Raw genomic sequence first — 71,178 nt, 5'->3', positions numbered from 1 at the left:
GTATCATCATGCACTCCTCGAGTCTTGACTGCTATGATGCCACAAACACGAAACACAAGTCTAGAACTAAATTAGGTTGATGTTGAGTTTTAGGTAAATATGACTGAAAGTATGCTACACATATTCTATGTTTTAGAATTGCCATTTATTTCACATATTCTAAATTTCTACGTATTTAACCAGCACTTAATGTTTCCAAAAAGTTAAAAAAATTGTAAAAATTACTGTAAAAAAACTGTAAAGAAGTATTCAAAGTATTTTACACATATTTTATGCATTTAAAGTATTCTACATGTATTGTACGTACTTAGCCTATTTAATGTATTTTATATGTACAATACGTATTCTAAGTATTTAAAAAAAAAAGGTAGAATACTTAGTATGTACGCATTCTACACGTATTGTATTATTTGCTTTTTAAAAAACAGTTTAAAATTTAAGAAGTATTCAACATATTTTACATGTATTCTACGTATTTAACCTTTTAAACATATTTTATCTATACAATATATATTCTAAGTATTTTTTTAAAAAAGGTAGAATACTTAGTATACATACTCTACACATATTGTATGCTAAGTATTCTACAACAATGGGTGGGACCAACCTTTGGATTAGGGTTCATGAGGTTGCTTGACAAAAAACGGGGTGGGAACAATCTTGATGTCATGGAGATTATATTGTGCTAGGGGTCTGATCTATATGTAGGGTGGATCATGGTGAGAGGGCTAGTTATGGTCTCAACGTCTATTGAACCACATATTTTAGTCAAAACTATTGTGATAATCTTGTTAAAGGTCATGAAATGTGTCACTTGCATACTAATAATCCTGCCAATTGGAATGATACTCCACGTGAGTCAAGTTCTAGTCATACGTTGCATATTTTAGAGTGGTTGTCTACACAGTCATATGCAACATGTGAGTCTTGGCATTTGTCATGTAGATAATGTTAATGGCTATGTTGGTTGTCGTCATAATCCCCAGATACATAGAATGGTTATTAGTTATTGAGGTCCAAGTTGCGACTATGAGTGGTGTATGACCATTGCTCCTTGAGGAATTTGGATAGTTGTTCACATTTTGGGTTGTGCTTAAGGAAATGTTTATAAGAGGTCTATTGAGTGAGTTTCTTATGGGTAAAATAATCTCCAATGTATTGATTGGTTGAATGTTTAGTGGGCAGTCTATAGTCAAGTGGCTAGGGTGAGGTAATTCATGTACTGGACCGTTTTTCTTAGCTACATCTATATGACTCTTAGGAATATTGCCCTAGCTTGTGATTGTAGAAAGTGGTTCATGTCTAGGACTCGATCAACTATGTTGTTGTACATTGAATAGGAGATGTCAAGCATTATCAAGATAGTTCCAAGTGGTTCGTTGATGGTACCAAGAAACATGCAATTGAGTTCATCATTGTGCAAGCATGAAACTAGAAGGCACCATTATAGTTGGTCAAAATGAAGTGAGAACTAAGACAAAGTTGGATAATGTTGTAGACCAAATATTGCATGGCTTCGAGAAGCTCAAGAATACATAATCAAGCGTCATGGTATGGCTTGGATGAAAACAATTTTACCATCTAGCCGTTTTGTTGAGAGAAAGCCCAAAGTCAATGACTTTGGACTTGTTAGCTTCTACCATGTTTAGTTAGTGTGGTACATGGTGTTCTTGCCATATTGTAAAGGTGGTGATGTGCTGGTTTGCATCATTATTGTAAAAATACTTACTGCGTGTGAATGACATGTTGTATCCAATGAGCAAAAAATGTGGCCAAATGGAGGGATTGGAATTCCAAAAGTGATTGCAGTTTGTTGGGCCACAATACATCAAATAAGGTCTCATTGGACATGTGTGATTTTTTTGACTGAGTTGTGGCCTAACTAGGACATCTTCAGTTACTTAGGTACTTGAAAATCTATAACATATATAGTTTTAGAGTACTAAGGGATTTTGATATAATACTCCTTACAAGCGATGATTTTGTAATGAAGAGCTCTCTCATAGTCCTTTCATCTCATCATGACTTACACACAATGATTATATGCCAAAAGTTGAAGTGTTAAAAAGGTATCGGTGAAGGGGTACCACAAGATAAAGTAAAGGTAAAGAAAGGGGGAGGGGTGACACAAGTGTGTATGTGTCTTCGTTTTAGGTGTAAAGTATAATAATCTACATATTGACATAGAGGCAACTGATGGAGGGACACTTGTCAAGCAAATATTAACATCTCTTCTTAACATGCATCACTTCTTTTATTCTTTTGTTTGCACTTGTCCAACACCCACGGGCATGGGCCCTAGCTTCATCAAAAAAGTATGTGGACTATTCACATTTATCACATGCCTCACGCACACTACATCACAATATTGTACATTGATTCATCTATAAGGTACTGAAGTTTTTGTCGATAAACTTCTTGACATTTGAGCCTCCTCTTCATGGGGTCATGACATCCCCTTGGGAATCTTCTTGTGTGTGATGACCCACTTGTTGACTTGTGCGACAACATTGACAATATGGAAAATATATTCTAGTGATTAAGTTCCTACCTCATCTAAACTCATCCATTTTTCTCCACGGTTGATTTAATCACGTGTTTGTCCTCTTCTTCTCTTGTGGCCTTTTTGCACAACCTCCTTGAGATCATTGTCAAGTTTGCCAATGATCTTCCTTCTTATCCACTTGAAGACAATCCTATCACTTTGATACCACTTGTTAGAGTTAGGATAACCCAAGGTTTGACCTAAATCCTAAAGACCTAAAGATACTACACCCAAAAAGAAGACAATTAGTAGCTAGATTTGGGCAATGGCACATAATACTTACAGAATCAATACGATGACACAAATTCAATCCAAAATTCTTGAGTTGGAAGCTTCATTATTCACCAAAGTCGGTACAATACCATGTACAACAGTTCTCTCTCACTCTACAAGATGACAAGCACAAAAAAGATAATGTTGTTGTTTAAGGCTCAAGCCCTAATTTCGCCATTTATTTACTTGGGTTTGGAGGTTTGGAGGGTTCACAATATGCCAGTATAATTGGTCTTTCTCATTGGAGTGTCCTATATACATCATAAATGAGGGTAAAAATAAAAGGACCAAATGAGAGACAAAAGAAAGCCAAATAGAAAAAATAAAAATTGTGAGGTTTTTTGTGATGTCATCCAAAGGTGAAAGCTTAAAAGGCCCTTGTCCGTTTACGTCCTTCTGACTTCAATAAAATTCCTTGTCATGTGTAATGAACTTCTAGATGCATCACATAAATGGGTTAAGGAAACCATAATTTCTCAACATTGATCGGACTAGTTTATATGCTAAATAAATAAAAGAAGGTATATAGAATATGTTCATGATATAATATCCTCTATATAGGGTTATATCCATGTATGCTTATAAACAACATATATTATAAAAACATTTTCCTCCCATAATTTGGTAGAAAAAGGAATGTATTAAAAATATTTAGAGTTGATAGACATCTAAATAAATCATTACCTACAGATGCATGATAACCTTTGGCTTAAAATTGCATAGGATCCTTGAGGTTTAAGTTAGCATCCATGGATACATACACAACTTATATGAGTCCATGTTGTACGTACCATGTTGATGTGATATGAGTCCATGTTGACATTGTATGACTCTCTATTGTAAATACTATATGAGTCATACAATATGGTATTGTAAGCTGATTTACCTACAATATCACAATGGAATTTGGGTTGCCTATTTGTGTGCAATAAAAATATATAAAATACGCATTTTGTTTCTGAGAATAATCTTGAGTGTTATTATATCTTTATCTTGTTTGTTCTTGATCTTGACGTTCCAACATGCGCAACAATATATGTGAAAAATGTTTCAACTTATTTCATCTCTCTCTTCCATTCGATGTATTTGGTCATATCTATTATCTAGGACCATCCTTACTTGGAGGCATGTATCCCAATAATCTCAAGCATGGAAAACATTTTCAAAAGGTATTGTGCTTAAAATTTTCATATACCATTGTGGCATACATACATGGAATGGCCAAAGAGGTTTAGAAACGTGTCATGTTATTTTGTTACCTATACAATTATTTAAGATTCCTTCTAATCATGGTGTCTCGTAATCACTAAAAAACATATGTTCCTTGGGAGATGTTCTTGGTTTAGAATTAGAATTCCGACAATGTTTTTGTATTAATTAAACAACATGTTTGCCCAAAACTATACCACGTGTCATCCATGTCTTCGTTATAAATAATAAAATTGTATTTTGAATCCTGATTCCAAGTAACTTGATCGTTCCTCAAGTAAATAATATTTCTAGTGAATTTGAAGCACAAATCCTACTTCAAAAAAACAATATAAGTAATGCAGAAGTCTTTTGAGTTTCATCAAATTACAACCTTAAAATAAATAAATGTTTGCTTAAAATATCGGTGAGTTAAAATTGTTTTTTATTAAGCATGTCAAGGAACGAAAATCACATGTTGATTTTATTACTAGTTGTACGATACCATGTGAGTTGAAACTCAATAAATCATTTGAAATCTCGAAAACTATGAGCCAAAGTGCATTTGAGTAATCACATTGATCACATGGGGAAAATGTTTTACCGTATGGAGCACTATTCTAGAATAACATATTTCATATGGATTAACCTACACTATTATAATTATAACAAAACAAAAAACTCATGCATTTACATAACAATCGGCAACAGTTCGGTTCCGAGCCGAGCCAAACTGCGAAACCGCGGCTTAACAATTTAAACAGTTCGGTTCAGGTTCAAGTTTTTGTAAACGGTTTGGTTCGGTTTTCATTGTTTTAAACCACGGTTTAAATGATTTAACGGTTTGAAGTTCTTTTTAAAATTTGTAAATTTTTAAAAAAGATTAAAATTAAAATGATTACTTTTTAAAGAACCTTTTTATTTTTAAGCCTAATTCTCACATTTTAGGAAATTTTTTAAATAATAAAAAAATTTCAAATTTCAAATTTGACTTAGGTTGAAAATTGAAACCGAACCACAAAACCACAGTTTTAGCGGTTTAATGGTTTGGATTTTTACCAAATGGTTTCAGTTTAACAGTTTCATGGTTTAGTTCAGTTTGGTTCAATTTTCAAGATTTTAAAACGGTTCGTTTTGCCGTTGCCGATTGTTACATTTACATGATCTTTCTACATTGAGTTTCTACTAACTATCATGCATGATAGGTCTAAAACAAGATTATATGATGCTAATCTTGAACAACTCATTCCATTTTGGTTCCAACTTGTTATTTTACATGGATGTTGTTACATTTCATTATGTTGTTGTTGTTATTATTATTATTATTGGGAAATACCATTTAACTTTATGACACTCATGCACCAATGCATCCAACTCTAGAGGGAATAGTGATTGCAACTTTTATTGTGCTTCAAAATTTTATAATATGCTTGGAACTTACATTTAACATCCAAAAATGTATTTTCATTCATCGTGATAATGTTCATTTGTCTTACTTCATCTCCCAATTTTATAATATTGAGGATTTTTTTAATCTTTCCAAATAATATAAATCTCCTTATTATTGAGGACATGCTATTATTTTGATGAAAATCATCAACACTCTTATCTAGTTTTGTCATATTGAAAATCTAATATATACATGACGTTGAAGTGTTCATGCCATGTCGTCCACTTTTAGCTAGTTACAATGTTAAAATGAAACTAATGGTGGTTATATGATGTATCACTTGGGAAAACTTGCCCAAATGGTAAATGTTGGACCAACAACCACATGACAAGGATGAATAGATATCATTAAATGTAAAGATGAATGTTTGATCTTCCAACCAACCCAAATTTTTGCTTTCAACGTACAAATAAATCATTTCATAAACAAAATGTTATTATAAAACTTTCACAAAAAAGCAAACAAATATATAAGGCAAGCAAGTTATATTGCATGATTAGAAGGTAATCACCAAATAACATTGTAGTGGGGGCAAATATGACCAGTTTGAGCCTTACGACATTCCACCACAATGACCAATGTATCATTTTATTTTATTTTATTTTTTTTCAAAATGAAGCTACTTTCCCATTAGTTAGGAAGGATTATTACATAGAGAGTCTACAAGGAGACTTATACACACATCGGGGAGTCTTCCTCCGATCAACTTATACACACATTGGGGAGTCTTCCTCCGATCAAGTAAAAGAAGATCAACCTACTTACAATGCCTTGCGGTCTAACTTAATGTAAGAAGCTACTTATATCTAAGGCGATGGCCTTCAATGTTGCCTAGTACAAGTCGGCTCTTGGGGCCTACAACGAAGAGAGGGTGGCAGGTGAGTAGGAAACAACCAGCGTGGGGGTTGGTAATTCCACCTCGGGCCGCCGCGTTTACCTAGCCATTCACCAACGGTCACCACATTATGACCGATCTACCACCAAAAGAGCTTGCTCTTTTCAGGCATGTGGAGGCGCCAGAGACCTTTCCAAAAGGTAATGAGCGCCTCATCGGGGATGCCCAATGTTCGCCAGCCATTGTGAAGGGGGCTGCCCAGCTGCAGCTGCAAAGTCTGACCCAATTTAGTGGTGTAATCGAAGAAGTGATGGAGTCTATCATCATGTTTCCATCTGAAATCCCCTGGGTCCCAATCCAGATCGACAAGGGGGCGACAACCATATACCCTTAACCTCCAATGGGGTTCCACCTTAGCAACATCCGGGTCTGTCTTCCAGATGTTGTCAACCTGTGCCACCACTCGGATTGGGTGCCAAGAGCCCCTGCTCTGACTGTCCCCAAAAACTGTATCTCTCCCTAATCCGCTCACACCCTTTAGCGACTTGACCATTCCAACCTCATCAAAGAGACCGAACCATGCAGGTTCTCTCGCCTCCCCCATTAGAACCCTGTCAATTGCCTCAGCTATCAGTCTCCGCATTTTCGTAGCTCCCTTGAGGGGAGGGAAAAGGTCCTCTTGGGCTCTTCCTGAAACAGCCATGCGTCTCCAGTCGTCTATAGATAGGAGGCTTGTTTGTGCCAGCTTTCCCCATGCTAGGCCCTTAAGTTGCCCTAGCATCGTGTCGTCACTTGTTCGCACGTGAGGATTCCAGAATAGTGGTTGTCTAGTCCATTCGGTCTACTTAGCGACATATTTATTATGTGTATTGTCATAAGTAGAGCCTCCGCCCAAAAGCCATCCGACAGTCTGGAGTGTTGGAGCATGGATACTACGCGTTCTTGAATCGTCTGATTCATGCATTCAACAATTCCGTTCTGCTCCGAACTATAGGGTGCCGTATATTCACGTCGAATGCTATGTTCCCAACAGAATTTGACGAATTCTTCAGGCTTGAATTCTCCTCCATTGTCGGTTCGGAGACATTTCAGTTTCCGACCGGTCTGATTTTCGACTATTGCAAGCCATTCGGAGAAGATCGAGAACACCCGATCTTTGGTTCTGATGGAGTAAGCCCACACCTTCCGAGTCGAGTCGTCAATGAAACTGACGAAGTACGAGGCACCGTCGAGAGACTGATGTGGCATCGAGCCACAGACGTCCAAGTGGACCAAATCGAGGGGACTCGATTCCCTTAGTGCTAATGTCGGGTGTGATGCGGCTACCTGTTTGCCGTATTGGCAATGCTCGCAAAATTGGTGATCTGAGAAGGAGAGATTGGGGATGTAACTGGCTCTGGATAGGTGCGTTATGCCGGCCTTGCTGAGGTGTCCAAGTCGTCCGTGCCATAACGATGACACGGGGATATCAACCAAAAATAAGTCACCCTCTTTGAGTGTGACATATAAAGGATACAAGGAATGTACCTTTGTTCCTCGAGCAAGCAGGAGGTTCCCTTTGTGGAGTGTCCACCCTCCTGATGAGAATCTGACACGGATGCCGGCTTCGTCAAGCTGTCCGACTGAGATTAAGGGTCTTGAGAGCTCAGGAACGTGTCGGACGTTGTGTAGTACGAGTGTAGAGCTGTCCGGAAGGTTGAGCTCTACGGTGCCGATTCCGATTATAGCACAGTGATGCGAGTTTCCGACTCAAACTGAGTCGGAGTGCCGGTCCGAGTATTGCCAAAACTGAGATCGGTGAGGTGTCACATGATACGATGCGCCTGAGTCCAAGAGCCATGTGCTCGATTCCTCAGTCGTAAGCAGAACTTCTGATTCGACTGGGTTCTCTATGGACAGTATGTTCGGGTCGATCGTCAAAATTTTGGCTAAAGAGCCGACGTAGTTGACCTCCTCATGTCGGCTACTCTTCTGATCCACTCTATGAGCTTTATCGGTTTTTGCTTTGAGTGCCTGGTAGTCGGCTTTGATGTGTCCCGGTTTCTTGCAGTAGTTGCAGATTTGGTTGTCTCGGGACTTGCTCTGGCTTCGTTGATTGTTCGACGGTCGGGAAGAATTTCTTCCCCGGTTGTTCGATCGGTCGGTCGAACCTTGTACTACGTAAGCTTCATCTGTCGAGTCTTTGGCGAAAGACTTTCTCCGAGCCGCTTCAGTTAGGATTGCGCTCGTGACTTCGGAGTACTTAACGGCAGTTGTTGAAGTATTGCACACGGTTGTAACGAAAGTTTCCCATGAAGAGGGGAGGCTACTCATGAGTATCATTGCTCTGAGTTCATCCTCAATTATCGTCCCCTGAGACGAGATTTGGGAGCTTATGCTTTCGTACTCATTGAGGTGTGCCTGAACCGAATCAGATTCTTTCATCCGCAAGTTGTAGAGGCGCCAGATCAGATAGATCTTCGTTGTCGCGACCTTCTTTTCATACGTTTCTGACAGTGTTTTCCATAGTTCAAAAGTTTTCGTGCATGATTGCACTGTGAAGTACACTGACTCCGACAAGTGCATCTAAATCGTGGCGCGGACAATTCTGTCCAGCTTTAGCCACTTGTTTGCCTTGTATGCTTCTGGAGGATTTTCATTCTCAATCGGGTCTATCTGACCCTTGACTATGAGATAGTCATGCATTTGTTCCTTCCAGAAGTTGAAGTTCGGGTCGTCGAACCTCCTTAGACTCATCTCCGATGAGCCGGATGTTGATGCCATCTGATTCGGTTTCGGTTGGGAAGACCCGGTTCGGAGTTGACTACGAACCTTAGTGAGGTGCAGCCGATCGGCTCACCCGATATCATTCTAGTCAGTTTTGAACCCGAGTTTGTTTGGTTTCGGATATTTGTTTGCTGAACTTGCTCGGAGTGACTCCGATAACTTGAGGGACAGAACCGGCTGGTCTTCCCAAATGTTGCCGAGTCAAAGTGAGCCCAGTTAGCTTCCGATCGTATGCCGAATACCGATTACACGAAACCGATTGTTTGGGCAGATTCTGCTTCGGATGACTGCAGCAATGACAGGGACGGAGGATCAACACGAATTTGGTTGTTTCCTGGAGACCAATCTGTAGTGGGTGGTTACAGCAAGTGGGTGAATAGCGTCCAGTGACCTATTCGGATGTTGTTTAATTGAATGAAGCACGATTGGGTCGGTTGTTGCTCAAGGAGCTCCCCTCAAGCGGTTACAATCACAGGAACAGAGTACAACCGATTGGCTTACTCCAATTTGTGATTTAACACAGTGCGATGCGAGCTTTTTGTTTTTCTTCTCCCTTCTCTGTTCTTCAAAGAAAACGAAAACGGAATGTTGTGTTGTGTACTATGACGGTCGGCAGCGGGTTGAAGAACTTCCAACGCTCTGATACCAAATGTTGGGGACAAGGCCGTCAATGCGGAAGTGCAAGCAACATTCGTGATGAAGAAGAACCTATGTATGCACATATGCAAGATAGACACATAGAGAGAGAGAGAGAGAGAGAGAGAGAGAGAGAGAGAGAGAGAGAGAGAGAGATAGGCACAAAGAAAAACGTTATATTCCAATAGCAACAGTTTACAAAGAATGACAACCAACCTTTTCTAAAGGTTACAAAGTCACTTTATATAGTGACTGTCCTAGGGCAACTGCCCTTTATGCTATTTATAGAAATAGCCCAAACTTGGGTTGTCCAAAGGGACAGTGTGAATACGACCATTATACACTCGTATTCGATAGCATGCCAACGACATTAGCAAGTGGCGGCCCATAACTCTTCTCAATATTGTCTATAAGTTACTCGCAAAAATCGTGGCACGCCGTTTAACACCACTTCTCCTTCAACTCATTCATCCGTCCAAACATGTTTCGTTAGAAATCGGAGCATCCTAGACAACCTCTTCTCATTCTAGGAAGCAGTAGCCCTTGCCAAGCGTACCAACAACAAGGTAGCGGTGGTGCTACTAGATTTTGAGAAAGCATATGACAGGGTATGCTGGAACTTTCTAGAAAGTGTGATGGGGAAACTCGGCTTTCAAGAGACATGGATCAAACGCATTATAGGACTTTATAGGAACGACAACAATTGCGTTTCACTGGCAGGTGAAAGGGGCCCCTTTTTCCGAATATCCCGATCTGTACGGCAGGGTTGCCCACTAGCTCCATCCTTATTCCTATTATACGCTGAAGCACTCTCTTGCTTTATCAACTCGTGGCATCTCAACCTACGTGGTCTTCCCGTACCTCATTCTCACCAAAGCATCCTGGATATAGAATTTGCATATGACACAGCAGTCTACCTGCAAGGGGGCTTGGAAAACCTCCAAAAGCTAGAAAGTGGGCTAGCTATATTTTGCAAGAGATCCAACGCCATGATCAATTGGCACAAATCCTGCGCAATATGGCTCTCTCAAGAAACACATCCGGTGTGGCACCCACATCCCGCTTTCAAATGGATCAAATGGATCAATCAAGGAGCGAGCACCAAATATTTGGGTTTCCAAATTGGTTTCAACATACTACCGGAGACTATGATTGCACCCATTATCCATTCCATTCGACAAAAGTTGATACATTGGAGCTCGAAAAATTGTCGCTAGCGGGTCGCATCATAGTGGGAAATCAAGTACTACTCGCAACAGCATGGTACAGTCTATCATCCTGGACAATCTCCAAGGAAAGTATACATCAGATTCAACGATTGGTCCGCAACTACATTTGGTCTGGTAAGGAAGACCATGTAGCTCGCACCAAGGTGGCGTGGCCTATACTCACAGCGCCTAAGTCGAGAGGGGAATAGGGTCTTATTGTTCCCCTTTCACAATCGAAAGCCTTACTTGCCAAATTTGTGGTGCGAGGACTCCAACTAGGAAATGACTGTTGGAAAATGCTACTGAGGTTACGTTTCGCTTACTTTAGGCCACGAAAAGGGGTCAATTGGACCCCTCAAACGGGATGGATTCTAAACATGGATCTCAAACCTAGTTTCTCCCACCAATTGGAGGATAGATTCAGTGCATCCATGTGGAAGGCATGGTGTGACATTCGTCGAGGGCTCAAGTGTGACCAACCGAGATGCGAACCTGCATGGCTCAGTCAACGTATCTTATGGAACCCATGTATCAAGGATACATTGTAGAAGGTCCAAGAAAAAGTATAGAATGTTGGCGATGGTTTATGTCACTGCCACTACAAGATCAAGCGAACATACTCCATGGAATCAGGGGCGGATGGACTATGAGATCGGAAATCATTAATGCTCTACTGATTAGGGAATCTACTACTCAAAGGACGACAATGGAGAAATGGATAGGCCACGAGGAGGAGGGATCTCTGATCCCGAGAGGTAGGGGACCACCAGACAAACCCGAAGGCTCTGAATTGCGAGACACTGAGACACCAACACAAAATAACGCAATTCGAGTACTCGCGTATACTAGTCATAAATGGATTGTAGATCCTGATCCGATCAGGATCTACAATCCACATATGTACTCATTTAACAAAGAATATGGTTTTGTAGTTAGGTGCAACATGTGTTGTATAATGTATGAAGCGTGAGCCTCCACATTTTTCTCATGTCATGATACATTATAATTGCAAAAAAACCTCACTTACAGAGGAATCTAATGATGCATCATGAAGTAAGTGTGTTGCATCCCATCTACCAAACCATTTTCCCCATATCTTGCATCCAACCAAAACACAAAATTTTTCTTTTATGTGTCTTTCAGATCTTTTTAACTACATCCCATGTGATTCTAGGAAGTCTATGTGAGGGACTTTTTTGAACCTTAGCGTATATTCGACAACCCTTTTCATGGACATGATCTCAATTGGAAGTGATCTCATCTCAAGTAGGAGGGTTTATGACGTTGTTTCTTAACTTGCAAAAACTTTGGAAGAAGATGTTTTTGGACATTTTCAAACTCTTTCTAGGTAAATTTAGGGATGCTACTACCCCAATTGTCCAACCCATAGAGAAGCACTAGTGTCACCAAAGTATTGAAAAAGTATTTCTTGAGGACTCAACACTTAATTTCTCCATGATTGCATGTGTTCTCAAAAGCATAATATGTTCTCTTTCTTGCCTCTAAGCAGCGGTGTTAAGAGTCTATTACTAATCAATAGACCAAAATAAAGTAAAAGAAGGAAAATAGAATGGATAGAAGAACCCGTTCCACCCGACCGCCCCTGAGCTATGATCTAGACATAACCAACCTACCACCGACGGTCCCATACCACCGGATATTAGGATGACCAATACCTTGGAAGAGATAAACAGGATCATCGAGATGAAAGCCTAGCCCGCACCACCGGTGTCTAAGACAACAGCCTTCTGACGTAATGTGATTATGAGGGTAGCTAAGCCTCATATTTATACCTTTTCCTAGGCCCCTTGAATAGATGTGCCTTTCTAAAAGGCTCTCCATTCATTAGTTGTCCAAATCATGATAATACATGCACCTATAATTCCTTCTATCCAATCATTAGTCCCCTTTTTAACATTAGTGAACATACCCTTCACTAATGTAAACATTGGTGACCTACCCTCACCAACGTTATGTGTACATAACAAGCGGGTAGCACATTCATTCCATGTATGATTTCAAGGAACTTCAAGGCCAGGATATTTGAAGCTTTCCACACATTCAAGTGGCGCACTATTTTACATCATGTGTGGTTTATATTTTTCCTGGCTCTTCACAAACATAATCTTTGTTTTAGAGCTATTGACACTTAATTTAGTATGCGTGCAAAAAAATTCTAATGCCTTGACCGTCATAAGCTTTTGTGCATCTCCTAAAGTATTTGTAAAAAGTACTACATAATCCACATATAACAAAAACATATTGTTTGCATTCCCAATGGTAAAAAACCATGATGATTTGTAAAAAATATTTATAATTCAATCATAAGGCATGCCATGTTGCATTGCATGATTAAACATATCACTTATCCATGTATGTGCTTCCTTTCCCGTTCATTTGAGCATTTCACCCTGTATACATTGAAGATCGCTTGCCAACTGAGAGAGATATGTGAAATAGAACCATAACACATCATTTTTCCGACAAGATATAGCTCATATAAATTCTTACAATGTATAGACAAGTCCAAAAGAATTAAGGCACCATAACCCTCAACATGTTTCCCCTTTAGATTTCCCCAAAATTCAGCACATGCAAGTGCTTTTTCTTGTGTTTGGAGAAATTGTTGAGCAACTTCCCATATTCTTCTCTTTCTTTGAATAAGCCTTTTGTACTCATGCAAATGCTTTTGATCAATTTCTTTATCATTGACTACATCCAAAATCATAAGGCACCCTCAAGCTTCATGGCTTTCTTTATCGAACTATTTTTTCTTTGAACTAAATTTCTTGATGCATTTCCAATATGTGTGCTTCATTGAAAAGCATTTGTTTGTACTTGGGAGCATGAGAGATCGAAGGTTCCTCCTTGGTTAGACGAGGGGTGATGTACTTTGATTAAGAGCAGACTAGAATATGTTAACCACAATTTTGTTAATGATGTCAAGCCTTTATCTTACACCACCCCGATAATTGTTGGAAGTACTTCTCAAATGGGAAGTTTGGACCCCCGTCAGTTGTAAAGTATCCTTAACCTCTTAACTAAACATGAGTATTACAATCAAGTCACCACCATACAAAGATATGAACAGTTAGCAACCCCACTCATGAGCAAACCATTGACATCTATAGACTAGCAAACGTAAGGCCTCATGGTCCACTCTTGCAAAGAAGCCACCCAAGGGTGCGGAAGAAGAAAACAAGGGTTATCTTACTATCTATAGTCCCATCTAAAGTAGTTGCCAAGGTCATTCTGCCCAAAGACTCTTGTAAAGTGCAAACAACAATGTATACCAGCTTGGTTGCCACTAAATGCAACCATGCGCAAAAGAATTTGCACCACAAAAATATTTCTTCAAAGCATGTACGCTCCCAAAATGATTTGTTGAATACCACAATCTTCAAACACCAAAGTAAACATATACGTAAGACAAACTAGTTATGTTGAAAATAAGCCAATTGCATGGTCAAGGAATTTTACATATAGTGCTTGTTCTCCAATATTTCTAGTAAATTACTCATCTCATATAATATTTATATAATAGCCCAACTCACAAAATATTTATATAAAGATTGCATATGTACAAGAACACATTATGCAAGGATTCATACATTTAGACTTCTACGAACAACCAAACAAAGATGTTCTATATGCAAAATGGGCTTAAAAAATATTCTTTCATATCAATCCATGCTCTAGTCTATGACGTCATAATCAATTGAATTGAGCATGCCATAACCATGCATAAACATGTGTTTCGCTGAGCTTGATAAGTTCAACTAAGAATTCTATAGACAGCTTTACTAAGTTCAATAATGAATTTATCTAGATTGTCTAGGTAATCAATGATTTGACAATAGGGCACCAACAGGAATATAATTCAACATGTTGAGTTTTAGAATGGGAATTCATATTGGGTTTATCCACTATCCAAACTTTTACCATAACAAACCCTAACAATAACCATCAAGACAATAGAGCACCATGCATTTTACACATGATACCCAAATTCCTTTGGCCTATGCATAGTCATTGACGACTGAGAATTACCGACACCCAAACAACTTCGTTTAGGAAATTACAAACAAGAAGAGGAAAAGAGAAGACATGTAACTAGTGCAATCTTATCAGCATGTTTTATTATAGAAATGTTTGGATATGGCTTTATTTAGTACATGAAATGAAGTCACATGGCTGAAGTACAAGAATCCTCGGCCCTCAAAGGCGAATAGAAACCAGGGGTACATCTACATCATTGCCTTCATCATCTTCACATGCAATAACAATATCAAAGTGGTGGCGAGTTGGCAATATCTCCAGCTTAGCAATTTGCTTAGCAAGGTCTAATACTTTCCTATCCAATCTCTCCCTATGCTTTGGGAACATACTATTATACAACAAGCTCTGACCACACGAGATACTATACGCCGCCAAACCCTTGTCTTGGAACCAACTCAGCAACTCATTAAGAGTCAGGTTCTCGGATATCACCCATCGGTCCCATATGGACCAAGTCCTTTCCTCATGTTTGCTTATCTTTGGGGGTACAGGTTCGGCCATGGAGAAAAGTGGTAATGCTAAGTTTGCAAATGTATTCCGAAACTTCTCTACCTTGTGCCCCAAGAGAACCTTGTAAAGGTCCAAGCATACAAGGCCGGTGGCTAAGGCAGTAGTGGTCGCAATGGCTGGGATGATTCGGCCGGCAATGAATTTGGCTTTCAGCTTATCCACCTCAGGTATGCCATAGTTCCGCGCTCTCATGTTGGCAAGGCCAGCAATAAAGTCCATGTGGAAGTTTGTGTCATCATCCTACATTTCATGGAACTCCGTTATTTTTAAATCAAACTGAATTGAGAACACGGTTTGAATTTTGATTACCTTCTCGAATTGTATCGGAGTCATCCGGAACTCTGGAGGTACACTGCATGCTCCATTATCCAATGCCTGTATAAGTTGCTCTATTACAATGGAATCATCAGATGCAGGTGAGTTAAGGCTTGTAGCTTTTTCATCTGTGACAATCTTCACTCCTTGTCTGGGTTGAAACTGAGGCAACTCCAGCTTATCGGCAACCTCTGCTACCTTCTTGCTATTTGAAGCCCAATTAGGAATGGCAATTCCATATGTCTGAGCCCTTAGAAAAGCCGCAGCGGTTAAAAAAGAGCTACAAGAAGGATCCTCAAAGGTGAACTCAAGAGGTTTCGGGAACCTCTTAGGAGCTGACCAGAAAAGAACACCGGTGCTCGTAATCGTATTCTCTGGAAATGTATAAATCAGCTGCTTCACTCTGCTCGCAAAGTAGTCCTCAAACCTAAAAACATGTATTAGCTTTGAGGTCAGTTTTTCCCTAATGCGACAAACCTAGGAATGAAGCTGAATCAGTTGCTTGAGATAGTGCAAGTACCTTCTCCTGGCCCAAAATATGCAATCCTCAAATGTATTGCATTTCTCTGTAACCAAGCATTCAACCACTCTCTCCAACAACTCCCTAGCTTGAGCATCTCCTGCTGATCTCATCGCTGCCTTGTACTCCTCTGGCTTTGATAAATATGTATTTACCTCAGCAGGTGTCTTTTCTAATAGACCTTCGAATTCCGATCGTGCCCATGTAAGACAATGATTGATATTATGTGGAAAGGAATGTAGGGTGCACATTGGGGCTTGTTTCTCAGGAGGATCTCTTGAAGCACCATAGTTTTCAGTCAAATGGGGTATTACCATCTGAGTATTACATTTTGCACCTAGCGTACCAGACTCCAAAAGTGGCTTCTGGAAATAAACACATCTTGAATCCACATAAAGCCTCGCATTTACATTGTCCAATGCATTAATAACTACGTCAATACTCTCCCAAAATCTGTCATCAAAGACATTCTCAGTTTCTGGGCTAACCCTATTCTGTAGGGCCTCAATTCTGAGGTTGGGATTAATAGCCAATGCTGCAGTTGCCGCGACTGTGGATTTGGCTTGTCCAATATTCCAATCACGAAACAAGAACTGTCTACTTAGGTTGCTTTTTTCAATAATATCATCATCTGTGACAATCAACTTCCCCTTGCTACCACAACCAACCCCCATTAAAGCTAAGTTCTTTAAAAACTCACAGCCAAGTGCACCAGCACCAACCACAAACACTTTTGCATCGTGCAACCTCTTCTGCATCTCTTGCCCAAAAATAGAAACTTGTGCATCATATCTATTGTTTGAGACCACAATGTCTTGTTCAGATAATGGCTCAATTGGAAGAGACTCCAGTGAGTCAAAGTAGAAGAACTGCAAGAAAGTGATGTCAGCAAATAATCTTTGTGACCAATATCAGATTTTTCTCATGAAAATCCAGACAGTTACTAATGAGCATTCATCAGGAGAGCGTATTTTGTCATTCCCAGATTTTCGGCAAGCTTATTTTCCTGAATTGAAAATAATTCCTGTTTTACCATTTGTGTGTGAAAGACCCCAGAAATGGTATAAAACTTTAACACGTTTTGGCAAATATCATACATAGTAAAACACACTTTTTTAACCATTTCTGGACCTGTTTTGAAAAAACCCTCACCAAACAAGCCCAACTGAAATGAGAAACAAGTTTGATAATCTCACCTGGAACAGTGGATGGAACTTTCCAGAACATGCCTTAATGACTTCTTGTCCAACTATGCCTCCAAACATGGCTGCCATGGGATTCAGAACTGATTGCGAACCACTGGCAAACAGCTTGAGAACCTCTTCATCAATCATTTCCAACCTTAAATCCCCATTGCATTCATTAAGATTTTTCACCAAATGGATAAATTTTGAAGCCTGATCACTGTTCCCTGCTCCTGGCAAATATCCATATTCATCACGGAATTTATCAAGAGCTTGGAAAGCTAGGTGCAACAATGGGGGTCGATCAAACTTGGAAAAATCACTCAACAAGAATTCACCGGGATTCTGCAATGCTTCTTGTAATGACTTGAAATTAAGCAACTTTGGTTGCTTGACTTGAGTAACTATTCCTCCCTTCTCATATGTTCCAAATCTGGTGGTATCTTCTTCAAGGAAAAAAGAGTACCGGCTGCAATTTTTAACTGTTCTTGGTCTTCCATCATTCAACTCATCCATTCCATGTATCTCCGAGAACACAACCAAGTCACCATCTTGGAATTCCAGGCGCTCATCATCAACGCACGATACCAAAGTTGGATTACCATTGCTAATAGATGCAATAATGCCTGTATGAGGTTCTTCACCATCAACATCAAAGACAGTGAACGCTGGCCCAAAGTCACAAAATACACTCCCAAAAAGCCCATGCACATCAGCCTTAATGAAAGCAATTGGTGGGGACTTTTGGCGGCAGAAATCATCATAAGCAATTGCCTCAGTCAGAGAGATGTCAGTAAAGACAACAACCTGCAATTAATTTTCTGTTCTTAGAGGAGCTTTATGTTTGTCACAAATGTTTCCTTAACAAAAGAGGTGGGTTTAAATCGCAGGAAATGCCTCCCCTACTTCTGGAAACAGTGTTCCTGCGTTTCCATCATAGGTGAGCATTTCAGGACCTCTGAAACGGCCCCAAAATGAGAGAAATAAATGACGTAACTACGTTTAATTAAAAAAACTAGTTTAAAAAGTGACCAGTTGTAATAATTAAACAATTTACAAAACGAGAAACCTTTTTCTTACACTGCAAAACAGTCATTATATTTATCTATAGATTAAATTAGCAATCAAGAATAACAATCACCTTAGTAGCAAATTACAATATACAACTGGCTATGATTGGGAAGCATTTGCTTTGTTAGTTGATTTGGGCGTGTAATCTTTATCGTCTTAACTTTATGAATGTAGATTATGTTATTCCTTTATTTTAGTGAGTTACTAAATCTGTGTATTTTTAGTTATAAAATTTACCTGTTTTTTAACCTAAAATGGAATCCTATCCCACTGTTTAGTAATTTGGGGCAACATTTCCCACAATTATTTTGTAAAGTCATTTCCATTTTCGGTACATTCCATACAACTAAGATGTGGGTTCAAGAAATTTACAGTATGTGCACACCACACTAAATTAACTGAATAGTATATGTGTTGATATTACAGTATAGCCAGTAAACATAAGTAAGAAAACTACAGTATGAACAGTCCCAAGTGCAATTAAATTTTCCATTCTTAGAGGAAATTCTACTATTGTCACAAACTTTCATGTTATCATATCCTCAATCAATTGAATTGTACATAGACAGAAAATTATAGTTGAAACAGTACGGAAATAACTACCTGAAAATCAGATATCAAGGCTTCTGTTATTTCAGACGTGTCTGCTGTAACAAGAACAGTTGTATTCAACTCTTGCAACTTATTAGCACATACAAGTGCTCTGTTCTTCCCTATATCAGACTCTGAAAAATAGAAGTTTGCCCCAAGATCCCATGTCTCAACAGACTTTTTGTCATGCAACACCACAGACTTGACACCAGCAAGTATCACATTTTTTGCTGCATCCAAATTGATTTCACGAAGTTAGAATTATGAAACAATATCAACAAGAATTAGCATTTCCTTTAACAGTATTCAAGAGAGAGAAATGCCCCTAGATCCTTACAAATTATAGAGAAAATAAGCAAGATTGGACCAAATTAAAGTGAACTTAAAAATGGTGTTGTAAAAACCCAAATGCCTACACATGTAACAGTTTGCAAGTAGTTCTAAAACTCTATATGCAGCTTTCCGTGAGGGATTTGAGTAATTGGTTTCACCACTTTGATAGGTGAAGCAAATCCTTTCAGAAGATCATACCCTCTATGATAGAATTCTGGTTGCCTTTGCAGCATGCCATAGGTCAGATGTCAAATAATGATGGCATTACAAAGAACGAAAATAGTTCTGTGAAAGGTGTGCGTTTTAACAATCATCAATACTCAAACCCTGCGCATTTGGGTCTCAATTCCACCTAAAGTGCACATAGTTCCTATGATTCAACTGACAAAAGAGATTGAGATTTAGGCCAAGCGGCACATAGATTCTTCATTGATTATGAATTTATATGCAAGTTCTATTGTAAAATATATATATGGAATGCAGCACCCAAAGTCAGAACATGATGTACGAGTAAGTGTGGTCAATGTCTCATCATTCATGAGACTTATATGGATAGTTTCTCCACTGTACACAATTCATGGAATTCAATGTGATTCAGTTGACCAACCATATTGTGATATTAAGAGGTTTTCCCTAAAAAAAAGAAAATCAACCTACAATCCAATACAATGAACTTCAAACTTGAAAGCTAACATAAAAAGCATGATCATATTTATGTTTGTTACACTAGATACTGGTGTGATGGGACAAAGTCACCAAATGTGCAGGGCCTTCAGGGATTTTGCATGTTTGTTTCATGATTATCTGTCCATTCTCATTACATTTTTTAATATTAAGTTGGTTATGGTATTCTTTTTATTCACCTGTCACCTTCAATGTTCCCATCGGGCAGTAAAAACCTTACATGAAAAATCAGAATTTTAGAAACAATGAAAATACTAACACTGGCACTAATTAAGCTTTAGATGGACTCAATTTACAGCATTGCTACAGCACTAATACTCACTGGAAATTTCATTAATCTTTCTTGATTAAAATACTCTAGATCCTGTTGGCAACACATAGGGACAAAGGGTGCATCATATGTTATCATGTGTACCACCTGCTAGGCAATCATATCTTTGTGCACTAGTATACTAGAATGCTCCAGATTCAATCCAAGTGTCCAGATCTAGATCAATACCAGCAAAAAAAAACCTGAAGAGGGTCCTTGCACCTTCGACCAAAGAAAAAGAATAGACCAAATGCAACGTGACCGAAAGTAAGCCACCCCCTAGGGCTGTTTCTAAAAAATCTTCTAATTTCAGAGTAGTGAATCAAATTCAAAAATTACACCCAATCAGATGTACCTTGTGTATTTCTTTACTCTAACATGATCTCTGGCGCTAGAGACCCTAGGTAGTTAAAATCATAATTTCCTACAACTTTATGTATGAAAGGAAACTCGGTCGAGTAGCAAGCAAAACTTTGCGCATCATAGGAACTATGTGCCATGCATCGTTGTGCGTTAGGCCAGCCACAACGAGCGTTACATTGCAAGCACATTCTTACCTATTTGAACACTTCACAATTGCCTATTTTTTAGGCCTGACATTTTCTACCAAGACTGGTTTGTGCCGCATGCCCTTCTTCCCTAGTGGAGCACACAACTTTGGAGTGCTAGTGGATGATGGATGCTTACCTATTTCAACACCTAGACCATGAAGCCCCGAGATCAGCACATTTGCAGCAAAGAGCCGTCTCATGGTCTCTCTTCCATAGACAGCCAATTGACGACTGTGAAGATCCTCATCAATATCAATTCCAGACGTGATATCAGAAGGCATGGACTCCTCGATCGCTGTGGCATTGTCCTCGGGCAGCGGTTTCTTCAACATGCTTCCTGAATCTCCTCTGGCACCTCTCTTCTCAGGAAGCATATAATGGAAAGAACTGCAAAGCCTCCAAATAAAAAACAACAACTGTTAGCTATCACGTTAATCTTGACCAAGATCAGCCAATCCTTGTAGTCATTGTAATAACAAAAATCATTCAAATGAAACAGAATGTCCCAGAATAATTAAATTGACAGCAATATTTATATACAAAAATGGAAGCATAATCAATTGAGTAATTAATATAAAATAATAGTGGGCAATACTCTTCATCAGGAAAAAACACCTAATATGTTTTAGTGGAAACAGGTCATCAGATCTAGAAATGGCAGAAACAGTATAAACTAAACAAACCCAGGAACTGCCAGGATGATGAGACCTGCACATTCATCTTGCCCATAACCCACAATGTCAAACAGCAGAAATCATTCAAAACCCTAGAAATGCAGAAGATTTGTTTGGACTGAACAGCAAATTCTAGAAGTTTAAAGTTAATGAAATAGGTAATAATATTAAAGTTCTTGGCCATCATAGAAAATAAAAATGCAAGAAATTCAGAAAATGCATTCAAAAACAAAACTCAGAAATAGCGAATGCATAACAATATCATTGACCTTGGCCACAAATCATCGTACAAAGAAACTGCAGAAAGGCTTAAATAACCCTAAATTTTCAGCAGAATTATTTGAAACTAAATGGGAAACCCTACAATTGCGGAGGTGGCAGGAACAATTAATCTTGATGTTACATCGCCACAACCAGAAGAAGTCTTTCGGAAAAACTAGAATTTCAGATATGATGAAATCCATAAAAAAACGAACATTGAATCTATAACAATATCGTTGACAACAGCCAAGGATAATCAAATGGCATATAACATGTAAAACCCCTGGAATTCCAATGATAGAATAACTCAAATAAAACAACAAACAATAAAATCTCAGTGATATTGAAGCTTTAGAAAGAAACCACGGAATTGCAGATATAATTGAAAAGTTAACAATCACCAGATCTAAGAGCGGAATCAATTGTTCCAAAACCTGAAATTTCTCAGAAGAATCGTCCGAAAAAAAAAGAAAAAACGAAATCGTAACTAAACAATCTGGCCTTTGGTGTGTGTGTGTGTGTGTGTGTATATAGATAGATAGATAGATAGATAGATAAGAGAGAGAGAGAGAGAGAAACAGACACGAATCAAACAAAAAACCCTCCAAATTTCATTCACGGAAAACAATCACCCAATTGAATCAAGAAAAGAATTGATATAAAATAAAAACAAATAAATAAAACTTCATCAAGAGTGGATTTGAGCAAGAGAGCATAGAAAGGTGCAGAGTGAAGGTAGCAGAAGAAGAACGTGAGGGAGAGAGAGCATACCTATTAGCGAAACGATCAGCGAGCGACCTTCTTCTTCTTCTTCTTCTTCTTCAGATCAATCAATCAATCACTGCTGCAGATCCTCTGCTGCTGCTAGAAGATCTGAATACATTATTTACCTTTCGATACGTATATTTATACGTATGTGTTTATACATGTATTTTAATGTGTAATAATACAAATATAAATAGAAGTATAATAAATGTATTCGTATATTTTTACGTGTTCTAACTTCGTACATGTATTTAATATGTGATAATAAACGTGCATATAAATCATGTATTCGTATATCTAAATACGTATGTATATGTTTTATACGTGTTCTTACATATCTTTAATCTGTCATAATAAATATAAATAAGGTATTCGTATATTTATTTATACGTGTTGTAACATGTACATATTTAATCTTGTTATAATAAATATAAATATAAATAATTGTATTCGTGTATTTACGTGGACCCTTTTTGTTTTATAAACACTAGTAGTTTTTACCTATTTTTATTTACGCGTACACTTTAAAGCCCAAAATTGAGATATAAAAATAGAATATATATATATAATTTATTATGCATATTGTGTAAAATTCCTACGTATTTTTATAGAAATTATGGGATTGACAACAATTCGGTTTTGGATTAAGCAGTTTGGCCTAGTCCAAACGAAACAGGTTAAGCCTTAACCGGTTTAGGAGTTTTCAAACTTGAACTGAATGAGCTCCTAAATCGGTTTACCCATAAATCAGTTTAGGAACCGGTTTATCCAAACCGATTAAGCCTTAAAAGGGCGTGTGTGTTCTACTTGAGTGGGACCACATGGGGTCTCGAACCAAGGAGGACGTTAAGGTTAGGAGGACTCAAAAACATGGGGTCGAAAAGATCTAGGAGTAAAAAAGGATTAGTTGATATCAAAGAAACGTGTCGAAGGGAGGAGTATGTTGAAGAAATCCCTATAGTCAAAGAAATCACATATGTCAAAGACTCACTCTTGTCGAAGAAAGGAGTAAATCGAAGGTGATGCACGAAGAGGAGCAAACGCTTGTGAAACACGAAATCGCGGGGGTTCGCCAATGTGAACTAAATCATCTTGGGCGCTTAAACAAGAGAGATTAATCACGTGAATAATGCAACGAGTATGAGTTTAAGACATAATGACCACTTTGAAGGCCGAAGAATACACAATTACAAAGAAAAACCCTTTTATAAATTAGGGTTAATAAGTAACAAAGGCGAAGGGGTTACAATGGTGGCAACCTCAAGAAATAGAAGTGAGAGGAGCAAAGCTTTAGGTGTAGGTGAGTCAAGCGGGCCATGAAGACCACGAGTACCTCTCATGTCACTCTATCCTCCCAACAAACAATTGGTGTGTTTGCTTGTTGCCTCCTCATTGCTTCCACTCGAGATTTGAAAACTTATATAAAGAAGAGTCGAAGAAGAAAAGAAAACCAAAGAAGACTCCCCCAATTGGCAAAATCGAAGTAGACAAAGATGAACATTCCCAAGCTCCCATTAACACCGAAGAAGACCACCCCAAAAATGAAGAATGAAGGACCCATGCGCCTCATTGCATTAAATGCAAATGTCCCTTTTCCCATAATAGTCGGCAATGGTTCAGTTCGGTTTTAACAATTAGAAACCATAGTTTTAATGGTTTAATGGTTTCAAAAAAATTTTAAAACAATATTTTCATTTTTAAGCCTAATGTCTCACATTTTAAAAAAATCTTTAAATTGTAGAAAAATTTAAATTTAAAATAATAAATTTTTTTAAAATTCAACCTAAGTTGAAAATTGAAATTGAACCACAAAATCGCGGTTTTAACGATTTAATGGTTTAGATTACTTTTTAACAGTTCGATTTACACAATTTCATGGTTTGGTTCAAGTTTCAAAAATTTTAAATGGTTCGATTTTGACACTCTCAAACCAAACCGAACTGTTGTCGATTATTATTTCCTCATATAAAAGTTAAATTAATTAAATCAATAAAAATCCATTAATTTAATAAACTACATATTAAGGTAAAAAAAAAGTAAACCAAAAACCTGTAAACCTAAGTTTTAGAACCAAACCGAACTGTTTATAAAAAATCCAAACCAAACCATTAAAAAATTTTGGGAACCAATAAACTGTTAAACCATGGCTTAAGGGTTCGGTTCGGTTCGAACCGAAACTGTGTCCATTGCTAGCCACATCCTCGAAAAAGGGATGCTTAAAGCCTAAACCCTGAAGACCGCCATGGCGTATTAAGCTTAAATCAAACTAATTAAACATCCAAAAAAACAAAAATATGTACATTAAATTAAATAAGCATTTAAGTTAAATTTATTAAATCAATAAAAGAAACTTTAATTGAACTATTAAGGTAAAAAAAAAGAAAGGTTAACCAAAAACCAATAAACCCAAGTTTTAGAACAAAACCGAACCGTTTATCGAAAATCCAAACCAAACCATTAAATTTTTTTTCGGAGCCAATAAACTATTAAACCATGGCTTAACGGTTCGGTTCTAACCGAAACCGTGTCTATTGCTAGCCACATCCTGGAAAAAGGGCTGCCTAAAGCCTAAAGCCTAAACCCTGAAGACCGCCATGGCGGGGGCTCCGCCACCATTGCAGAGAGAGAGAGCTTCTGAAAGGAGAGAAGAAGCTCAGAGACAGAGAGAATCAGAGGAAAGAGAAGAAGCTCAGAGAGACAGAGAGAATCAGAGGAAACAGGTTCCCTTGCTTGGGCCATGGAGGAGGTGAACGCAGTGTGGCCTTTCCCTGTCGCCCTTCGCTCCAAGCTCGCCGAAGCTGGATACCGCTCCATCGCCTCCCTGCTCTCCACTGCCCCTTCTGCACTTGCTCGAGGTAAGTCAAAATACGGAAAAATGAAGTTCGTCGTCGCTCGCGTCTCTTATTTCCTGCATTTCCCCGTTTTAGGTCTCTCTTTCCACTTGTGTTGTTTTTCTAGGGTTTCTTTGAAACATCTCGGTTCACGATTTCTTCCGATCACGTGTTTTTAGGTTTTCGTTTTTCCTGTTGAACTGTGTGTTTTACGGATTTTTTTCTTCTTAAATACACTGTTCATGAGTTCCATTTTCCATCTTTGTGTCTCGGATTTCATCGCGTTTTTTCAAAGCTTAGGCCATTGGCTTTATTCTGCATCTCTTCTTCTTTCTAGCATTTCCTGCAGAATGTGTTTGTCACCGAGTGTTCTGTGTTTTTCTTTCTGAACCCTGTTTTACTTTATTTTCAGCATATTTGTTCAAAGCTTAGGTTTTCACCGTTTTTGTAGGCACCTACCCCTACGTGTTTAGGATCTCACCGTTTTCTTAGGTTTTTACTAATATTTACGTACTGCACGCCAAGTGTTTTCATTGTGCATAGTTTTCTTTTGTAGGTTAAGGTTCTCACCAAGCTTCTAGGGATCTACTCTGTGTTTAGGTTTTCATTTCCTTTTGTTTTTCTGACGGCTTTCACTTTTCTTGTCTAGATATTCAAGTATCTCAGGAAGAAGCTCTGCACATCATCAAGTCCTTACGGGGCATTGGCGCATCCCCGCAGAATCAAAGCTTACTTCGTGGTGAGATCACAACTTACTCCCTGGATTGTTGATAAAAATCTGTTTCTTTTTTGGATAGCCTAAATGGGTTTAATAGGATACCTGTTATAATGCATGGAATATTTATGATAACTTTGATATGTTATTGTCTATTATGGCTGAAAGCCTAAACAAATCTGATCAGATTATAGATATTAGTCATGCTGCACAAATGACTAAGTGACTTTTACCATATATAGTCTTATAGGTTATAATGCAGAAAAGTCTTAAGTAACTTTGAGGTGCATGAATGCTTTGGTGTCATCAATCTTGTATAGCCTTATAGGCTATAATACATGAAAGCCTAAGTGAATTTGAGGTGCAAGAATGCGTTAGGAACTTCAATCATTTATAGTCTTACAGGCTATAATGCATGAAAGCATTATTGAATTTGATCTAATATCAGCTATAATGCATGAAAACATATGTGACTCTGATCACGTACTGGTTGCAATGCATGTAATCCATGGTGATTTTGATAAGATATTGGCTATAGTATCTAAAATGGAGTCACTTTAATCAGGTATTGGCAATAATGTGCGAAAACCCAAGTGACTTTGGCCGGGTTTTGGCTATGATGCACAAAAGCCTATGTAATTTTGATCAGCTTTTGGTTATAATGCACGAAATCCCAAGTAATTTCGAACAGGTGTCAGCTACAATGCTTGAAAATCTAAGGGACTTTGCTCAGCTGTAATGCACAAAAACATAAGTGATTTTTGTCAGATATCGGCGATACTCCTCAAAAGTCTTAGTTTCTTAGATTGGATATCAGACATAATGAATGGAAACCCGTGTTACTTTGATTTGATATCAAATATAATAGATTAAAGTTTCTCAGGTGGGAAAACAGCATGGGACTTGCTTTGCTATGAGAAGGCACGAAAACGCATAACCACATCCTGTGCAGAACTTGACTCATTGTTAGGAGGAGGGATATGTCTCAAAGAAGTCACCGAAATTTGTAAGTTTATCATTGAAGAAATCTTTTAATATTGATAAGCTTGATGAGGAAATTCAATTTCTTCCCTAGAACATGCCCTTAATTAAAAAGGGTGACCTTTCGGAACAGGTGGTGCACCAGGCATTGGTAAGACTCAGTTCGGGTAAGAATGCTGCAAACCTCTTTTATTCTTGCATTGTCTTTTATGAGGCAATATTTGTGCTTTAAATTCTTGGATTGTGAGATAATTAAACATCTTAAATCCATGTTTCGAAGACAAATGTTTGTCAAAAACTATTGTAATGATATCCAAATCTAGAATAGAGTAAGAAGGAAGCTAATATATTTTCTTTAGCATTCCCGTTGCTTGGGCAAGGATATTGTTTTCAACCCTTGTGTAGCAAAAAATTGAATTCATAAAGCCATGCTTTTACGAAAATTAAATTAATTATTAATGACTAATGCACTGATCTCGAAGGAAGTAATGTTTGTCCATGGTGAATGCAATATTAGAAATATTTCTTTAGACTTAAACCCATGACCTTAAGGTGATAAATTGTGAGCTTTACCTTGTTTTTGGATTAGTGAAACGAATAAACATGAAAACATGGTAATAAAATCTTTTCCAGAATGCAATTAGCAATTAATGTGCAGATTTCCAAAGATGGAGATGGTGTTGGTGGAAGTGCTGTATACATAGGTGGTGCATCTTCTACTTGCTCTTCAATTATTCATGGTTGTAACTTGAGTGTGAATGTTATTATTTATTTGCTAACAGATACTGAAGGCAGCTTTATGGTTGAGCGTGCTTCACAGATAGCTGAAGCATATGTCGCACAACATCATTTTCATCGTACAGGATACTCTAAGCTAGTGGAGGAATCATGCAATGTGGATAAGATTCTTTCTAATATTTACTACTTCCGCATTTGTGATTCTACTGAACAGGTTATTTTGTTTTCATTGCAAAATTTAGTCTAAACAAGTGTATGAATCTTGCAACAATGTTGATAAGATCTTTTACTATTTCCTTATTTGTGGTTCTATTGGGCAGATTGCAGTTGTGAATCAACTAGAGAATTTTCTCTTAGAGCATAAAGAGGTGCCCTTCTTAGTTCTCTACTCAAATGGTTGGTAAGTCTGGTAGTACAGATTAGCTTATTGGAGAATGAAGATGCTTGTTTTGTTAGGGAACTCTAGGATGAATTATGGGGTCTATCCACTCAAGTGGAGCCCACAACTTTGTAATCCTATAGTGCAATCTCTAGAGATTGTCAACACCTATACTTAGACTATAGTGAATTTGTCTTGGAACTTAAGGTTCCCGTGGTTTTTCTCGTTTTGGGTTTTCCACGTTAATATCGGGTGTACTTTGTTTTTATTTTCGTTGCGTCTGATCTATATATTGACTTGGAAATCTGAGCTAATCCTGACTCAGTTTAGTATTCTTAACAAGTGGTATTAGAGTCGAGGTTCATACCTTCTGCAAAATTTGGAATATTGATGAACCACTAGGTGGGATAATGAAGCTTATCAAATCCAACTACTCTATATGGAAGTCCAAAATGAGGGTCATGCTAGTATGCAAGGACTTGTGGTTGCCCATATAATATGGTATGAACAAACCTGAGAAAATAGATGCATCAACTTGGGATGTCATGCATTTAAAACATCTATAGACACAATGTTTTTTGGACATGAGTCTATATAACAACTTTGGTGATGAAACCAAAGCAAATGTATTATGGAAGAAAATAGAGAGATATGAAACCAAGAATGCCTTGAATAGATAGAGTGCTTGTGTTTAGAAAGATGGTAAGACTAAGATATCAAGATAGCTCTAGTATGGCAGAGCATTTGAATGCATTTTAAGGGCTAATAAATCAAACTATTTCCTTTAAAATACCTCTAGCAAATGAGGTATTGCCTTTATTATTGTTAGGCTCTCTCCTAGATAGTTGGGGAACACTTGTGGTGACTCTTGGGAGTTCAACACAAAAGGAAGAGCTAGCATTGGACACGCTTAAGTTGAGCCTTCTTAATAAAGAAGCATAAGAAAAGGAGCGCGAGCCCAACTATGAGCATAAGGCCATACTCAAATAGAGGAAGAAGCCATACTCAAGGCCCACAATATAATAGAAATAACTCTAAGGGGAGGTCTAAATCTAGAAATAGGAAAGACTCTAAGAAAGATTTTACATGTCATTATTGTGGTGGCCCGAATCACTATGAGAGAGATTGTTGGAAGAAAAAGAGAGACCAAAAGAAAGAAACCACTAACAACAAGAAAAATGATCCTATAATGGCCACATGTAATGGTGATATTATCATTGCATGTGATGATGCTTGTGTCTGTTTAGTATGCCAACATACCGACTAGATTATGGATTCGGGAGCTTCGTATCACATTACCCCATTTTGGGAGATGTTTATGTCATATGTCGGTGGTGACTTTGGTAGAGTCAAAATGGCCAACCATGGTGTGATAGAGGTTGTTGGCATAAGAAATGTAATTCTAACAATGGACACGGGTTGCAAACTCATGTTGAAGGATGTTAGGCATGTACTCAACATTCGGTTGGATATTATTTCTGCTGGTAAGCTTGATGATGAGGGTTATACAAATTCCTTTGGTGAAGAAAAATGGAAGCTCACCAAAGGATCTCTAGTTATGGCAAGATGTCTAAAACAAAATTCTCTATATCTAATGCATGCTATGGTGTTTGGTGGAAAGGTGAATGTAGCCGACAAGGATGTCTCCATTGAGCTATGGCACAAGAGACTTGGGCACATGAGTCAAAAAGGACTTGAGGTGTTAGCAAGGAAGAACATCCTACCAGAGATCAAAGGTATGCATTCAGAAACTTGTGTTGATTGTTTGGCGAGAGACAACACATAGTTGCCTTTTGGCGTTTGCCCCCAAAAAGAAAATCTCAGTCATTGGAATTGCACACAAATTTGTGTTATATGAAGGATAGAACCCTTGGGAGAGCATTGTACTTTGCCACATTTATTGATGACTTCTCAAGAAAGTTGTGTTGCTTTGCATTAAAGACTAAAGATCAAGTGTTCAAGATCTTTAAGAACTTCCATGTAAGTGTGGAAAGAGGAATTGGGAGAAAGCTAAAATTTATTTGTGCCGATAACGATGGTGAATATCAGGGACACTTTGTGCAACGTGAGCATGGTATCAGGCTTGAGAGGAGTGTTTCCAAAACACTTTCAATACAATGCTGTGGCTGAGAGGAGGAATAGGACAATTCACTCAAAACTGCCTAAATCCTTTTGGGGTAAAGCAATGAGGATTGCAGTCAATTTAACAATCGGTACGAACCGAACCGTGAAACCGCGGTTTCAACAGTTTGGTTTGGTTTAGGTTTAGGTTTTTTTAAACGGTTCAGTTCGGTTTCAGTTTGGTTTCAACAATCAAAAACCGTGGTTTAAATGGTTTTAATTTTTAATTTTTTTAAAAACAAATTTAAAAATTTTAAAAAAAATCTAAAAATTTGTTTTTAAACAATCTTTTCATTTTTACACCTTATTCTCACATTTTAGGAACAAAAATTCTAAATAATGAAATATTATAAATTTTAAAAAATAAAAAATTTGGCCTATGTTGAAAACCGAAACCAAAACCGAACCACGAAACCGCGGTTTTTACGATTTAATGGTTTAACGGTTTCGCAGTTCGGTTCGGTTTAGTTTAGGTTTCAAAAAATTTTAACGGTTCGGTTTGGATCCTCTCAAACCAAACCGAACCATTGCCGATTGTTAAGTCAATTCACTCAAAATTGCCTAAAACTGCAATCCTCATTGCTTTATCCCAAAAGGATTTTGGCAATTTTGAGTGATTTGACTTAACAATCCTCTCAACCACACCATTGTGCTAAGGTCTTTTTTGAACACTTCTCTAATCTTGATACCATGCTCATGACAATATTGCTCAAATCGACCCCAATATTCACCGCCATTATCAACACAAATATATTTCAGCTTTCTTTCCGTTCCTCTTTCCACACTCACATGAAAACCCCTAAAGATCTCGAATACTTGATCTTTAGTTTTCATTGCAAAGCACCATAACTTTGTCGAGAAATTATCGATGAATGTAGCAAAGTATAATGCTCCCCCAAGCATTTTATCTTTCATATAGCATAGATCCGGATTCACCAATTCCAATGGTTGAGACTTTCTTTTAGGGGGCAATTGTTGAAAAGCGGCCAAACAATCAATGCAAGTTTTTAGATGCATACTTGTTATTGCAGGCAAGATGTTCTTCTTTGCTAGAACCTCGAGTCCTTTTTAACTTATGTGCCCAAGTCTCTTGTGCCATAACTCAATAGAGACATCCTTATTAGCAACATTTTTTGCTTTATTGGACACTATAGCATGCATAAGATAGAGGGAATTCTTTTTGGAACATTTTGCTATGATTACAAAGCCTTCCATCTTCTTTCACCAAAGTAGTTTGCATAACCCTCATCATCAAGCTTACCCGCAGAAATGATATTTACTTGAATATCTGGTACATGTCTAATATCCTTCAATATGAGTTTGTAACTCATATCCGTGGCCAAAATTATATTCCCTATGCCAACAACCTCTATCACACAGTGGTTAGCCATTATGACTCTACCAAATTCACTACCACCATATGATGCAAACATCTCCTAATACAGGGTAATATGATACGAGGTTCCCGAGTCAATGATCCAGTCATCTGCTAGAGGTATGTCTAAAGAGATTGTTTGATTGATCAACCCTTGAAATGCATTCAGGTGCTCAGCCATACTAGAGCCATCTTGGTATCTCAGCCTTACAATATTTTTGAACACAAAAACTCTATTCAAGGCATTCTTGGTTTCAAACATACTCTCTATTTTGTTCCACAATACAATTGATTTAGTTTTATCACCAAAGTTGTTATATATACTCATGTCTATGAAGTATCATATGTATGCAGCTGTTTTTAAATGCCTAATGTCCTAAGTCGATGCGTCTATTTTCTTTGGTTTGTCCGTACCACATTGTATTGGCAACCACAAGTCCTTGTATAACATGTCCCTCATTTTGGACTTCCATATTGAATAGTTCGGTCTGGTCAACTTAATCATCCCACCAAGAGATTCATATTGTTAACGTACGAGATGTACATAGAGTTGAGTGTGAAGAGGGTGAAAGAGTAAAGTGTTTATGTGTATGTGTAAATGTGCACAAGTGTAATTGTGAGTGTGAGTAGATGCCTATGTGAACACATGCACACGTGTGTGCATGTGAACCAGAATTACCTTAGACCACCAACATAACGAATGACAGACACAACCAAAACAGAAATCAGATTACACCAGGTTTTATGTGGAAACCCCAAATCGGGAAAAACTGCGGAACCCTTAGGGTACCAAAACATTTCACTATGTTCAGAGTACAACCTCTCTAGTTTTCACTAGAGGAATATACCTCAAGGCAATAGCCTTGGTAACAATCTTCACCCGATTGAGTGGAAAGAACAACAGAAAGACAGAATAATGCAGAACGTGAAAACCTAATTATAGACAGATAGGAGAGGTGCACTCCAGTCATTGGGTACGAGCTCCTTGGTGGCACAAACATCCTCTTATAAATCTTTATCTCCTCATCTGCAATACGATATCACTCTCACTCACGCTCTCGTGCTCTTTCTTTCTTGTGATCCGAGTCATGCTCTCACTCTCTCTGTTTTCTCTCATAGGCACGTGTTCTTCTTTTGTGTTTGCTCTGACTGACGTTCCCTCCTTATGCAACTTCTACATATATCTGCCTCCTTCTGGCCCTTAGCTGCTTCTTAAACAGTTCTTAGCTGTTAGAGCCGGCACTCAGCCGGCTTTGAGTTATGGGTTCCACTTGAGTGGAAAAACCCCACATGTTTATCTTAATATCACGTGAAAAGAAGCTTAAAATTCTAGCTTGGGACTGTGTACAATAATGAGGATGACGCCAAAACTAACATTGTCAAACAATGCCTGAATTGCTGAGATTTAGCACTGATTAGTGTTAAAAATTGTAATGATGCTCATTACTTAGGTTGATTGTGTATTTGATTCGTGTAAGCACATTATATACCATTACCTAGCTGTACTTCGATGTCAAAGGCTTAAATGTCCTGTTGGATGCAATACCTGACTCATGAATTAACTATTATCTCAAACTTTAGATACCATTCTGCATGAATTTAATGGTTTTTAACTCTAAAGTTGAACTTTGATGAATTGAATATGATTCAGTTGCAAATCTGATTTCAGGTAAGACTTATAGTAATTGACAGCATCACATTTCATTTCCGACATGGTTTTGAGGACATGCCCCTACGAACAAGGATACTTGGTAGCATGGGACAAAAGCTTATGCACTTGGCAGAACAGCATGAAGTGGCGGTAAGTGACATGACAACTTTTCATCATGATGACATCTTGTTCATATATTTGGGGTGTGTTCAACTAGAATCATGTTTGCGGTAGCATGTACAATCTAGCTTCTGCAAGTAAATTGTCCATATACTTGGGGTTTGCATTCAACTATAAGAGTAGATATGAACTCAAAACTTATCATTAGCTTGCACATTAAAGTATATACGAAATCCAACACAAGATTAGTCACTAGAAGTATTGCAAGAGTTTGGGAGTTTTGTTAATATCGGTTGTTACGGGCATGACCATAAATTATCCCGTGGTAAGTTTGTACCGTAGTATTTTATACACATGGATAAAGTGTGAGGGTTGAACAAGAGTGTAAAGAAGGGACGATTATTTTTAATCCTAGGAATTGAGACAACCCATAAGGGCCAAGTGTGAACTTGCTTGGGGGCCTTAGGTCATTTCGTTGTGAACATGGCCATAACTGAGGTTAATATGCTCACTTGTCCCAAGCTTTAATGATCAATGCAAGTTATGCCCAACATGAGTTCATCTAAAGGTATGCTAACATTCCGATCTAAAAATCACAAGACGGTGCTCAACTTGTATGTTGTAGATGGAGTATGCCATGATGTGAATGGGTTCCTTGATTCCATTCGTCCATCTCTAAGAAGTGGAGATCTTGAGAAAGTTCCAACACCATTTTCCATGCAGCTAATGTCACAAGACATTGCAAGGTTAAGTATACATTTTCAAGTCAACTACTTGGATCCCTTTCCTCGCCCCTCTACGTAAAGCTTATGTTTTGGCTACAACACCTAATCTTCGGAATAGATTTGCTCCCCTCATATGGATTTAGGTGTATGGGTGATTAGTGTGAATGACCAAGGGGGCTTGCACCCCTATGTATTTACCCATCTTGTAACTATTTAACCCCCTTTTGGGGAATGAATGAAACAATGAATATGTTCCCTCTTAATCTCTCTCTCTCTCTTTGGCACCAACCCCCACCCGCAATGATTCTCAACATCATCCTAACGCACCCCGCAATGATTATCATCCCATCATCATTAATCTCGCAATGCTAATCATCACACGCATCGTTCATTACCATCTTGATTAACATTATTGTCATCAACCCTAGGCCTAAAACCTATAACACTTATTTTGGCACATCGGGAGAGAGAGAGAGAGAGAGAGAGAGAGAGAGAGAGAGAGAGATTAAGAGAGAACGTATTCATTATTTCATTCATTCCCCATAAGGGGGTTAAATAGTTACAAGAGGGGTACATAGGGGTGCAAGCCCCCTTGGCCATTCACACTAATCACTCACTCACACCTCTTCTTATTTGTCCACATGCACACACCTCTTCTTATGTGCATGTGTTTACATAGGCATCTACTCACACTCACAATTACACTTGTGCACAATTACACATACACATCAACACTTTACTCTTTCACCCTCGTCACACTTAACTCTACGTACATCTCGTACGTTAACACATACATGTTCCAATCTTGCGGAAGGTATGAACCTTCGTTATGATACCACTTGTTCTAGCTATCCTCATCAGACACATCATTCAACTACATCGAGACTCTGATCTTGTTGTGATCAAACTCTTTTAGCTAGCGCGCCAATACCAAGTACGACTTGATGCCACGGTGGTGGTATGGGACGCTAATCAAGGCTTGAATCTATCTCGATCCTTTCGTTGGGGGGTGGTCGGGTGGATCGACACCTTCTTTCTCTCTCTTCTCTTTATAACTATTCTATATTTCCTTATCTTATGCTTACATTAGGACTAAGCGCTAATGTTGGTGGAGTGGATTTCGCAGATAGTAGCCATGAACCAGGTGACTACAAAATTTAGTGGAGGTTCTTCGAAGCTAGTGCCAGCGTTAGGTAATGTTATAAAACAATTTAAGTGAAATGGTGATAATGCTGGGTTCAGATCTGTCCATGACTTTTTCTGTTCTACATAGTATGTCAGTGCATATATATGTATATGATAATGTTAATGAGACGTTTAGTTTTGCACAGGTGAAAGCTGGTCACATGTTTGCACAAATAGAGTGATTTTATACTGGGAAAATAAACAAAGGTACGCATACATATTTAAATCACCATCCCTCCCTTCGGAGACAGCCCCGTTCATGGTAACTCCTGAGGGTATTCGTGGCAATGATTGTAATAAACGGTTAAGAAGCTCATAGATACTCCTTGCAGTGTGTGCCCCAAAATGGAGCTTTATAGATTGCTGGGTTTTTGTAGTATTAGATGCTTAAAAAGCTCACATGGGAACTGAGAATGTAATGAGAAATGATCAAAGACTTGGGTGTGGCTTGGTGAGAGGGTGGTGCTATGAAGTAAAGAATGAACATAATTGAACCCCTGTAATAGTGGCAAAAAGAAAGGTCTTTATGGGCAATAATGAATTATGGTAAATAGGGTTGGAGGTAGGGAGATTTGTAATTAAAAAAAGACTTGTTTGTAACTAAACTTTCTTGAATATATCTATTTAGTTATTTCAGCAAGATGGTTTTTTCTATGATTTCAACCATAGATTGACCCATGCGAGAAATTCGTAATATTCGACATCCTCAATATTCGTAAAATTCAACCCCAAGTATATTACAGAACCATTCGTTTATTTATTTATTATTTAAAAAATAATTTTATATATTATATATAAAAATATTATTAGTCTAAGGTCCCCTTTTTAATGTCAAGAGACTAAAAATAAAACAAATACTTCAAAGTTTTTCATCTATTATAATTTATAAGAATACTATTAGTGTGAGGTCCCCTTTTTAATGTGAGATAAAAATATAAAATTTTGTGAGAACCATTTATTTATTCTATTTATTTTACATATATTTTATTTATTTTTTGTTTTATTAAAAATTAAAACATATACATCTTGATAAATATTATAAAAATATTTTTTTTTGGAAAAAAACAAATATATTTTAAAAATATTATTAGTGTGAGTTCCCCTTTTTAATGTGAAATAAAAATATGAAATTTATGGGAACCTTTTATTTAGTTAATTTATTTACATATATTTATTTATTTTTCGTTTTATTAAAAAATAAAACAAATACATTTAAGTTTTATATATATTATAAAAATATTATTAGTACGAGGTTCCCTTTTAATAACGGATAAACATATTAATTTTTGTGGGAGAGTAAAGTGGGAAATTAATGAAACTTTTATTTATTATTTATTAAAAATAAAACAAATACTTTTTAAGTTTTAAGTTTTCCATTTATTATATAAAAATATTATTTAGTGTAAGCCTCCTTTTTAATGTCAAGTTAAATATCCCATATTTAATGTGAAAGTCTCTTTGTTAAACAATATGATATATATATTAGAAACTAAAAAGTAGGAACTCTTTTTTTTTCTTTTTTTAACGAATTTTTTTTCATGTATTCTTATGCGTATTCATATGTATTCGTATGGTAACCCCCACGAATGCGAATATGTCAATCTATGATTTCAACAAATATGAATACGTGGTTTTGTATCAATAATGTGCAATATTTGCATGTCAATTTAGAAGACCATAGACATGTTTTTCATTATTTAGATTCTTTCACACAATGATAATAGATGTGATAATAAGTTTTATTTTGCATCAGATAACGTATGCTATGAAAGTTGGCTTGAAACACCAGGAAAGAACATTTTATTTATTGTAATCAAAAGCCACGCATATTGGTATTTCAGAAATTTGAGGAAAAGAACATTAAGATTCTATGCAATATAAATGCTTAAGTTTTTAAACAGGTTATTGAGCTGTTGATGGTATCCCATGAGTTAATGAAGTGTATGCTATTCTATATCTTAAAATTATATTATCTTGTTTATGATCTGTCTAATTTCAACACGTTTGACTTTCAATCTATAATTGGATGATATGTTATAAATGGTACATGTTTCTATTTGTTTGGGCTGTAAACAACTCCACAAGTTCGTTGACAAGGGAGTGTATTCATTTATATACATGCCTTGTGCAAGAATGTTTGGTGAAGAGAATGCATATTGCTTGAAGGTGCAAATATGTATCATTTGCTTTGTACGCTACCTTCACTCGTGGCATATGATTTGAAACCCCGTGCAAATAATTATCTGTCACATTGATGTTCGTTCCATGATGCTAGTGTAGACTTGAGATGTGATTGCTTTTAACCTTTCATTATGTGCAAGAAATTGTTGACAATGTGATTAAAACATTCATATAAATGTGAAGTCTCTAACTCAAAAAATTTACAATTGTTTAACACCTTCTGTTTGCATTTGGTTGAGCTATTCGTTGACTTGAAAAGATAAATGCAAGCATATGAAATGGAAATGCAAAAATAAAATTTATCTAATTGTAAAGAGTTTGGGATCATGGTGCTATTTTGGAATCACTTGGATAGTAAGTTAGGGACACGTCACCTTTCTTGATACAAAAACGCAAAAAATAACCTTTGAAGGCATTTGGAGGTAGAGTTTTCTTTAATGCATATTGAAAACAAAATTCTTTAATGTGAAGAAGAGGAAAATAGCAATGCCTTTCCACTTTGAAAAGGACATTGTCCCCCAACTAGGTTTTGCACTCAATTATTTTGGTAAATTTGTGGGTCATCATTAAAGCAAGCCAATCCTAATGTTGTTCATTGAAGGTAATGTTTGTATCCAATGTGTTCAAGGAATGACTTGGAATGTTGTTTGAGATCATGACTATGGTAATATGTTTAAGAAACTCGATTGTGGTGAGAATCACTGACACACTTGCAAGGTCCCTCTGGTATCATTATCTCATTAGATACAATGGTGTGTACATGACACATGTCAAACTCTCTTTGATAAGCCTATCTTAGTAAAATGTCATAATATTGGCATCATTATGTCATTAGATACATCATACAATGGTGTGTGGATGTCACATGTCAACCTCTCTTTGGTAAACCTATCTTAATATGCAAGTAACTTGTATTGGTCAACCATTTGGATGAACTTGCTTCCTAACATAGCTTTTTTTAGATATATTATTGGATGCTATGTTGTCTCCTCATTCTTAACATCACCCGATTAAACAAACAACACGGATGTCATCATTACAATATTATTACTAAAATAATATTTATGTTATTACACGAACTTGAGTTATTATTACAATCATGTATGTGATACACGAGCATGCAAGGACGAAACTAGAGTTGTGGACCAACCATATCCACAATTTGATGGTGTTCTCCTTCTTGATGGTTTACACGAGCTTCCATTGCTCGATAGTTTCAACCCTACCCTAAGGTCTTGGGTGATGGATCATATGTCTATTTGAGGTTAGATCACTAGAGGTTGCACATATGTTCATCTTGGTTCAAATGACAAATGCATGGTCATTAAAAAGACAAATATTTTGAGATTACACATGACCTTATTTGGAAAACAATCACAACTCTTAACTCATCGTACTCAATCGCGCAATGACAAATTGAGGAACACAAGGATTTGTGGGTCGGGCGCGAGCACTCGTTTGGCCTTGGCACAGAGTTTTGGTGAGGCCAACAATGGTCAGCCATGCATGCGTGCAGATGTGGCATCAGGCAAATGGGTGGTATGGGCATGTGGGTCATTCTTCCTATTTCTTCTCTTTACACTTTTTGGTCACGTCATAAGTGTGTGGTTGCCCATCTTGTGATCAACTACTGTATGAGGGTTCGAAATACATATCAAGCACAAAGCTCTAGTAAGGCCGACAATGGTCGGCCATACACGCACGGAGATGTGGCATCAAGGCTCATTCTTCCTTCTTCTTCTCTTTACGCTTTTTGGTTGTGTCAGAAGTGTGTGGTTAACCATCTTGTGATCAGTGGTAGTGTCTGAGGGTTCGGAATACGTATTCCTCGAGTCCATGCACACACAACAAACATTTTTTTGTCCATGCACACAGAGACAGAGACACGGACATAGACACACATAGAGAGAGAGATACACACACACAAAGAGACGTACACACACACACACACACACACACAAAGACACAAACACCGACACACACACACACACTTTTTTTTTGTCCCCTATTTTTACCGAATTGTTTTTAATTAGTTTTCCTTCATGCTTGAAATCTTGTATTTATTTATTTATTTATTTATTAAGTTTTGGGTTTTTTTCTTTTTCTTTTACACAAATTGTGAATAAAAATTGTGATTTATATTTTAACAAGAGCTTTTCCAACCTTGCCTCTGTTTGTCTCTGCTTCTTTAAGCTTTCTGTGTTTCCATTGTATTTTTTAGGGTTTCAGATCGATCCCTGTCACTGAAAGATCCGTCCATCCACACGATTATGGCAATCACGTATGCAGAGATAGAGACCAACCGACCGACCGACCGACCGGCAGATAGACAGACAGAGATAGGTAGATAGATAGACATTAGATCGATAGAGATAGAAACTTGCTAAACGAAACACCAAGCACAGAAAGTTTGGTTCTCCCTTTGATTTGGGTTGTAGAAAACCCCACAATCTTTGATGTAGTAAAGAAAACCCTACATTTTTGTGATTTGGTAGAGGTTGATCCCATCAAAAGGACCCAAAATTATCTGCTTGTGGTTACGTTTTGATCGCCAAAAAGAAGAAATCAAACAGAAGTAATCATCTTCAAAGATTGAGACCTTTAAAAATCATTAATTAGGAATTTGGACTGGTTTTCTGTTGATTTATGTATGATATTGTGAAGTGGGATGTTCGTAGTGATATATTTTCTTCATAGGTGAATATGCCAATAAGGGCCATAGCAAGAGAGATGGGCTTTTCGAGTTAAGATTATATTTTTTGAAGAGGTACGCAAGTCTTTTTGGTGTTCACACGGGATTTTAAATTGAACATTCTTTAACATGGCTAGGGAGCTGTTTTCTTGAATATTATCACTGGAATTTGAGGCTTTGTTATCACTTTCATGTTTGGCATGCCAACAAGGTTCTAGAGAAGTTGTGGAGTGAAAGGATTATTTTGCATGAAATGTTATGGTTTATACATGTTATACTTATGGAATTCTCTAAACATATATTAAACTTTGGAGTGAAGTGGTTTTTGCTTGAACATCATCATGCCAAGCCTTTAAAAGAAGGAACTTTTTTTATAACAGGCATGCAAGTTGGGGTCTTTACTTGAAACTTTGTATTGGTAGAGGTCTTCTTGATTGCACTCCAAGATGACCTGCAAATTAAAAATCTAGGCCCTCTTGCATGAGCAGCTTGATAACATGCTGGATTTGAAAAAAGAAATGTCTTGATGAAACACAAACTTAAAATAATCACCTAAGTAGTTTACATATTGTAGGGCACAAATTCGTTACAAGCATTCATATGTTCTTCCTTGTATGCATACAGAGGAGATTTTTTTCGAATGGTTCGACTAAGTTGGTAGGTCTTGAATAAAGTTGACTTTCACCATGGGACAGAAGGATGGGGTTGTAGCTAGGCTACACAATGATGATAAATTCATCTGCGATGTGTCAATCTCTCCACAAAGCAACCGGATACCTTTTGTATCTGGTGAAGATCTCAGGATCTCATCATTCTCAATCGCAAGTGATCGTTGTTCCCCATTGGTAGTTCTCCGTACAGTTGCAAGTGATGATATGGTGTTCAAGATAGAACCTCTCGAATCTTCCACTGAGTCGAGGGAAGTTGAGGTGGTGCATTCTGCATGCCTGAAGGAATTAAAGGTAACATTATTATCCTCCAACAAACACTAAACTATTCAGCTACTTTGATTTTTCTAACTCTTGATGTGGTGCTGGCGGAGTGACTCATGAATACTGTGGATGTACATGAATCTTCACATATTTTTCTTGTTTATTTGAAGATCCTTACTATGATGTTATTCTCTATAAGAACGGTTGTTTTGGGTTATTTTTGTGTATTAGAAGTAGCCTAATATCCATTGGCTTGAGACTGTGGCTTAAGTAAATAGCGAGAACCGGAACCAATTTGACATTGATAAACGAGAACAGTTGACATACCAGTAGTAAATGGGCATTTTCTGGTATTTGTGGAAAGAAACTTCAAATGTCAAGCCAATCATAGCTCATAGACATATGCATCAGGTCCTAATATTGATGAGACTTGCATTTAAGTATCTCACTTTAAACCGAACTAATTTAGATAGGTTATGTGCATTTGGGTGCGTCAGAGTCATGAAAGTACAAATCACATTTTCCACCTGATTACTTTCCTTTTCTAGCTAATATATAATTTCATCATTTGTATCAAACTTATTTGTTGACTTTTGTTTTTCAGACTGCTGTTATTTATATGCCAGGTGGAATGGAGCTTCATTTAGTGGCGATGAATGTGATAAGAAAGTCAAAGCCTTACTTCTGGGGTTTTGTGATTACATCTGGATTGTACAATACTTGCCTGACCATGCTCAACTTGAGGTGCTTAGCTCTTGTTTTTGATCTAGACGAGACTCTGATCGTTGCAAATACGATGCGATCCTATGAAGATCGTATCGATGCTCTTAGGTCTAAACTCAAAATAGAATCAGAGCCACAGAAAGTTTCAGGGATGTCTTCTGAACTGAAGCGGTACATGCAAGATCGGGAAATGCTCAAGCAGTACATAGAAGAGGATCGTGTGTGGGACAATATTGGAGAAAAATTTGTGACTGCCAATGTGGAAGTGGTTCCATCTTCCACCGAAGGAGGTCTTCCCCTTAAACGTCCTGTAGTTAGATTGCAAGACCGTGACATGATCTTTACACGCATCAACCCTAATGTGCGTGAAACAAACCTTTCTTCAGAATTTTCTTCAAGTACTGGCACACTTTAATTATTCTATCATAAGATGTTGAAATAATGATCCACTTCTGTAATTCTATGTAACATATGCAATGGTGTAGATCCGGGATACGAGTGTAGTGGTAAAACTGCGTCCAGCTTGGGAAGAGCTTCGAAAGTATTTGACTGCCAAAGGTCGCAAGCGATTTGAAGTTTTTGTGTGTACAATGTCTGAAAAAGAATATGCACTAGAGATGTGGCGATTGCTTGATCCAGATGCTGAACTAATAAATAGAAAGGAGATGATAGATCGAGTAGTCTGTGTGAAGTCAGGTAAGTTGGGACAAAGATCTTCATTTTGTGGTTGAACATTGGTTTTTTTACTTTGAATTTCAATATGTGCATAATGTTTAACTCATCAGGCTCAAAGAAATCTTTAACTAGTATGTTCTCTAGTGGGAACTGCCATCCAAAAATGGCTATGGTTATCGATGATCGGCTTAAAGTTTGGGAAGACCAAGATCAGCCCCAAGTACATGTTGTACCAGCTTTTGCACCTTATTATGCGCCACAGGCCGAGGTATGTTTTAAGCTGATTTTATCATTACAAGGTTCAGAAATGAGCTTGCATGATGACATGGCTTGGTTTCTTCATTTCAGACAAGCACTCCTGTCCCAATCCTTTGTGTTGCTAGGAACGTAGCTTGCAATGTACGGGGTGGATTTTTCAGGTTAGACTGTTTTCCGATATGTGATTGAGTAGGTCAGTTCTTTGTGGCTGATCTGGATATCACCTTGTTAACATGGGTTAATTTTGAATGCTGATTTACGTAACTTCACCTGCTCTGCAATGCTGGTTGTCTGAATAGAGATGCCATAATAACTAGTTCATCCTGTGCATGAGCCCAGCAATAAAAGATATCCATATCCATTTCTTAGAGATGACTTCTCACGAAGTGTAGATTTCCACTTCCCTTTATGTACACATAGACAGACTTTCCATGGGTCTCATATTGTCAACGGGTTTGGCTGCAACTTCGGCAGCTTGGCCAATAACATGCAATACAAGACTGTTCTAGTTCCTAATATTAGCTACATATAGTGACCAAATTGGATTGTTCCCCTCTTGGGATTTTTCGTTTTTCTTCCTCATGTGAGAGCTTGAACTTATTCCAGTCAAATTTCTTGTGTTTGTGGTGTGGGAAGTAATGTTCATACTTGGCCTCAAATATATTCTATATACAGCTGGTAGCGCCTCCTATAGTAGCATTAAGAACAGTTTTCTATGGAGCACCCACTTTCACGTAGCCTCATGTGTGAGCCACGATAACTCAACCATTCTCTGCAAGACAGATCCTGAGACCAAGGAGCATTACACTTGTGATTGTACAGTATATTAGGAGATCTGTGGGTGATTGCACTATATGGTTCCCTGTCCCCACCAGGAGGTGTTGACTAAGCACTGTGATTAGTCTGTGATCAGTGTTATTTATACACACTTATAGCGTAAGTTTGCAAGCCCAGAATATTCTTGTCTTATGAAGTTATTTTGCAACCAATTTAAGATGTGTCTTACAGTCACTTGAAAATATATCTACTGTCAAGGGGATTAACACCTATGAAATTATTTTTCAACCAATTTAAGATGTGTTTACAGTCAACTGTCAAGGGGATTGGCACCTAAGAGGCATTGACTAAGGTGTCATTAGTCCTTGACAGGGAGCATGTCCTCAAGAGATTGGACTGGTTCTTATATATATTACTGATATTTAACTTTAGTATTTTGGCTGTTTTTGTACAAATTGGAATACCTTTTTTCTAGATTAAGTAACTTGCTATTTCTTATGAGAAAATTGCAGGGATCTTGATGAAGTACTATTAAAGAAGATGGATGATGTGGATTTTGATGCAGAAATTTCTACTTTGCCACAACCACCAATAGTCAGTAATTATATGATAGTAGAGGTGCAAAGATTCTCTCTCTCTCTCTCTCTCTCTCTCTCTCTCTCTTCCCCTCGCTTTGGAGACATCTCCATTCTGGATCGACCTATGCTAGAGATCTTTCGAAGACAAAAGCTACAATATATCTAACTTGAGAATCTCACATGTGCCGAAAACCAGATTCCCTCGTCTCTTTTTATCTTATATACTTTTATATTTACAAAGTATTATTTACTTATTTTTTTATATTTGTTATTCTCAAAGACAAGACAACACTTAAGATGTAATCTCTTGTTTGGTCTTATAGGCCATTTTGACCTCATAAATGACGTTAATATATCTTTCTTTCTCCCTCTCTTTGTCTCCCTATATATACATATATGCTAGACATCTAGTTTAGTGGGAGCTTAGATGGTTACAGATGAGTGAGCAATTTTTATTAAATGACAATGAAAATGGATCTCCCTCCTAAAACGGACCAGTTAATCAGGACTTAAAAAGCCACTCGTATTCACATCATTCTATGAAATGAGTAGAAACTGAGTTTCTTGGTTGTCTTTATGAGTCTACTTCCACCCTTAGCTAGCAGTTACATGGATGGGGATATTTAGTAGTCATTCCTTATGCCTCTGGAAACATTGATCTAGTATGTAATGCATCACAGCAGCTAATTGTTCTCCAATGATTGACATACTGGAACATTTAGACTCTTTATCCTTTGTAGATACACAATGCATAATAGTTTGCGAATTTGGTATCTTGATTTTTTTGCTAGATATTATCATTGATGTTGTATATTAGCATCTTATATAATAAAATTTACCTTGTTTCAGGAAGACAATGGGTTTGCTGCTGATGCTACCAATGAAAAGAAGGTGTTTCTAGATGGCATGACAGATGTTGAAGTTGGGAAAAAACTAGCAGAGGTTTTGTTAATTTTTTTCATGTGAATTTAAATACAGATAATTGATTCCTATCATATTGGGTCATCGAAGATAATTAGAATTTGAATCATATATTAGTTCAAACTGCAGGAGAAAAGTAACGTATCTGAAAGCTAAATTTGTCTGATGAGACAGTAGTAAGAAAACAATAAATGAAAGATATGATTCAACTTATGACATTTATTATCGCCATCTTTACATGAATTTTATGCTATATATAATGGAATTGGCTGTGAGAAACTTTAAAAACAGTGTGTATGATCTTGATTTTATTTATTCATGTGATTTACCTTTATCATAACCTTTGTGTGCATTTTATACTATGTACATATACAGGGAATGTCAAGCAGCTCTACACTTCTACCAAGTGTTGTGGCTGGAAGTGAAGGCGAAGGACAGAGACCTGTACTGCATCCACCTATGCCGTTGCCGTTGCCGTTGCCGTTGCCGTTGCCTTTTGTCCCCACAGGTGTATTTCCTTCTCCTATGCTATTGACCACAATGAGACCCCTCACACCACCTGCTGTTGAAAAACAAGAACTGTCCCGTTTCCCAAGTGAGATGCTGACAGTGATACCTCCCACACCACCGGCATCCCATCATTTTGAACATTCCCGACAAGGCTCCCCTATACGAGAAGAAGGAGAGGTTCCAGATTCCGAGCTTGATCCTGACACACGAAGAAGATTACTGATTCTGCAACATGGACAAGAGACACCACAATATATAGATACATCTCATGGGCCTTCAACAGTTCCATTGAAGCCAATTTTGCATGTAACAGTACCAGCACCGGCACCTGCTGGTGGTTGGCTTGGAGCTGAGGAAGAGATGAGCCCTAGGCAAGTGTCAAGAACCTCATCTGGAATGGTATTAGAGCCAGAATCGCCATCTTTTGCAAAGCAACAGTCTCATAGTCCCCCGTTCTATGGCAGTTCAGAGTTTGTGGGTCATGATGGAATTTCCCAAGTATATATTTATGACCCCATGAAACTTGTATAGATGATTTTACATGGTAGTTTTTTTCCCCAGAGTGGTTATTAAATTTCTTCTCATTGAAATAGGTGTACCCTCGAGATGAGAAACAAAGACCTGATACCACATTTATGGGTCAGTTGTATTCAGGTTATATATTTTCACGATTTCAACTTGCATAATATATTGTGTGTTTTCTGTAGTTATAATAATAAGCTGTGATGTTTGCAGAAAGTGACAGTTCTTCAGTTATGAATCAACGAGTTCTTCAGATGAGGCAAAATGTTGGATCAAACATGTCAACTCCTGTAGCTGTCTTACAGGAGATTGCTCAGAAGTGTAACACAAAGGTAGACTGTCATCTCATTGCCATACAATCAAGCATGTCCATGTCTCAATGCGTTTTAATTTTAAGATTTCTTAACTTTGGTTTATCAGTTGGAGTTCAAATCATTATTAAATACAACAAAAGAGCTTCAGTTTGCTGTAGAGGTATTATACATATTCTTTGTACTATCATTTACACTCCTGAAGTCCATATATTACGTGGATAATCTGTTTTTTGGAAATTGTGGAAAACTGTAGGTTCTTTTTGGTGGTGATAAGGTAGGAGAAGGCATTGGAAAGACAAAGAAAGAGGCCCAACATAAGGCAGCTGATAGTTCTCTGCGATTTATGGCTAGTAAGTATTTTCATTTACTATTTTCTTCATTATGCGCACAAGTTCTAAAATCAAATTGTTTGCTTTTCTCTCATAATTACTCAAGGATACGTGTAATCATGAACACATTTTTCTCTTGTTGCTGCTTATGATTTAACAAAAGTGCTTGTAAATCTTTATGAGGTGTCATAGGCCATCACGGTCTTTTAGAGACACTAATATATCTCTCTCTCTCTTTCTGTAGGCCAGTTCATATCCCATCCAACACAAGCTATAAATGTACTTGGTCATGGAAAACTAATGGGTTCCTATTCAAATGATGAATGTGCACCCAGGTGGAATACAAGGGATCCTCGTTTTTTGACAGGATTGGGGCATCCCATTGGTGATGAAGCCATGCCATTTGTGTCTAGTGTCTCAGGGCATACAAAGTATGTGCCTTTCACTGAAGAAAACAGAGTGCAGAATCCTATTACAGATTTGAAAGATTATGTAAGAATGGTTTTCGTTAGCCTTTTGGAAACTTGAACTTTAGAAAGAAAGATATATTAACGTCTTCAAAGATGTATTAGAGAAAGTACATATAGTTCAAAATGGGAATCCACCTTTTTTTGTGCAGTGTACGATGGGGGGAATGAATGTCATCTTTAATTCAGGTTTGTCTGGTTCAGAACAAGGACATGTTTGTCAGGTAACTTGAAGTGCCTCCTCTAAAATTAGGAATTTCAAGATGGACTACACGAAATTATAAAACTAGTTCTAAACGTAGTTTGGTGATAGGTTGAAGTTGCAGGTCGAGTGATGGGGAAGGGTATTGGAAGTTCTTGGGAAGAAGCCAAACATAAGGTATGACACAAGGCCAGGTTTCCAATTTTCTGTTCAATCAGAATCAGTCGTTATATGTCCACTTATAACCAGGAAGTAAAGAATATATATGTAAAAATGCATACTTTAAAAGCAAATAGTGTTGATGGCCAATTGATTTTCTTACACCACATGACAATTCTGATAAGGCCTTTTGTACTTTTTCATATAAAGCTCTACTTTCTAATAAATTTTTATTTATTTATTGGACAGGCAGCGGAGGAAGCACTATGGTCTCTTCAGGTGACATCTCAAGCACGAGGACCTCAAAAAAGGATGAATTCACCAAGGTGCACTTTTGAACCACCACTATATTCTTTCTTGCTTATCTTTACAAAAATAACATTGAAGAGCTTTCCATTTGACACCTGCCCTGGCATTTTTTGGTGATAAAAAATAACAAAGCATCTTCATTGTTTTTTCAGGTCTCCACCTCTTCAATCGAACAAACGTATGAGATCAGGTGAGGTTCCACGGGGGTTACAGCGGCCGCCACCATCACCTCGTGACCTTTCTCCGAGACGCTTTTAGATGACAGGGTGCCCTATCGAGTGGATCTTTGTGCTGTATACAATCAAGTCTGACCTGGGATGAGTTTGATGACCAATATACGGTATTGCGTGGACCTTTGGACTCTATACAATCAAGTCTAATCTGGGATGTGTTTGAGGACCAATGTACCCCACTTTGGTGGAATTTTGTGCTCTGTTCAAATCAAATCTTGAGTTGGAATGAGTTTGATGGCAATATACCCAATGGGTAGACCCTGTGCTCTATACGTGATCGAGTCTTGAGTTGCGGTGAGTTGGTTTATCCATAGAACAAATCATGGCTGAGCCTAGCAACCTCTGAGTCTTCCGTAGCTTTACAATCTCTCCAAAAAATCCGATTTACCAATCTCTCACAAGGTGCGAAAAAAGTTTGTGAAAGAGGCACAAACAATTAACTCACTATGGATATGATAACAGCAGCCATCATGTATGCACACACAGAAAGCAAATTGCCTATGAATGTTTCTGGGTATCTGTAACACACAGAAAGCAAATTGCCTAGTGAAGATTCGCTACTCTACCCAATGGATTCTCAAGTTTTGACCAGAGAGGATGTAATCATTGCTTTGGGGATCTCTTTGGAAGCTGTGAATGGAAAGTTCTCATTGAAGTGGGTAATTATTTTTATTTGTCTTTTTCAGTGCTGAGTTGGTCAATTCAGTACAGAAACATATATATGATGTATTTGAGGCCTCCCATATACATTTCAAAAAGAGCTGAAAATGACATATTCTGAAGTTGTAAACCTCATTCACAACTGAAGTAGCTGAGGGTGAAAAAAGCACCATTTTATTTACATGGACAAAATCAATCATCTGTCAGGAATAAATATACTGCCATCGTTCACATGTATGTTTCGATGTCAAGGACTCTGCATTTTTTGCTCCATAATCAATGAAGAGAAATTGACTTTCTCATTTGAATTTAGGTGTATCTCTTTTTACCAGTTGATTTTGCTGGAATCTTTCTAATTGGAGTTTAAGAGAAGACATTCTCATTTGCGTGAATTTCATCTGTCAGGAATAAATATACTGCCATCGTTCACATGTATGTTTCGATGTCAAGGACTCTGCATTTTTTGCTCCATAATCAATGAAGAGAAATTGACTTTCTCATTTGAATTTAGGTGTATCTCTTTTTACCAGTTGATTTTGCTGGAATCTTTCTAATTGGAGTTTAAGAGAAGACATTCTCATTTGCGTGAATTTCATCGCCAAAAGGATCAATCACCAATCCGTCTTCACAAAGGTCTATTTATTTAAAGATATAGTCTCTAATGATGAAGACATGGATTTTTTTGTTAATTTGGTTGTGCTTAATACTTCATTTATATATGTCAATGATATGACCAGGGATTTGGATCTTACTCCTACGACTGAGGAGATGAAACAGGGGATAGTACAGCTTAATATTGATGTAATGATGCATGAAGAAATTGGTTGAATGGACATGAAAGTTCATTGTAGAACCAAATATTGTACTAAAGAATATGAATATATAGAATTTGGTAGTCTACATGAAAGTTGGTGGTTGTCAAGTGTTTCCATTTGTATCGTAAATATTTAATTTTTTTGTTCAATGTCGTCACACTGATTTGATTGTTTTACATGATGATGATGCACATGATCTAGAAGAAATGAGGTGAATGTGTACGAAGTCTGTCCTGGACAAGCCGCGAAGTCTGTTCTGGAACATTATAAACATCAATCAAACTTGTATCTTGACACAAATGCTTACCTTGTTAATAGCACATCAATATCACACAGGTCAGGGAAACCAGTTAGTTTTTTGGGTTAGAAATTTATTAAATGTTTGATTTGCTCACAAATGTTTACTGTTGGAACATCCAATCAATCCACCTTGAGGAATTCAGATTGTGTAGTAAGCATGTTTAACACAAAGTAGAATGCTATGGTAGCTTTCTAGAAATAGGCAAATTTCAGAGTTCAGTGTGAAGACAAATAAAATTGCTAGAATTTGGAGTAAGCTTGGAAATGTCGTAGTATATCAAATGCAAATTGGCTTTTTTATGAATTCCATTTATAATTGGGAATGCTCAAATGGAAGTGATTAGCTTTTCATATTTCTAATTGATATATCAAGCAATGTAACATGCATAAGGCACAAGACCACTTACGGTATTAGCTTTATACCAACAATGATGCCATTCAGTTGCTGCATGCAATGTTTGACTTTATTAAATCCAACATCCCTCATTGGAGAGGTCATTTATAGTTTATTGAAGATGATGCGATAAATAGGAAGAGGTTCTATTGATTTCCTATAGTGCATCACCTCTATTTTTTTATAGCTTCTTTGACATCTATATAGGCTGAAGATGGATTTTGTTTTTGTTGGCTTCATTCCTAATTACCAAATTTTACTTCTTTGTGGTTATCAAAGATCATGATTCTTGTAGGTGAGAAGATCCTACATGTGCGTCTTAGAAGACCATGATTCTTGGGGGCTTTAACTACCTTACTAACATCTCATATGGTAGAAAACACCGAATTCTTTTGCTGATTTGACGGTCAGTAAGGAGTTTTGGAGGTTCTTTGAGCTTGGTGCATGTTATCAACAATGAAGTGATAACAAAGTTCCTTTCCATTAACATCGTGTTGGAGCAAATTCGTTTGCGTTAGAAAGCAGGACTCTTTGAGGGTTGAGAGAGAGAGAGAGAGAGAGAGAGAGAGAGAGAGAGAGAGAGAGAGAGAAATGGGATCATTTGGCTACACCCAAATGGTTAGGTGATGTGGTTGGATTTGGAAATGCATTTGATGGCTTGTAGATTTGCATTATTATGATATATGTGTCGACAATATCAACCATGGATATCTATGATCCAATATTTTATTGAGCATGAATGATTGGTGCCTGCGAAAACAAAGATTCAAGCATTGTGGTGGCCATTGATCAATAGATGTATTCTTTAAAGATTCAACATTATGTACGAGCAACAATTGGTAAGGTCATGGCAAGATGCATTATCTTTTTTCGAGTGGGCACCATAAAGTGATCAAGAATTTTGTAATTCATTACAAAATGAATTGCTCTTTTCTTCTTGATTGTTGCATTGGCATGGAAAAGAGAAGCGGGGATCTCAATTCTATTGTTTATTTCAATTGGGGGTTGTAGACCCGGGAGATGTGGTTGATGATGAATCTCAAAGGTTGTCAGATTTTGAAGATACCAAATGATGGTTATGTATTCCCCCAAATTATGGATTTATTTGGGAGAAATTACAAGATAAATGTTGTATGGATATTTGCCAATGAAAAGAAATGTTGCACCTTGGGTGGATTGGCGATTAAAGTTAGTTACAGTTCATTACAAATATATTGTATCATCATGCAATTGCATCATTATCTTGGTGTTGAATGTATGTAAGTCAAATGCAAGGTGGTGGCATATATTGCAAGGGTTTGTCATTTTGTGCAAGGGTATTCATATGGAGAGTCATGATTGATGGGCTCCCATTAGGTTCAACCTTAAAGAGGTTAGGACTAGGGTCACATACATGCTTTTGCACCATTCCGTTGTAGGACAATGCATAGAGGTTCATTAAATGCCCTATTAACACATATGATTTGGAAGTACTTATCAAACATTTGACAAGTTTTAATTCGTATATTTGAGGCCTCAACAATGGGTTTTTTCTCATGTTCCAAATTTTATGATATTGGGGACTGCAACACAATTGGAATATGTGTAATGCGTTCATGCTTGATAGTAGATATGGGGTGAAATCCTATATGAAGAAATTGAAAGACATTCTTGTGTGGAACTTTTGGATGTTAAAGCACCCTCCTAGTGGTAAGAGCTTTGGTTGGGATGGCTAGATAAATGAAGCTTTTTGGGCCTTTAACTTTGATGTTTTAACATTGCCAAGATTCTAGTTGTATGCTTCAAATGTGGAAGGTTGGTCTCATTAAATTATTTTTGAAGATGGCATCACAGGAGTCCTTTCACCAATTGATGGCGGGTTGTATACGATATCAGCAAAGGTCTTGGCAAATAGATTTAAAAGTATTTCCCAAAGTTGATGAACCACACACAATATGATTTCATTACAAGTAGGAATATATCCAATAATGTGTTCAATGTTCAAATAGCCATGGATTATGCAAGACATGCTCATCAAGAAATGATTATGGTGCAATTAGATTTGGAGAGAGCTTAAGATCATTTGGTTCTTTGTTTCCATGGTATGCATACAATGGGCTTTGGACCACGTATGTCTCACCTCATGTTTTTATTAGGATAAGATATGATGTCCTAAGTAATGCTAAATGGTGGAGGTACATTTGATATTTCCCTCATAAGATTTGTTTATCAAGGATTTCCACTTAGCCCATTGTTGTTTGCTATTGTTACTCATCCATTGGTGATGTTATCAAGTCACACAACTAATGTTGACATTGTAGGTCTTCATCTTCCACTTGGGGGGCAATTGGTAGTGGACTTTACCAAACAATTCTTTCATGTTTCTTTGAGCCTTAGATGATAATCTTGAGAAGGGAATTTGCATTGGCATCTAGATTGCATATTCATTGGAGGAAGTGTCACCTCATCTCATGTACTAAGAGGGATTTGGGGTGTCTAGGATGGCAAGGATTCACGGTTAGGGTAGGCTCTATTGTTTGACAATTGGGTATCAATTGGGAATGAATGTACGAATGGCCAATTGAGTGAATGAATGGTTACCAAGTTAAGAGATAAGTTCACATATTGGAAGTCACAATCTTGGTCATTTTATGTATGACTAAAGGTTGTACAATGAATTATGGAATCGATGAAATTATATTGCTTGCCATTGCTAATATGGACAAAGAAAGCTTTGCATTTTGATTTTGCAAATCTATCCGATATTTGTTGTAGAGAAAGATGGATACGATGGGAATCACATGAGTTGCAATATTGGATTTATCTATGCATATGATGGTTCATAGTTTTTCATTGTTGCAAGACATGTATCTAGACTCACAATTATGGATAGCTATTGTTCAAACTCACAACCACGGAAACTTAATGTTCAATATTTCATTGAGTATGAGGGTATATATAGCACATTGGGGGGGACAACAATTAAGACATTATTGTGGAAATTATTGAACGGATGTATTCCACTTAACATTCCTTAGTCTTCATGTGTTCAACACTTGGTAGTCTTGTGGAACTCTCACTATTTGTATGGAAACCATCGTCTAGTAGAGAACATTGTAATTCTTTGCAAAAAGAGTTACTTGTGTCTTCGTGTTTATTATGTTGACTTGGAACGAAGAGATTGTGCTCTTAGTTTTAATCACACTTAATCGGGATATGCAAGAATGATTTTGTATTTGATGGTGAGCCTGAAATCAAAGCATAGCTACAGAAGTCGAAAGGAGTACGAAAATGAGAAAATTTCTTTACTGGGGCAAGTAGAAATTCTGTCTTCGGTGGAGTGGTCATCTAGCGTAGCAACAATTCAACATGTTCCACAACTCCCTGTAGTTAGTGGGTGACCATACTCCATTGTGACACCCATTGGAAGTAGTGGCAATTGGCAGTGCTAAAGAAGTCATGAAATCTCAACCATGAAGAGAGAGAGAGAGAGAGAACTTTGCAAGGTCATCATATTCTTCGCCATTGGATTGGTGTCTAGGGTGGGATTGAGATTGTAGTCGTGACTCGTAATATTAGTATTTAGATCCCTAGAAGGGTTCTATGCATACTATTTAGATCTCTAGAAGGGTTCTAACCATACTTTGTTGTAAGTTACTATTTTTTCTTTCGTAATGAAAGCCATTATATACGAGAGAAAGAAAGAAAGAAAGAAAGAAATATTAACGTCTTCTAAGGCCAAATTTGGCCCATGAGACAAATAGGTTACAACAAAAATGAGTGTTTATCCAATCATCAAAACTAAAATAAAAGAAAATAGCTTAAAGCTAAGAAAGTTCTAGTAGTGTACAAAACTTTGCACTAAGCCTAATCTCATTTCCACCCAAGTCTCTCAAAAAGAAGTGGGAGGTCAAAAGTTTTTGGTGTGGGTGTGACCCATGGTCCCGATGCATAGAGTGCCCTAGCCATGGCTTCTAGGCGGTGTAGTTCACGTTCCCTTATTTTCTTTATTGCTTCTACATCTCGTCGAGTTGCTTTGAAACCCGGCATCCGAGGGCGTTTGGTTCTTCTTTGATTTTCTGATTCATCAAGGAGAAGTCCGAGTGGTGCAGGTGTGTCGACATTCATTGTCTCCCCCTGTTCCTGAAAAACTTCATTTGTTATATGTTGGTAAACATTAGCAACATTATTATCAACGTTTTGTAATTTATTTTCTCTGTGTTGTTTCAATTCTAAGATGTATCTACCTAATTTCTTTATATCTAGTGTATCTAATAGTTTAGGGAGGGTGGGAGAGGAACCAAGTATGTCTTGGTATTTTGCCCTTATCTCGGCATAGGTGGGGCATTTGCATGTAAAATGGTACTCATCCTCTATCTCTATGTGGCATAACCTACATATCCTTTCCTCCCTAGGGACTCCATTAGTACGTCCATTCTCAATCTCAAGTTGGTGAGATGATATTCTAAGTTGACCAATGGCAACCCTTAGTGCATGTGGTAAAAATACATCTAGATATTTTGGGCGCGTGATAAAACCTAACTCAGAGAAGTGCATAAAGTGTTCCTTATAGTACGACATTTTAGATGGGAGTGGCTCTAGTGGGGTGATCCATTTATACCGAGTATAAATTTACCATATTTCTTGGCGTATTACTTTATTACGGTCCTCATGAGAGATTAAAGTATTAGTTGTGTGGTCGTACTTAAGGGGGGGGAGGTTAGTAATGTCTAGACCGTTGGCAAGAAGCCAACTCACCATCATGCCATACCATGAGCTAGTATAGCCGGACTCATATAGTGCTCGAGAAGCCTTAAAGGCTTGGTGGGATATTCTATCAAGTGGTTGGTTATGTATCCTGTGTATAAAGACTACCAGTTGAAAAAGTGCTTCTACTAACATAGGGGGTAGAGTGAACTCAGCCCTAATAATGTCATGTGGGACCGACGATTTGCTTCGGAGTTGGCGTGATAACATCATCACCAATGGTCTCTCTAATTGCGTCCACATGAAAGATGGTAGTCCTGGGGCCCAAATCGCTGATGCATACATGAGAGAGGGAGTCATTAATGAGTCAAAGAGCCACCCTTTAGTTCGTGGCTCTTGGAAGTATGCTTGGTGGCATTGTCTCTCGAGGAGTGAGAGGGATGCATGTCCTCTTGTAAGTCTATCCTTCGCTGCTTGGGTCATCGAAAATTTACCTGAGCAGGCACTGAAAGTGACTTCGAGATAGACATATGATCCAACCACCTCAACTGGGCTATGGGAAATAGTTAGGTGACACTTAGCTCTAACTTGGGCCGACGTGTGGAAGATAAGGACTTTAGTTTTCCCTAGATTCACTACCAATCCTCGTTGTGTGCAAAAGTCATCTAAGGCATTAAGGTGCCTTTGTAGGTCGTGTTCAGATTTAGAGAGCAAAACTATGTCGTCTGCATAGAGCAAGATACGCACCTGCGTATCCCCAAGGACTACTCCATTGCCTCCCTTACGAGCAATAAAATCTGTGATCTCATCAATGTAGATCCCAAAAAGAGTCGGAGATAAGGGGCAACCTTGTTTTACACCAATAGTGCTAGTGAAACTATCGGATATGCCGCCTGGGCATCGAACACACCCGGACACTTGTTCATATAGTGCGTAGATGGCCCAAACCATGTCATCTGGTATCCTCAAGCTCTTAAGCCTATCAAACAACCGCTCTCTAGGGACCGTGTCAAAGGCTTTGCGGAAGTCCACAAAACAACAATATAGTTTCTTCTTGCGAGCCTTAGTCTGGTCAATTAAGCATCTAAGTAACAATCAGCAACAGTTTGGTTCGGTTCGGTTCGGTTTGAGAGGGTTCAAACCATTAAAAAATGTTGAAACCTGAACCGAACCGAACCGCGAAACCTTTAAACCGAACCGTTAAACATTTTTCAAACCATTAAACCATTAAACCGTAAAAACCGCAGTTTCGTGGTTCGGTTTCGGTTTTCAACATAGGTCTAATTTATTTTATTTTATTTTTAAATTTATAATATTTCATTATTTAGAATTTTTAAAATTTTTAAGATGTTCCTAAAATGTGAGAATAAGAGTAAAAATGAAAAGATTGTTTAAAAACAATTTTAAAAATTTTTTAGAATTTTTTTCAAATTTTTAAATTTTTTTTTAAAAAATTAAAAAAATTAAAAATTAAAAACCGTTTAAACCGAGGTTTTTGACTGCTGAAACCGAACCGAAACCGAACCGTTGAAACCGTTAAGCCGTTAAGCCGTTAAACCGCGGTTTCGCGGTTCGGTTCGGTTCAAACCGAACCGTTGCCGATTGTTACATCTAAGTGTGAAGATATGGTCAATAGTGGAGAAGGCTTGTCTAAAGCCAACCTGTTCAGGTGCACGAAGATTTAAGGTCTCCAATACTCGCTAAGCTCTGCCTCCATTACTGCACCATATAATTTAGCAAGGGTATGACCTATCATAATGGTCCTATAAGTATTTGGGTCCATGGGGTCCCCCCCTTTATGTATGGGGGCCACTGTGTTCATGGTCCATTGTGATGGAAAACCCTCTGCGAGGGCACGATTGAAGATTAGAGTTAGCAAGGGAGCTAGGCACTCTCTCGCGTATATGATGTGTTCTGCTCGCAATCCTGTGTGGTCCATGGACTTCCTATGTTGTAATTTCTTTATGACCTTCGTGACCCTAGAAGTCGTGAAGAGTGTCCCCACAGTAGGTCGGGGTGTAGAAGGCATTGGAATGGGTAGTTGGTTTGGGATGTGGTAAAGTCTCTCTGTATAAGTGTGCCAAGTTTCGGGATCTTCGATGGGTGTTTGTGGTCTTGGTTCCCGTAATCTCTTCCATGCAGTGGCACAATCGCTACTCATGAGCATGTGGTAGAGTTCCCAATATTGGGATGCCTCCCATGCTCATCTCTTACGACGTGTCATCTTGCGCATTTCTTTACGAGCTTGTACTGAGGTAATAATACCACTGAGTTGCGATATTGTAAGTTGTCGATGTAAGCACCTACAATCCTCATCATACCATCTATTTTGTGGCATAGATCCTACTTTACCTTGATTGGAGTGTTTCGTGTATGGGAAACTGCTAATTGCTGCAGCATGAAGGATGTGTGTGAGTTTCATACTAAGGCTCTCTAAAGGTAGGGAGGGATCAAGGGAGGCGAGATGGGCTTGAACATGTCGAGCATATATGTTAGAGAGCTCATGTGTGAAATGTATTGTGATGTCATGGCGTGGTTGACTAGAGTTGGTGACGTTAGAGATATCACATTTTATCTCGAAGTATAAGAAACTATGGTCCGCGCCAATAGGACATGGGGCCACTCGGAAGGAGTTAATCATGTGGGTAGCTTCAGGGCGTCCTATTAGATAATCGACTGTGCTTTCCCCTCCTCCATGTGGGAAACATGTGAGCTCTTCCGAACCTGGCCACTTGGCTAAACCATTATATATGACCATCTGGTGCCGACTACCGAGTTCGAGCAAATGATGGCCAAAGCTCGTGGCGTCTGCACCTTGATCCTTTGATCTACGTGTGGTGTCTATGTCTGAAGGATCGACATTTACCATTTCTAGGTTTCTATTCATTTGAAATATTGTGCATTGTCGGGATTGGGTTCTCGCATTAAAGTCTCCTACAAGGAATACTTCGCCTTGGGAAGAATATCGGATTATGTCATCCGATAGAGGTTCATATGGGGAAGGCCCATGTGGCACTCCGTCATCAACTAATCTCGCCTCGCCAGCTAGATTATAACGAGAGCCTTTCGGGGGGAAGTAACAAATGGCGAAAATTACTGCCTTGTCCTTGCATGTGGAGACTTTCACCCACATAAAATGAGCTTCTGGGTCTGTGCTCAGTATTTCTATCCCATTATGTAGCTCCCTCCGAAACAATATTGCGACACCTCCAGATCCCCTGGTAGTGCATCGATGTGAGGTTTGTCTAAAAGCCGACTCCCAACGAAATCCTTCGACTCGTGGGAGTCCCCTATTTGGGCTTTGGTGTGTTTCTACTAGGCAAACTATATCCGATTCCTTTAATATCCCCTCTAGGCGGCCGGGGTGTGTCCAGAGTGCGCCGTTACAATTCCATAAGGTCATCCTAAGTGTGTTTTCTGTCACATGGGCCACACGCCGTCAATTAGTAGTGCGATCATTTATGATCACTCGCCCATCTCGATAAAAGGCGCGATGCCCGTCTTTGCGATCTTGCATAACCTTTGGCATACAACTCTTGCGATGCTCAATTTGCATCTTGGTGAGGTCTTCATCGAGATAGATAGGGTCCCCACCCAATCCTCGAAGAATTGGTCTATTCTTAAAGAAAGTGATTCTAGAGTCTAAGTCTTTAAATTGAAGAACTAAGGCTCTCTTCCTAGTTGTGTCGCGTCCGGCCCTCCAAGCTTTGGTGATAGGTAGGGTCGTTGTGTACCCTAACATTTTCCCGAGTGTTTGTGCATCCTCGTCCGGGGATGCACCTTCCTTGAGCCCAGTGACACGCACATTTAGGCGTTGGGCCTGACGCATTTTCTCCTCTTCGAGGGTGGTATTAACAATATTTTCATGAGAGAGAGAGAGAGAGAGTAAAAGGGATCGAAAGTGAGTCGGGCTATCGGGGTCACGGAGCACAAACTTTCTTCATAAAATTTGTGACGAGATCTTATGGTATGGCGACCTGAGTCTTAGGAAGTGACAACACTTTACTTGGGGTAAATAACAAATACATTGTGATTGATGTACATATGAAACAATACCAAATCCCATAAAGAAGAAGCTCTGCTCTCTTCAGGGTTTTAGGGCTCCCTACATATTATATTCATTCACATCCTGAGTTTTAGGGTTAGGGTTAGGGTTAGGGTTAGGATTTAGGGTTAGAGTTGCAGGCAGCTAAGTGTTGGGGTTCAGGAAGCTCAGTTTAGGGTTTTAGGGCTCCCTACATATTATATTCATTCACATCCAGCATATTAGGGTTAGGGTTAGAGTTGCAGGCAGCTAAGTGTAGGGCTGCAGAAAGCTCAGTTTGGGGTTGTGGGCTGCTCAGTTCGGATTTGCACGTACGGTTTAGGGTTCCTGGACTGGTAGCACTTAGGGTTTCGGGCTCCACTCATGCCTCTTCCGAAACGGAAAACCCCAGCAGAACCATCCTCTCCAAAGAAGCTTCAGAAAGCAGAAAATGGCAGAGGAGAAGATTCTGAAGCCGATGAGGAAGATGATGAAGATTCCGAGGTTCTTCCTTAACGATGCCTCTTCATAGCAGGGTTTGGCATAGTTTGCTTTTCTGGGGTTTGAAATGTTCTCTCCATGTACTGCGTTTATAGGGTTTGCACGTTCACTTCATCATGCGTAGCTGCTTTTCTAGGGTTTTCTGGATTATTCTCTTCATACACTGCTGCGTTTCCAGGGTTTGAATGTTGTAGGCACATCTGGTTTTTGAATGTTTTCTTCATTGTAAATGCTGCTTGTTTTCTAGGGTTTTATAGTTTTCTTTTTATACTACATTTCTATGATTTGAAACTTGGATGTATTTTCTTTTGTGTAGGGGATTGTAAATGTGGATTTTGAGTTCTTTGACCCTAAACCTGAGGATTTCCATGGAGTGAAAGCACTGGTGAGATCCTATTTGGACGACAGTTCATGGGATATAGGTGGGTTTGTAGACACCATTTTGTCTCAGACCACAGTTGGATCAGTCATTAAGACAGGTGAAGATGAAAGCCCCATCGGTGTTATCACTGCTCTTAACATGGGAAGATATAAGGTGCCCATCATCACTCTAAAATTCTTTGCAAAGCCATATCCCAGATTAAATGAGTGATAAGATGAGAGTCAACTAGGGATTAGGTATACTGATACTGTCCAGTTTCTTTGCTCTCGTGCATGATGCATTTTTGTTTTCTTTCGTTGAAGTAGCATATAATTTGGTGCTGGTTGTGGTTTTTGCACTTGTCAATGATGTCTTATGTAATTATAGATTGTTTTGTATCATCAATTTTCAGCCTATTTCGGAGTGGTTCTGAGAACAAGAATTTGCACCTTATAATAGCAAGGTATTGTGTGACCACAACCTGCAAGCTGGTCTATGCTTATGTATGTGCTTATGGTGCCTCAAGTAATTATGTTGGTTATTGCAAGCTCAAAAAATATAATTACAGCTTCAAGAGCCCTGCTACTCTGGTGTCACCTGATACACCTGCATCAGGTTAAGAAATGTCAATTAGTCATGATGAGGATTCATCATAGTATTGTGTAGCAAGAAGATGTTGTAGACACCTAAACTCTCCTTGCTCACCTTCGTCTATTATTGAGTTCTGGCATTCTTGTAGACACATAGTTGCAACATAGGTCAAGCCTCCCTTCATAAGAAGGTAGGTAGCTTTCTTGTATAATCAGAAACCTTAGGCCTTGGTGTGTCACACACTTGTCTACTTCATTTGAAACGGTCAAGTGATAACACATCTAATAATTATCTCATGACATAGAATTGTAATTAAGTTCATACTCTCTTTCCTTTAGGAAATAATGCTTACCTACCTAACATAACCATAACTAATCATGAGATAGGTTATGCATGTAGTAGAGGATGTGCCAACGTGTTTGTAACAGCTAACATGTATTTATTTTGCATGTGTATGTATGTTCATCATCACTTGAGATTGATATTGATCTTTAAAGTACTCATTGTGAGGTTGGTCTTCGTTATTACCTCTTGATGGCACTCCATGAGTTTATTAATGCAAGTATTTCTGAAGCTAATAGTGTTTGTAGTTGGAAATGAAGTATTAATGGTACTTGCAGTCATGATTTACTAGTGTGCAAGGAGGCTGAGTAGTAGTAGGTAAGCTTGTTTTATATCTTCTGGATTTCTATAGAGCTGAAAGAGAATAAATTTCACTCTATAGTTAACAATCAGCAACGGTTCGGCTCGGTTTGAGAGGGTCCAAATCGAACCGTTTAATTTTTTTGAAACCTGAACCAAACCGTGAAACCGTTAAACATGTTTCAAACCGTTAAACCATTAAACCGTAAGAACCGCGGTTTCGTGGTTCGGTTTCGGTTTTCAACATAGGTCAAATTTTAATTTTTTTAAATTTATAATGTTTCATTTTAAATTTTTTTTAAGATGTTCCTACAATGTGAAAATAAGGTCTAAAAATGAAAAGATTGTTTCAAAACAAATTTTAAAAATTAAAAAAAAAAAACCCCGTTAAATCTTTTAAACCGTGGTTTTTTACTGTTGAAACCGTTAAGCCGTTAAGCCGTGGTTTCGCAGTTCGGTTTGGTTCAAACCAAACCGTTGCTGATTGTATAGTAGAGAACATTTTTTTATCATAATTTGAGAGCCGTCATAATTTGAGAGCCGATTCATTCTTATTATACCCTCATGGTCTCTGAGGATCCTTGTTGGTGTCTTAAATGGTTTTTCAGGATAAAGCCTTTATGCAGAACATTTTTCAATATTTGAAAAGCAACTGCAGTGAAAATTCTGATGCAGCTAAGATTGAGTCTGTACTTGAAGAAGAAGCAAGTAATGTTGCCCTTCTGGTTAGTGAAAGGCTTATTAACATTCCAGAGGAATTGGCACCCCCATTATATAAGGGACTATTTGAGGAGGTTATGTGGGCTACAGAAGATGAGGTTAAAAAGTCATTGCAGAATATATGGAAATTAACTGTCTGCTTCTTGGTTAGTTGATGTTGTGCATATTTCCTAAACCATTATTTGCTTTCAGCCAACAAAAGTACTGCAGGATTCCTTCAAGTTCAAGCACTATTTAATTATGACCCGTTTCTTTCGGCAAATACCGAAAAAAGGAAAAAAGGTAAGCATGCATGTATATACCTTGGTAGATAATAATTATTTCTGAATTTAGAAATTGGTGACTTTAGATATGTTTAAACTTGGGCCTGGAAGGCCAGAAACTCTTTCAAAACATTCAGATGTTTAGAAATCTAGAAAAAGTGTATGATACCAATCAAAGAAGATACTAGGCTCACCTGGGCACTCACTCTTTGCCCAGAAACTACAGGTGCATTAGAGGTATGTCATCATGTTAGTATTCAATATATACATTTGCACTTGTGGTAGGCAGCCCATTTTCTAACATGATGATACTATTCTAGTCTTATAAAGGTATAATAGATCATCACAGTGTTGCTACAGGGACATAAACAAAAAGTAGGGAAGGAAAATGAGGAAAGCAATGGTGGGGATCTTATATACATCAAGCCAGAGGATGAAATATTTCACAAGGCAAGCAAAGCACCCGACAAATGTTCACAACATAGCTCTATTTCTATGAAATATCAAGTGTGTATACAGTGTTTCTAAGAAACTTAGTCTTTCACCTCTTTTTGGATGTCATGTGTTGCAGCTAAGTGATTGGTCTTGCATGTTTCCTGTTACCTCCGAGGCAGTCGCTACACATGAGGTACAGCTCTTATAATCCTGCAGTATTGTTGTACTGGGGATAGGAATTGGAATGTTAAGCTGCACATAATTAGCTGATTTTGGTTGAACTGGAATCGCATGATAGCTAAGCCTACATTGATTTGACTGTAATTGGATGGTAAACTGACTTCGATTCTGGTTATTTGTGCTACCAGACTCGGGGCTTGAAACAATTCCGGCTTGTGATGCTTGTATGTTCAGAAAAGGTTGATGTATTCAAGACAGAGTTGGGTATTGTAGAAGACTAAAGTTTCTTGGAAGTTTCTATGACAAGATTGTGTGCCCACTACAGACATTACTTGAACTGATTTAATTAAAAAAGTATATGTAAAATCATTCCTTCATCACCCCATTTTAATAGCATTTCATTTTTGGTGATGCAACATCAAACACACCATTCGTCAAGGGTTTTGTAATTGTATTATTGATAACTTACTGAACCCATGCTCAGTTTCTGAAATTTTAACTAACTTTGAATAATGTTATTCATTGATTGGAGCCTTCATTCACATATTGTTCTTAGAGAGTAGTGAGGTAATCCTATTTTAGTAACCATCTCTACATTTAGCAATTAGCATAAATAATCTGATGCGAGTTCCAAAGGTATGTCTTGATATGAGATTTAGTGCACAAAAATTAGTGTATACCATATCAGAATTTGACCAATGAAAGAAGAGAGGAATTCCAAGCATGTGGATAGGTTAAAGTATGGAGGTAAGGTTATGCCTACGTGGATTGAGGATTTTTTTCCCCATTGGTATGATGTAGGACTGAAACGCTAGATTTCTTAGGGTTCTTAGATTCCTTATAGTAATGCCCAATATCTAATACAAGTGATCTGACATCTAGTTTAATGCACCAGGTGAAAGCTGAAAAGGGATGTTAGTTAACATAGATCACTTTTAAGTTTAATATTTTATACATCGTTTGACAAGGTCAAAAGGATTTTTCTTTATCTGGATAGCCCTACAAAAAGGCAGTCAAGTGACTCCAAATTGCAGGATCAAGTCTAGAATGATATATCTGTTTTTCTCAAAAGGTGCTCTCTAAAGAAACAACCCACTACTAGACACCGTTTTTGCTTCATTTTTCTCCAATGAATGTATGCAATATATTTTTGATATATGCTCACACGGATGACCCAATGACTCAAAAACAGGGTCTTCTTATACATATCTAATATAGCTTTTGATACCGTGTGGTCTGTGGATCACTGTATATAGGGGGGATTAGTTGTTAATGGGTAAACAAAGTTAAATTTAACAAAGGAACTCAAGTCGTTGTTGGTTTTGTTTAAAATACTCACGGATTTACTGTCATTTGTAAAAAAACTGGTTATTTGTGTTAACTAACTAAGTCATGAATGGAAAGGAAAACCCTGAAGGTTTATTAGAGATATAGTTTGTGTCAAACTTCATGAATCTATTATCAAGGTTCCCATTTATGCAGTAACCATGGTGTTAAAGAGGAGGCCAAAATCCGCCACAAAATAATGAATGACAATATAATTCATGTTGTGCCATCCTTCTTAAACCAGAAGGGCTAGCATCATGTGGAAAACATGATAACGAATATAATCTCTATAACTTCCATTCATATAATAATATGATGCAAAGTACAGAAGGAGCAAAACTCTAAACCCTAAACCCTAAACTTAACTGTAAGGCTTTACAATATATATGAGAATTTAAATCTCTTTAGTGGCATCAACTACATATATGATGCACCAAACATAAAGGATGGATCAAATTACATTCCACCATATACAAGATCTTATCACTCTTACGAGGCAGGATGAAGAAGATTTGAAAGAAAAGGATGAGAGATCAAATCTTCACCAGCTTGATGGCCTCCACCCGAGGATTCTCTTTAGCTATGGCTTCTCTTCCAGCTGCCTTGTAGTCGAAGGTACACTTGTGCCGATCCGAATACCTATGCACACCACAGAATAACCCTCCACACTTGCACTTGAATCCGCCGACGAGGCCTACTCGCTTGCGACACGCCTCACATGATCTCTGTCTTGCCATCACCATTCCTTGTGGATTCTTTCCTTGCTCTTCTCCGAAGGGAGAGAGACTAGTGTAAACTCCGGGTATAGGAGGGCTCGGACGATTCGTGTTGGGGCGAAGGGCATCTAATTCTGGTTCAGCTACTAGCGAGAGTGCGGGAATGTTCTGGATCTCCATAATCTCTGCTGAAGTGGAGGATAACCATGACCACGCCGCGGGGCTGGCATGGCATGAACACCGATTTGATGGCGATGCAGTGTCGGTGGTGGATGATGATCCAGAAGCACCGACATGAACAGAATGAGGAGGATGGGGATGGTGATGGTGATGGTGATGGTGATGGCACGGCACAGGGCAGGGTTGTGTGCTAGGGTTTTGCTGTGGCACATCAGGATCGGAGCGCAGAACAGACAGAGATGCTGAAATAGAGGAGGGATGGGCAGAGATGTCGGTGGTAGTAGTTTCCATGGCATGTGGCAAGGATATGGCACTCAAATCCGAGGCCACACTAGTAGTGGTGTTGGGTTCAAGGCTACTGCTGCTGCTGCTACCCTGCTTCTCTGAGAAGCAAGAAGAGCTTTTCTTCATGGAGTCTGTTGAGGGGAGCTGAGAGGGATCTGTGCTGTGCTGAGCCATGAAGAAAGAAAGAGGAGGAAAGGAAAGGGATCAGGGAGCAAAAGGGTTAGCTAGACCAACAGAATGAAGCAAAAACAAAAAACCCTAGACCAACAGAGGAGGGGGGGCAGATCAGAGCCAAGAAAAAACAGAGGTGAGAGAGAGAGAGAGAGCAGGAACCAGAGAGACTGAGAAGTGAGGGCAGAAAACAGAGCAAAGAACAGAACAGAAAGAGATAGATAGATATAAGAAGAAGGGCTATGGCGATCGATGGATTAAAAGGCACAGACAAAGAGACCACAACACATCAGAGATGCGGCAGACAGAGGCAGAGAGAGAGTCTAGAGAGAGAGAGAGAGAGTCGAGACACACACAGAGACAGAGACAGAGACAGAGACAGAGAGAGTTTAGAGAGAGAGAGAGAGAGAGAGAGAGAGAGAGAGTGGAGACACACACACACACACAGATAGAGACAGAGAGAGTCTAGAGAGAGAGACACGCACACACGCAGAGACAGAGAGAGAGAGAGACACGCACATACGCAGAGAGAGAAAGAAAGAGAGAGACACACACACATAGACAAAGAGAGAGTTTAGAGAGAGAGAGACACACACACACACAGAGACAGAGAGAGAGTTTACAAAAAAGAAGAGAGAGAGAGTCTAGAGAGACACACAGAGACAAGAGAGAGAGAGGGGAAAACGCGTTCACTCTTCCCTTTTTTGACACGTGCTTAAAAATGAGCCCCCTTTCTTCCATTTGCGCACGTGCTCAAATTGCCGCCGTTTTCTATTTGCGCACGTGCTTAAAAAGTTAGGGTTTTTTCTTCTTCTTCCTTCTTCTTTTGGGTGCAAAGACAGACAGGCAAAAGGCAGGTAGAGGCATTGATATGCATATGCATCGGGTTGATACATCCAATTGGGGGCTTGGCCGGGAGTTGGGTCAAAACTCGGATTGATCCATCCAATTGGGGGCTTGGCCGGGAGATTGGTCTCTCGGACCTCGACTTTTGTCTCTTACATGGGGGGGTCCATTTGACCGGTCGGCTTGCCTCTCTTAACATTGGCCTTTTACATGATGACATTTCTCGACCTCACGCAACTTTATACCAGAAAACAACATTAGTTTGCTCATGCAAAGCCACAACTTCTCTTCCCTCCTTCATGAAGACCAAAACTTCTTCTCTTTCAAGGGGGAGCATCCTCGTAATTTTGTAAAACACAAAGGCACGTACGTGTATGTTGATGGTCGGTCCTCCATCTCGAATCCTATGTATATGTTATATATGTAATCTACACATACTTTAAACTCCGTCGTTCGTGTTGCTTTTATGTATCTGTTGTTGACTCGCCCCCATTCCAAATGTCATGCAAGGCATCCCCCATGCAAACAAAAAATGAAGAAGAAAAGAACTCGTTGCTATAACTTTCCTCATTGATGTTTGCATGTCGAAAATATTAGTCTTTCGCACCCTTTGCAACTGCATGCTTTGTGTATGGTTCTTAATTGAACAAAAGTTTCAAGATATGTTGTTAATGTCCTAGGACCACATGGTTTCAATCCTTTCCTTTTCACCCTCCCAACGGCAATATACCCCCCCCCCCCCCCCCATTCAACACAAACACACACACACACACACACACAAAGCAAGTGTCTTAGACTCTTTTTGAAATATTTGAGATGTTGAAAATTTGTATGCTTTGACCTTATATGTCTACGGTTCTCAAATTGCAGTCATTGCACACGATTGCTCGCCATGTATTTATGTAGTAAATTCTATTCCTTGTGAGATATATGTTCATATATGAGTGGACGTTTGAAAAGGCACGTTCTCACCTTTCTAGGCCACTCATAGAGTAATGATGGCCATTCTTGACACTTTTTAGAGTAATTCTTCTTTGTCATTTTCTTGGAAATTTCCATGGATTTGTAGATTCGTTTGAAAAATATCATGCCATCGTTTGGTTTGATTTGATTGATAATGATGTGGGAGACAAGTTGAGTTCAATATGTGGAATTTGCATCAATGGAATTAATGTCCTATTGTTGCTTTGTGACGAGTGTATGAGTAATTGTTGACTTCCAGAAGTCTTTGACGAAAACTAGCCCCATTCGGTGAGCAAGTTGTATGTAAAAAGTAGGTGCTTTATTCTTTACTCCATCTTGCTTCGAAAGGCCATTGTTATCATTTCTACTCTTTTTATCGTGGAAAATATGTTGGCGCCGATTTTTATAGGAGGAAACAATGGGTGCCAATGATCGCAAAGAAAAGTTATGAGGTTTGTATAGTAAGTACAAAATTAAACATAGTATGGTATGTTAGCCATCTAAATGAGGGACATATAAAGAAATCATGTAATTCTATAATTTAACTATGGGATAGATAAGTAGGTGTATGTGAAGGGGTATTTGTCTCTTAGCAAAGGGGCAACTTGGCAAAAGCATTCTTAAAGATGGGACAGAGAGTGTGTAAAGCCCATTTATGGGCCATTCGTGATAATTTAAGTGGAAAGGGCATACAATGTTATTTTCCCTCCCTCACCAATTATCTACAAACCCTTTGTGATGAAGAAATGTCACCAATTATATATGAATCCTTGTCGATGAAGAAGTGCCGCCAATTATACATGAACTATTGTCGATGAAGAGACGGTGGTGGTTGTAGTTAGCAAGTAACAAGCAACGGTTCGGTTTGAACCGAACCAAACCGCGAAACCGCAGTTTTAACAGCTTCAATGGTTCGGTTCAGTTCAGGTTTGGGTTTTTTAAAACAATTCGGTTCAGTTTCATCAGCAAAAACCCGCGGTTTAAACGGTTTAACAATTTTTTATTTCTTTTAAAAAAAAATTGTAAAATTTTTTAAACAATTCTAAAAAAAATTTAAAATTGTTTTTAAGCAATCTTTTCATTTTTAGACTTTATTTTCACATTTTAAGAACATCTTAAAAATTTTAAAAATTTTAGAAAATGAAATATTATAAATTTAAAATTTGACTTATGTTGAAAACCGAAACCGTGGTTTTTATAGTTTGAAAAATGTTTGTTTGGTTTAACAGTTTGCGGTTCGGTTCAGTTTAGGTTTCAAAAAAATTAAACGGTTTGGACCCTCTCAAACCGAACCGTTGCCAATTGTTATTATATTAGCTTAGTTCTCAAGAGATAGTCGCAGAGAGCCATTTCTCTCTCAACCTCTAGTTATCATCTCTTTCATAAGAGATTTGGTAATAGGGATTTATTACCTATTGCAATACATATGAGTTGTGATGGTGTTGTTGAACCAAATGCACCAGTCCAAAATACTATCAACAGTCTTCGCTCATTCTGCACTCACTCAAACAAAAATGACCATTTGACCATCCCACCCTTATACATGGTAGACTCAAGGTGTTCTCCACCATATGCATGACTTTGGATAGGTGTAGTTGTACCCCTACACTGGTATTGTGCAACGTGAGCCAAAGGATTTGGACTGCCATATACCCTAATGATTGTGGATTGGGTAAGAGTTTTGTCAATCACTCTCAAGCCACTTTACTCACTTAGCATAAACTCACCTCTCTCACAAAAATAACCTAAATTAGAAGTTAACTAATGCCTCATAGAATTGACAGGGAGGGCCTTAACATAGTTCTATTCAGTGTTGAATAGCTTCAATCATAGCAATTGTGACATATGAGGATGACCTACGAAGCCAAATTATCACACTAGTATCGGATTACCTTTGTCTATGGCTTTTGCATTAGTTGACCCAACAATTGGCCTAATGGTCATGAGGATTTGTTTTTAGGGATTCCAGTATCTTCGACACACTCCCCCCCAACTTTCCTTTCAAGCTCTGTTCCACCCAAATGGCTAAACAATGTTTTTCAATTCCAGTTCTGTTCCATCAAAATGGCTAAAACAAAAAACTTTGTTTTAGGCTCAGGTTTATCAAATTGGTTATAAACAAGATCTTCCATGTGAGCCTCTGTTCCATCAAAATGGCTAAACAAAGTTTTTTGTTTGAGGTTCGGGTCCATCAAATTGGTTATAAACAAGATCTTTCATGTGAGCCTCTGTTCCATCAAAATGGCTAAACAAAGTTTTTTGTTTGAGGCTCGGGTCCATCCAATTAGTTATAAACAAGATCTTTCATGTGGGCCTCTGTTCCGTCAAAATTGCTAAACAATGTTGTCTATTCTCACAGAGTGTATCCAGAATAAACAAGATCTTCCATGTGAGCCTCTGTTCCATCAAAATGACTAAACAAAGTTTTTTGTTTGAGGCTCAGGTCCATCAAATTGGTTATAAACAAGATCTTTCATGTGAGCCTCTGTTCCATCAAAATGGCTAAACAAAGTTTTTTGTTTGAGGTTCGGGTCCATCAAATTGGTTATAAACAAGATCTTTCATGTGAGCCTCTGTTCCATCAAAATGGCTAAACAAAGTTTTTTGTTTGAGGCTCGGGTCCATCCAATTAGTTATAAACAAGATCTTTCATGTGGGCCTCTGTTCCGTCAAAATTGCTAAACAATGTTGTCTATTCTCACAGAGTGTATCCAGAATAAACAAGATCTTCCATGTGAGCCTCTGTTCCATCAAAATGGCTAAACAAAGTTTTTTGTTTGAGGCTCAGGTCCATCAAATTGGTTATAAACAAGATCTTTCATGTGAGCCTCTGTTCCATCAAAATGGCTAAACAAAGTTTTTTGTTTGAGGTTCGGGTCCATCAAATTGGTTATAAACAAGATCTTTCATGTGAGCCTCTGTTCCATCAAAATGGCTAAACAAAGTTTTTTGTTTGAGGCTCAGGTCCATCCAATTAGTTATAAACAAGATCTTTCATGTGGGCCTCTGTTCCGTCAAAATTGCTAAACAATGTTGTCTATTCTCACAGAGTGTATCCAGAATAGACTTGGACCACTGCCAACAGTTTTTCATATCTACTGCTTTTATCTAGACAAATGGGTTATCATGGAGACTTTATACTGTCATCATGAAGCACTCCTTTGTAATGCTTCCTTCTAAACACTGTTAAAACATATATCCATCAGAGTATAAATCACATAAAACCAAACAGACTCTCAACATAACAAAGTAGCAGCGCATCACCTAAATGCATGTACTAATCACAAGGCTATTGAAAATAAGTAGCTAAAGGGCTCAGTTTTGCACATTGATCAGCATGCAAAAAACACACTTGTGATGTGTATTTGTACCTCAGCATCGAGAAATATCATCATCATAGCCCTACTTAACACTCCAATAGTACACTCTTTTATGATCTTCAATACCAAAAAACAAACTTCTAACCAGTCAAGATATTTCTTCTACTCAATTGTAACTTCCCAATAGATTTACATAATTCCTACCCTTACTAATCATTGGTCCTGTGGATGTAACACAACAGGAATTATAAATATGCTTAGTCCATTCTTTCAAATGATCCTTTTAGTTATTAGTTATATACAGACGATCAATGTACATACATACACATGAGAGTATCACATATAACACAAGTGATGAACTAAACAAACAGTCGAGAGGAAACAATCTATATGCAGTCATGAATGAAAATACTACCGAGAATTTAACAGAATTCAATAAAGCATCACATTTTCAAACCCCACAATTC

The 71,178-nt window shown here is 38.1% G+C and overlaps 6 protein-coding genes across 12 annotated transcripts in view; 3 read left to right on the top strand and 3 right to left on the bottom strand.

The window, feature by feature from the left end:
* Nucleotides 1-15,009: 15,009 nt before the first annotated feature.
* On the bottom strand, nt 15,010-21,452 carry LOC147857432 (ubiquitin-activating enzyme E1 1-like). Its single transcript, XM_087328658.1, has 6 exons — nt 21,166-21,452; nt 19,164-19,381; nt 17,502-18,296; nt 16,306-17,174; nt 15,780-16,212; nt 15,010-15,710 (listed from the first exon to the last, which is right to left on the bottom strand). The coding sequence occupies exons 1-6, from the start codon at nt 21,401-21,403 to the stop codon at nt 15,120-15,122; spliced, it is 3,144 nt and encodes a 1,047-aa protein (XP_087184784.1). The 5' UTR covers nt 21,404-21,452; the 3' UTR covers nt 15,010-15,119.
* A 3,967-nt stretch (nt 21,453-25,419) lies between these two features.
* Nucleotides 25,420-36,188, top strand: LOC147857431 (DNA repair protein RAD51 homolog 3-like). The gene is made up of 10 exons (XM_087328659.1): nt 25,420-25,584; nt 26,210-26,299; nt 27,159-27,281; nt 27,390-27,423; nt 27,890-27,960; nt 28,039-28,208; nt 28,315-28,362; nt 33,539-33,670; nt 35,492-35,558; nt 35,697-36,188. The coding sequence occupies exons 1-10, from the start codon at nt 25,467-25,469 to the stop codon at nt 35,867-35,869; spliced, it is 1,026 nt and encodes a 341-aa protein (XP_087184785.1). The 5' UTR covers nt 25,420-25,466; the 3' UTR covers nt 35,870-36,188.
* Nucleotides 36,189-39,892: 3,704 nt separating this feature from the next.
* Nucleotides 39,893-49,880, top strand: LOC147857430 (RNA polymerase II C-terminal domain phosphatase-like 1). Of its 6 annotated transcripts, XR_015530580.1 has the most exons (20): nt 39,893-40,498; nt 40,804-41,385; nt 41,960-42,439; nt 42,564-42,774; nt 42,864-43,021; nt 43,102-43,172; nt 44,301-44,406; nt 45,216-45,308; nt 45,663-46,295; nt 46,391-46,451; nt 46,533-46,651; nt 46,740-46,793; nt 46,887-46,983; nt 47,207-47,454; nt 47,582-47,653; nt 47,743-47,808; nt 48,040-48,116; nt 48,252-49,226; nt 49,523-49,625; nt 49,730-49,880. XR_015530580.1 is itself a non-coding variant. In XM_087328242.1 (17 exons), exons 1-17 carry the CDS (start codon nt 41,110-41,112, stop codon nt 48,355-48,357), a joined length of 2,928 nt encoding a protein of 975 aa, XP_087184368.1. In that variant the 5' UTR covers nt 40,557-41,109; the 3' UTR covers nt 48,358-49,300. The 6 variants fall into 6 exon arrangements, 2 of the variants coding, with proteins under 2 accessions (XP_087184369.1, XP_087184368.1); XR_015530581.1 differs by lacking the exon at nt 39,893-40,498 and having other exon boundaries at nt 40,556-41,385; nt 46,391-46,436; XR_015530578.1 differs by lacking the exon at nt 39,893-40,498 and having other exon boundaries at nt 40,557-41,385.
* A 9,615-nt stretch (nt 49,881-59,495) lies between these two features.
* On the top strand, nt 59,496-63,446 carry LOC147857429 (protein BCCIP homolog). 2 transcript variants are annotated; one of them, XM_087328894.1, is made up of 6 exons: nt 59,496-59,715; nt 60,029-60,247; nt 61,915-62,124; nt 62,219-62,308; nt 62,650-62,917; nt 63,093-63,446. In XM_087328894.1, exons 1-5 carry the CDS (start codon nt 59,596-59,598, stop codon nt 62,815-62,817), a joined length of 807 nt encoding a protein of 268 aa, XP_087185020.1. In that variant the 5' UTR covers nt 59,496-59,595; the 3' UTR covers nt 62,818-62,917; nt 63,093-63,446. The 2 variants fall into 2 exon arrangements, with proteins under 2 accessions (XP_087185020.1, XP_087185021.1); XM_087328895.1 differs by lacking the exon at nt 63,093-63,446 and having other exon boundaries at nt 59,497-59,715; nt 62,639-62,768.
* Nucleotides 63,447-64,502: 1,056 nt separating this feature from the next.
* On the bottom strand, nt 64,503-65,792 carry LOC147857428 (uncharacterized). Its single transcript, XM_087328089.1, has one exon. It carries the CDS (start codon nt 65,583-65,585, stop codon nt 64,764-64,766), a length of 822 nt encoding a protein of 273 aa, XP_087184215.1. The 5' UTR covers nt 65,586-65,792; the 3' UTR covers nt 64,503-64,763.
* A 5,331-nt stretch (nt 65,793-71,123) lies between these two features.
* LOC147857427 (uncharacterized) overlaps nt 71,124-71,178 on the bottom strand; it is a 1,544-nt gene continuing 1,489 nt past the window's right edge. The window contains exon 1 of the mRNA XM_087328746.1: nt 71,124-71,178. This exon is cut by the window's right edge and continues 1,489 nt beyond it. The gene's annotated coding sequence lies outside the window, so the exon portion shown is untranslated.

This window comes from Azolla caroliniana, unplaced genomic scaffold, assembly GCF_043228905.1.
Source record: "Azolla caroliniana isolate FFs.n. ecotype wild unplaced genomic scaffold, voAzoCaro1.0.p SCAF_12, whole genome shotgun sequence".
NCBI classification, from domain to species: Eukaryota; Viridiplantae; Streptophyta; class Polypodiopsida; order Salviniales; family Salviniaceae; genus Azolla; species Azolla caroliniana.
Note: the sequence above shows the minus strand (reverse complement) of the source record. Positions and strands in the feature narration are given on the sequence as shown.

Excerpts from the sequence above, each read along its gene's own strand:
- LOC147857432 (XM_087328658.1), bottom strand. The coding sequence starts at position 21,403 with ATGCTTCCTGAGAAGAGAGGTGCCAGAGGAGATTCAGGAAGCATGTTG. Across the intron at positions 19,382-21,165 it reads TGGTCTAGGTGTTGAAATAG|CAAAAAATGTGATACTTGCT; the intron begins GTAAGCATCCAT and ends ATTTGGATGCAG. Across the intron at positions 15,711-15,779 it reads CTCCGATACAATTCGAGAAG|GATGATGACACAAACTTCCA; the intron begins GTAATCAAAATT and ends CATGAAATGTAG.
- LOC147857431 (XM_087328659.1), top strand. The coding sequence starts at position 25,467 with ATGGAGGAGGTGAACGCAGTGTGGCCTTTCCCTGTCGCCCTTCGCTCC. Across the intron at positions 27,961-28,038 it reads TGGAAGTGCTGTATACATAG|ATACTGAAGGCAGCTTTATG; the intron begins GTGGTGCATCTT and ends ATTTGCTAACAG. Across the intron at positions 33,671-35,491 it reads CAGAACAGCATGAAGTGGCG|ATAGTAGCCATGAACCAGGT; the intron begins GTAAGTGACATG and ends TGGATTTCGCAG.
- LOC147857430 (XM_087328242.1), top strand. The coding sequence starts at position 41,110 with ATGGGACAGAAGGATGGGGTTGTAGCTAGGCTACACAATGATGATAAA. Across the intron at positions 45,309-45,662 it reads TTGGGAAAAAACTAGCAGAG|GGAATGTCAAGCAGCTCTAC; the intron begins GTTTTGTTAATT and ends GTACATATACAG. Across the intron at positions 46,794-46,886 it reads AGCTTCAGTTTGCTGTAGAG|GTTCTTTTTGGTGGTGATAA; the intron begins GTATTATACATA and ends GGAAAACTGTAG.
- LOC147857429 (XM_087328894.1), top strand. The coding sequence starts at position 59,596 with ATGCCTCTTCCGAAACGGAAAACCCCAGCAGAACCATCCTCTCCAAAG. Across the intron at positions 59,716-60,028 it reads AAGATGATGAAGATTCCGAG|GGGATTGTAAATGTGGATTT; the intron begins GTTCTTCCTTAA and ends TCTTTTGTGTAG. Across the intron at positions 62,125-62,218 it reads TGTGGGCTACAGAAGATGAG|CCAACAAAAGTACTGCAGGA; the intron begins GTTAAAAAGTCA and ends ATTTGCTTTCAG.
- LOC147857428 (XM_087328089.1), bottom strand. The coding sequence starts at position 65,585 with ATGGCTCAGCACAGCACAGATCCCTCTCAGCTCCCCTCAACAGACTCC.